Below are 60,948 nucleotides of genomic sequence, written 5' to 3'. Positions count from 1 at the left end.
AAGTTCTTAGTGGATCCATCCCATTGTTTATATATATTTACATATACTGTAGATAGATATATATATATATATATATATATATATATATATATATATATATATATATATATATAATACATTTTATATATATATATATATATATATATGTATATATTTGTATGTATATAAATATATATATATATATATATATATATATATATATATATATATACAGTATATGTAAATATATAAACAATGGGATGGATCCAGCAAGAACTTTCGGAAGTCCGGGTGGCAATAAAAAATGTTTTACACTTTATTGAGCACAATTAAAATAATTCAGAGCTCATGGCGTATATACATGTACACACTACAGTTCAAAAGTTTAGGGTCACTTAGATATTTCCTTATTTTTGAAAGAAAAGCAAATTTTTTTTCAATAGAGATTACATTAAAAAGAAATACGCTCTATACATTGTGAATGCGGTAAATGACTATTCTAACTGCAAACATCTGCTTTTGAATGCAATATCTACATAGGTGTATAGCGGCCCATTTCCAACAACCACCACTCCAGTGTTCTAATGGTACATTGTGTTTGCTAATTGTGTTAGAAGGCTAATGGAGGTTTGAAAATCCCTTGAAAACCCTTGTGCAAGTATGTTAGCACAGCTGAAAACAGTTTTGCTGATTAGTGAAGCTATAAAACTGACCTTCCTTTGAGCTAGTTGAGAATCTGGAGCATTATATTTGTTGGTTCCATTAAACTCTCAAAATGGCCAGAAAATGAGAACTTTCATGTAAAACTCGATAGTCTATTCTTGTTCTTAGATTTTTTTTTTTTGCATGATTTTTTTTTTTTTGCAAATTATGGTGGAAAATAAGTATTTAGTCAACTACTAACATACAAGATTTCTGTCTCTCACAGACCTGTAGCTTCTTCTTTAAGAGGCTCCTCTGTCCTCCACTCATTACCTGTAGTAATGGCCCCTGTTTGAACTTGTTATCAATATAAAAGACACCTGTCCACAACCTCAAACGGTCACACTCCAAAACTCCACTATGTTGAAGACCAAAGAGCTGTTGAAGGACACCTGAAACAAAATTGTAGCCCTGCACCAGGCTGGGAAGTCTGAATCTGCTATAGGCAAGCAGCTTGGTTGAAATCAACTGTGGGAGCAATGATAAGAAAATGGAAGACATACAAGACCACTGATCATTTCACTCAATCTGGAGCTCCACACAAGCTCTCATCCTGTGGGATGAAAATGATCACAAGAACGGTGAGCAAACATCCCAGAACCACAAGGGGGGACCTAGTGAATGACCTGCATAGAGCTGGGACCACCGTAACAAAGGCTACAATGAGTAACACACTACGCCGTCAAGGACTCAGATCCTGCAGTGCCAGACGTGTTCCTCTGCTTACACCAGTAGATGTCCGGGCCTGTCTGAAGTTTGCTAGAGAGCATTTAGATTATCCAGATGAGTATTGGGAGAATGTCATATGGTCTGATGAAACCAAAGTAGAACTGTTTGGTAGAAACACAACTCGTGTTTGGAGGAGACAGAATGCTGAGTTGCATCCAAAGAACACCATACCTACTGTGAAGCATGGGGGTGGCAACACCATGCTTTGTGGCTGTTTCTCTGCAAAGGGACCAGGACGACTGATCGATGTACATGAAAGAATGAGTGGGGCCATGTATCGTGAGATTTTGCGTGCAAACCTCCTTCCATCAGCAAGGGCATTGAAGATGAAACATGGCTAGGTCTTTCAGCATGATAATGATCCCAAGCACACCACCAGGACAACGAAGGAGTGGCTTCGTAAGAAGCATATGAAGGTCCTGGAGTGGCCTAGCTTGTCTCCAGATCTCAACCCCATAGAAAACCTTTGGAGGGAGTTGAAACTCTTTGTAGCCCAGTGATAGGCCCAAAACATCACTGCTCTATAGGAGATCTGCATGGAGGAATGGGTCAACATACCCCCAATATTGTGTGCCAAAAATGTGAAGACTTACAAAAAATGTTTGACCCCTGTCATTGCCAACAAAGGATATAAAACAAAATTTTGAGATGAACTTTTGTTATTGACCAAATACTTATTTTCCACCATAATTTGCAAATAAAGTCTTCCAAATCAGACGCGGTGATCTTCTAGAATTTTTTCATCATTTTGTGTCTCATAGTTGTTGTCACCTATGATGTCAATTACAAGAAAATCTCATCTTTATAAGGGGGAGAACTTGCACAATTGGGGGCTGACTATACACTTTTTTCCTCACTGTAAATAAAATATACATCAAAAAACAAAAATCTATGAAAATACATATATATAATAAAGTAAAATATATAGAATGATAAAAAAACAAGAAAAAAATGTAATAAAAAAGACACGTGGAAAATCACATTCATCATGAATGAAAAAACCTACAAGCATGAAATAAAAAAAATATTTTATATATATATATATATATATATATCTAAAAATAAATAAAGTATGCATCTATAAAACAAAAAATCTATGAAAATACATACAGTATATAAACTAAAGTAAAATATGTACATTGCTAATAAAAAGAAAAATTCTAACAGACACAAGTGGAAAATCACATTCATTATGATAGAAAATATGACAAGCATAAAATAAAAAATGTATAATCTAAAAATAAATAAAGTATACATCTAACAAAATCTAGGAAAATATATATTTAAAATAAAGTAAAATATCTAATAATAATAATAATAATAATACAAATATTTATTCACTTATATAGCGCCATTAATTCCATACAATGCTAATAAAAAAACAAGAAAATATATATATTATCTAAAAAAAATAAAGTGTACAACTGAAAAAAAAACAAAAATCTATGAAAATATATTTAAAATAAAGTAAAATATATAATAATAATATTTATTGATGTATATAGCACCATCAACTCCATACAATAATAATAAAAAAAATACAAGAAACATGCTAATAAAAAACACACAAGTGGAAAATGACATTTATTATGAAAAAAAATCTACATGCATAAAATAAAAAAGTGACAAAAATAAATAAAGCATCCAAAAAAATCACTGAAAATCCATGTATAAATTAAAGTATTAGATATACCATGCTATTAAAAAAACATACAAATACATTTATAAAATAAAAATGTGCAAACTTATGTACATGAAAAAATACACATGTGTAAATAAATTACATATGTCATACAAATAAAAATATAGTAAAAGAAAGAGAAAACAATGCAAAATACATGGATAAAATAAAGCAATACATATACAGTATATTAAATAAAAAAGTTTAAAAGCGTACATTAATATAAAAAAGGAAAAGAAATCTTCAGATATAAAAATAATAATTAAAAAAAAGAAAAACAATAAACAGCACAAAGATTATCTGTAATGATCTCTTGTCTATGACATCAGTGATGATATACTTTAATTTCGACAATAGCCGGTTGATGAGATAAGATTTGCTTCTTCTCTATAAGAACAGGAAGTTGAGTAGAGATGAAGAGTGTGATATGTCGTTGAGTTCCTTATACCGTGGGCTGTGGTGAAGGTTCTCATTTTCTATAGCAGCCGTCTATCTGTATGAAAAGCAGCTCATCCGAAAGTGAGACGTTAATCTTTGAAGACCACACACAGACAATCTATGAAAATAACTCCGATACTCCAGGGACTGAACCTCAGCCTTACCATATATTAATAGGAATGATGGTATATCACATCACTGCTACATAGAAACTCATGTGAACAATGAAGGCTTTGGCGCCAGCTTTTTGGAGCAGCCACGTCCTGCTGTATATGGTGGTCACTTTATCACTCGCGAAGAGCTTGGTGAATGGTGAGTACCTATATCAAATCTTTAGGATACATCGTTATGACCATTGCAAAGTTTACATTGAGTGTCATGGATGTGTGTGTGTTATAACATGACTTGCTGGAAAATCTTGATGATGTGTTGGGTTATCGATGGTTTTTAATGGGACAAACCCATGCAAGAGAGTCATTCCAATTCAGAAGAGAAGCAGTTCGATGACTACAGTGGGATTTGTTCTTCCAATAGGTGGAAGTTCTAGAAGTAGGTCCACCAGATGACTTTTGTGGACCATGACTGGCCATGGGTCTTCTCACTGGAGATTCAAAGCCTCACATATGGTTCTAGGAGACCATGCATCATGGTCCGAGTGTTAATCGGTAAACTTGGATGTGTGAACCCAGCTTGTGTTTTTTTTTGCCCATTATAGTTTATATGGCTGATAACTTGTACTTGTTTTTTTTTTTTTGGACGGAAGGATATTGTTCCATATTGTTTCATGCACTATAAAAACAAGACCTATGGGTGGTTTTGATGTTTGTTTTGAGCCAAAAATGAAAACGTGTGGACACTTGGTCTACAAAAAACATGAACATATGAACATCTCCCAGCTCCATAGACTATAGTGGGTACATGTTCTATCCATCAAAAATTAACCTCTGAAGGAGGCCTGATCGTGGTCACTAATGGACTTTAAAATGGTTAAACACCTTTAACATTTTTGTAAAAAACAGGCGCTGATTCATCAAAAATGTGGTTTTGCAAAGAAATCTTGATGAGCTATGGACTGTAAATTCATTACTTTGGTGCTTATTTCACCTTCCATGTGTCAGCACAAGAAAAATTACTCCAGTCAGGGACAGTTGTACATTTCTGTTGTAAATTACACCTATTTTGAGAAAACAATTATAATGAATTAGTCTGACAACGTTCTCGTCTAGGCCTCCTTCCCGGTTGTACTCCGCTCACTTATCAAAAAGTGACTAAAAATGGAAAAAAAAGTTGCAAAGTTTCTACAAATTGTCCAAAAGTGTTAAAAAAAAGATGTAAAACATTTTTATGCCTAAAAACTGTTGAAAATCGACCCTCATTGAAAATAACAATAAAAAAAAAATTAGAGGAATCAACCCGAGGATGCTACAACTGAATGACCTGGACAAGATGGTGTGAGAACATCAGCAGATCTGCGGAAATTACCTACCTGCCTCGGACATTGACTAAACATTTTTTTGTTCCATTTCCAAAGACCATTTTCTTATCTATGTGATATTTCGGGGATTCTTCCAGTCAGGGCGAGTTTCAGCATTTCAATAGGATTTAGAAAGAAATTGAGACAGACGGAGAAAGAGACAGAGACAGTCAGAGACAGACAGGGAAAGAGATAGAGAGAGATAGAGAGACATATACAGAGGGGGAGACAGACAGAGAATGGGAGAGAAACAGAGAGACAGTTACTATCCCGGCCGTTAATACATTCTATTTATACATTCTATCCCGGGAACGTTAATACATTCTATTTATACATTCTATCCCGGGAACGTTAATACATTCTATTTATACATTCTATCCCGGGAACGTTAATACATTCTATTTATACATTCTATCCCGGGAACGTTAATACATTCTATTTATACATTCTATCCCGGGAACGTTAATACATTCTATTTATACATTCTATCTCAGGAACGTTAATACATTCTATTTATACATTCTATCCCGGGAACGTTAATACATTCTATTTATACATTCTATCCCGGGAACGTTAATACATTCTATTTATACATTCTATCCCGGGAACGTTAATACATTCTATTTATACATTCTATCCCGGGAACGTTAATACATTCTATTTATACATTCTATCCCGGGAACGTTAATACATTCTATTTATACATTCTATCCCAGGAACGTTAATACATTCTATTTATACATTCTATCCCGGGAACGTTAATACATTCTATTTATACATTCTATCCCGGGAACGTTAATACATTCTATTTATACATTCTATCCCGGGAACGTTAATACATTCTATTTATACATTCTATCCCGGGAATGTTAATACATTCTATTTATACATTCTATCCCGGGAACGTTAATACATTCTATTTATACATTCTATCCCGGGAACGTTAATACATTCTATTTATACATTCTATCCCGGGAACGTTAATACATTCTATTTATACATTCTATCCCGGGAACGTTAATACATTCTATTTATACATTCTATCCCAGGAACGTTAATACATTCTATTTATACATTCTATCCCGGGAACGTTAATACATTCTATTTATACATTCTATCCCGGGAACGTTAATACATTCTATTTATACATTCTATCCCGGGAACGTTAATACATTCTATTTATACATTCTATCCCGGGAATGTTAATACATTCTATTTATACATTCTATCCCGGGAATGTTAATACATTCTATTTATACATTCTATCCCGAGAATGTTAATACATTCTATTTATACATTCTATCCCGGGAATGTTAATACATTCTATTTTGTTAACAATAGTTATTAACCCGGGCGAATCCAGGTAGTACAGCTAGTTACTATATATTAGAGTCATTACACACAGAGGGATCTATTCCTATATATTATATAGAGTAATTACACACAGAGGGATCTATTTCACCTGTTTATTATATATTATATAGATTCATTACAGACAGAGGGATCTATTTCATGCGTTTATTATATATTAATTATATATTGGCCAAACAGTGCAGACCAGCTCACTCGAACAAATCACCTGGAGCCTCAGCTGGCCTGGTTAACTCCATTATGCCCAAATCACGATTAGGAGTCCATCCATATTAATGTGAACAACGGCAGAGCACTATCCAGCAATAATTTGAGCAATCCAGGATGCTGGTAAAAATTCCTTCACTTTATTCATGAATCCATAAAAATACAATGGTCCAAGCGATTCAGAACAGCAATTAACGCAGGAAAATAATGCAGATAGGACATATTTATTATATATTATATAGAATCATTACACACAGAGGGATCTATTTCATGTGTTTATTTCTGTTAATGTTGATGATTGTGGCTTACAGCCAATGAAAACCCAAAAGTCCTTATCTCAGAAAATTAGAATAATTACCACAAAACACTTGCAAAGGCTTCCTAAGCGTTTAAAATGGTCCCTTAGTCTGGTTCAGTAGGCTACACAATCATGGGGAAGACTGCTGACTTGACAGATATCCAGAAGGCAGTCATTGACACACTCCACAAGGAGGGTAAGCCACTAAAAGGTCATTGCTATAGAAGCTGGCTGTTCACACAGGGCTGTATCCAAGCATATTAATGGAACATTGAGTGGAAGGAAAAAGTGTGGTAGAAAAAGGTGCACAAGCAACCGGGATAACCGCAGCCTTCATAGGATTGTTAAGAAAAGGCCATTCAAAAATTTGGGGGAGATTCACAAGGAGTGGACGCTGCTGGAGTCAGGGCTTCAAGAGCCATCACACACAGACGTATCCAGGACATGGGCTACAAGTGTCAAATTCCTTGTGGCACCACTCATGACCAATAGACAACACCAGAAGCGTCTTATCTGGGCCAAGGAGAAAAGAACTGGACTGTTCTCAGCTCTCCAAGGTGTTGTTTTCAGATGAAAGTAAATTTTGCCTTTCATTTGGAAATCGCGGTCCCAGGGTCTGGAGGAAGAGTGGAGGCCACAATCCAAGCTGCTGAGGTCTAGTGTGAAGCATCCACAATCAGTGATGGTTTGGGGGCCATGTCATCTGCTGGTGTAGCTCCACTGTGTGTTATCAAGACCAAAGTCAGCGCAGCCATCTACCAGGAAATGTTACAGCTCTTCATGCTTCCCTCTGCTGACAAACTTTTTGGAGATGGAAATGTAATTTTCCAGCAGGACTTGGCCCTTGTCCACACTGCCAAAAGTACCAATACCTGGTTTACTAACCACAGTATCACTGGGCTTGATTGGCAGCAAACTCGCCTGACCTAAACCCCATAGAGAATCTATGAGAGACACCAGAGCCAACAATGCAGACGAGCTGAAGGCGGCTATCAAAGCAACCTGGGCTTCCATAACACCTCATCAGTGCCACAGGTTGATCGCCTCCATGCCGCATTGATGCAGGAATTCATGCAAAAGGAGTACGACCAAGTATTGAGGCATTTAAATTAACAGGGGAAATAGATCCCTCTGTGTGTAATGACACTATATAATATAAAATAAACACGTGAAATAGATCGCTCTGTGTGTAATGACTCTATATAATATAGAGGAATAGATCCCTCTGTGTGTAATGACTCTATATAATATAGAGGAATAGATCCCTCTGTGTGTAATGACTTTATATAATATAGAGGAATAGATCCCTCTGTGTGTAATGACTCTATATAATATATAGGAATGGATCCCTCTGTGTGTAACGACTTTATATAATATATATACGAATAGATCCCTCTGTGTGTAATGACTATATAATACATAGGGATAGATCCCTCTGTGTGTAATGACTCTATATAATATATAGGAATGGATCCCTCTGTGTGTAACGACTTTATATAATATATATACGAATAGATCCCTCTGTGTGTAATGACTATATAATACATAGGAATAGATCCCTCTGTGTGTAATGACTCTATATAATATATAGGAATAGATCCCTTTGTGTGTAATGACCCTATATAATATATAAGAATAGATCCCTCTGTGTGTAATGACTCTATATAATATATAGAAATAGAGCCCTCTGTGTGTAATGACTCTATATAATATATAGGAATAGATCCCTCTATGTGTAATGACTCTATATAATATATAGGAATAGATCCCTCTGTGTGTAATGACTCTATATAATATATAGAAATAGACCCCTCTGTGTGTAATGACTCTATATAATATATAGGAATAGATCCCTCTATGTGTAATGACTCTATATAATATATAGGAATAGATCCCTCTGTGTGTAATGACTATATAATATATAGGAATAGATTACCTCTGTGTGTAATGAGTCTATATAATATATAGGAATAGATCCCTCTGTGTGTAATGACTCTATATAATATATAGGAATAGATCCCTCTGTGTGTAATGACTCTATATAATATATAGGAATAGATCCCTCTGTGTGTAATGACTCTATATAATATATAGGAATAGATCCCTCTGTGTGTAATGACTCTATATAATATATAGGAATAGATCCCTCTGTGTGTAATGACTCTATATAATATATAGGAATAGATCCCTCTGTGTGTAATGACTCTATATAATATATAGGAATAGATCCCTCTGTGTGTAATGACTCTATAATTTCTGTTTCCCTTTTTGTATTGAATTACTGAAATAAACTTTTTGATGATATTCTAATTTATTATGATGCACCTGTACATGTCTCACAGGAGAAGCTATGTTCTTACAACCTTCTGTGGGAGTGTTTTCTCCCATCCCACCCCTCCCCCGCATGACACCTTTTGCTTTTGATTAATCACGCAGGGAAAAAAGTACACGCCTCCAGAGAAGACAAGATACAACCTAAACTTTACAAGCCAATATCTCTGCAGCGGAGAGGATAAATTAAATTAAAACTATGTTTATTCAGTTCTACTATTCCATGATGTGGCCAGTTTAATATGACTGTCCTCGTTAGTTGCAAAATATTTATATGGAAGACGACAGTCCATCCAGATACACATCAACATCATATAAGGTTATAAAAAAAATATTTTATATTTCCTGAAAACAGGTGATTTTGTATATATACAGAATTCTGTTCTAACATAAAACCCATATGTGGAGGTGGCACATACTATTAACCATATAATGTAACTTTGGTAGCTTTATCCCTTATTTCATGGGACCCAATATAAGTTGATATATTTAAGACTGGCACAGAAACTGAAAATTAGGGCATCACTGGCACAGATATCACTTATAGCTGTGCCAGCTATTTATATGCACAAGTTACAATTAGCTTTCAGAATAATTCCAGCATGAGCTTTCTAGAAGTTGGAGCTGAAGCCAGGGTCTGAGAATGGGAGGCACCAGTCCTGACCGTTGTGATCCAGAGCCATGGGATAGCCGTTTCCAAACTGCCAAGCGTGGAGCCCGAATGTGGTTGATAACAGTGATGGGAGCTCCAAAAAATCAAGGGAGAGCTGTATGACATCAGACGAATCTCTGCAAAACTGGCCAAGTTATATACCACACTGTGATACAAAGAGAGAACAGATCAGGACTATTCTTCCTTCAGAGATCAGCAGTGTCGGCCACACCACAGACCAGGGGAGCGCTGAATTGAATGTTGGACTTGAAGAGTAAGAGGACACATCTCCAGAAACTTCCCAACCCGAGAAAACAAGCAGAGGGAGCGGCCATTAAACTAACACACCCCATGGTCAAGTCAAGCAGCACACTGTCGGGTTTAACACTTCTGAGGAGGAGGTTCAGGCTCTGAAGGTATAGTTTCTAAGAGACCCACAATGTGGACTGAAGATAATGGACAGATAATGGACAGAGAATCCAGTGTTTGATAGATATGTGACGCCCTGGACTAGCCAGAGGTCACAGGTAATAACACACACACACCCCCACCCCCAGCAGTTCACAGCAGTCATCCCCAGTGAGACCTGATTTCCTCCCTCGGGTTCAGACAGACACACCAGGTGGGCGGAGTCAGGCAGATAGGCACGCCCACCGAGGAGTCTAGCTGGCCTGAGGCAGAAAACAAGTTCAGACAAGTGCAGGGAGGAGGAGCAGGCCACTGAGCGATGGGGCCCTCGGCAGTTAGCGAGGCCGGTTGTAGCCGGCGCCGAGGGCATCCGAGGGGGCCTGGCTCCTGAGCAGGAGGTAGAGCACGGGACCCGTGACCCGTACTGGGAGTGGCGGCAGCAGCAGCGACGGTAGCGGAACATGGACGGCTACCTGCAAGTTAAAAAAGTTGACTGTTTTATGGACTGTCACCCCTGTTGAATGTCCTCAAGTTCCCGAAGGAGGCCATCTGCACAGCAGGTGGGGGGGGGTGGCAGAACAGTTTAAAGTTGAAGTAATGTGCCTCCCGTTAAGGGAAGATTTCTAAATATGCTTGTTTTATCTTTTTGCAGTTTGAAAAATAAAACCGGTGATGGATGGGCAGCCCGTGGACGGTCTGCATTTCACCAAGGGGGAATGTGACGCCCTGGACTAGCCAGAGGTCACAGGTAACAACACACACCCCCACCCCCAGCAGTTCACAGTAGTCATCCCCAGTATGACCTGATTTCTTCCCTCGGGTTCAGACAGACACACCAGGTGGGCGGAGTCAGGCAGATGGGCATGCCCACCGAGGAGTCTAGCTGGCCTGAGGCAGAAAACAAGTTCAGACAAGTCCAGGCAGAGGAAGAGAGAGGAGGTGTGCAGAGAGGCAGACGCAGACTGGGGCCTAGGTTGGAGCCTAGGGCCCTCGTGTAGCCAGTCAGGCAGACGGTAGTGGCCGTCTGCAGGAGCCGGGAAGACAGTCTTGGTGGAACCGTAGGTAGCCGGGACAGGGTGGTGGCCCGTCCGGTACCGAACCGGGGAGCCAGCTGGAAACCGGAGCAAAGGAGGAGCGTACAAGAAGGTGCAGGAAAGGACTCACAATACCAACCACAGGAGTCAGAACATTCTAACAGGTGCAGGGAAAAACAGCCACCATCAGCCGTCCGGGGAGAGCACAACAACACTGCAGCCGGCTGCGGGACCCGTCCATCCGGCCGTTTGGTTTACCAGAGACACTGTCATTGACTGTCTGAGTGAGTACCCCAGTGCCATCCGGCACCACGCCGCGCTGCCCCTGCAACCCTGCACTCCAGCCATCCAGCCTCCCCATTACACCACCGGGCCCCGGGATCACCAACCCCTACCCACGGAGGGGACAACATCCTAGCTGCTCCCTACCATCTCTGCCGGGATCCCCGTCCCCAGCAGCAGTGATGCCATCATCACCACGTCCCGTGGGTGGCGTCACGAACTATCTCCTTAAACAAACCATCCCTTTTCACTCATGGGTGAGGAGCGCTGCTCGAGTCCCCGGGTCCGGCCCACCGCTCGAGCCACCGAGCAGCAGCAGCAGAAGCCCCGGACCCGAGCGTGGTGAGCGCGCCCCTCCGCCCGTGACAGATACAGGTTCCCAAGTGACTACCATGCCTGAAGAGTACTTCCAACTGCATTTCCCAGAGGTGTACTGTGTGACCCAGGGAAGGGGGTACTCAGTCCTGGGCGGTTGCAAATGGGAATGTCACTCTGGTTGTCGTTGCCCGGTCCCGTGCCCTGGGGCTTCTCTTGTAAAAGGGGGTATTTACAGTAGGAGTGAAAGTTAGTGTACGTGACGCCACCTGCGGGTTGCGGTTAAGGATGTGGAACTGCTGCTGCTGAATGTGGGTACTCCCAGGGCTGGTGGTGGTTGCAGTAATTGTCTTAGGCCCCTCGCAGGTAGGGCCATGCCTGGGAGATGTGAAGGGCAATAACGGAGACCTCACCAGGTTATCATGAACAGTCTCTACTCACTCAGACCCTTGGATTACTGGTTCAGGTCCCATGGAGTATCAGTGCCAATGTAGTGACCCAGATTGCTCTGTCCCCGGAACTCTCTGTTGGTTGGGTCCCCGTAGCGTGGAGCATTTGGGGCCCGACTGTCCCTTTTGGGGTAACAGTCTCCTCTGTACGGTGGGCAGTGTGGACTCTGTGGGGAGGTAAGTGTCCGAAGCCCAATCCTAGTTTACTGATGATGCCCCTGGATTATTTGGTTTGGTGAAGTCCATGAAGGTGTCTTAACCGGGCAGGTGATTATCAAACCATGTAGAACTGGCGCCTGATCTAGGGTCCTGTGCCCCTTGCGTTCTCCAGTCCCAGCGGTACCTGTCCGTACCCACCCTGGCGACCTCTCTCCCGTGCCCCCGGGGTCACCGTTGCACGGACCCAGATCAGACACGTCCGCACACCTCTCTGTGTGCCACAGTTCTTCAGACTGACTGACCCCTTCCCCCAGGCTGGCTAAACCTGGGACTCGTTCCTACCTCTAGGTGACCATCCCCTTACATGGTTAACCCTGTATTCCCGGTGTGGAGTGGAGAACTAGGATTTTGGTTGTGCTTTGTTGGTATCGGCAATGATATTCAAGGACCCAGGGGGTAGGTCCTGCATCCCCTAGAGGATGCAGTTCCTTGTAGTGCCCTGAGTGGCTCAGGGGCGCTACAGTGCCATTCCAGAAAAGTGCCAGCCATATGACTGATGGCTGATAACCAGTTGCCTATCCCCGTCAAGGGGGTGGAGTGGATGAAGATGTGTGTCTGTGGACAGAACCTTGTACGAAAAGAGATTGTGCTGTTAAAAGGGTCCGGCAGAGGTGGATCTGCCATGACACTGGGAATTAACATTTTGAGAGAAGTGGAACAGTTCCTGACAGGTGGATGGCAAGTGCATAGTCGGCCCAGGGAGGCACAGAGTTACTCAAGTAGAAAACCATTACACCAGGTTATGCAGATCAGTCAGATGCAAAAGTTACCTGCTGACTCGAAACCTCTGGGAAAAGTAGTGGTGCCTCCCAATTCCACTTTTATTCTGAGACATACAGTGCTTGCCGGGCATGGATACTGCTGGAAGGAGTGGAGGTGCAGGTCAATTCCCCAGAAGGACAGGAAGATCTACTCAGACTCTTAATTGCCCACATGCTGGCCACTTTGCCTCAAGAATAAGTGCTAGTGAGGTGCCTGAACCTGAGTAGAACAAGCTTGCAGTTGACCCATGAAAAAAGAAGTGGCCAAAATTTACGTAATGCAAGAAGATCTTACCAGAGCAGATGCTATACAACTGAGACCAGTGGTGGGAGATTCATGGACTTTGGCTCTGTCTCTTGAGCAGAAACACCAGGGTAGAAGAGAGAGCCGGCCAGGACAAATGGAAGCCAATTTGATGAAGTTCTCTCCTCAACAAGTGGGAAGAATAGAAAGATTACTGAAGCTGTATCAGGAGGTGTTTGCCTGCCTTGATGATTATCGGCTGTACCAAGGCCATCCAACACGTAATCCCAATGGGTAAACTGACTCCATCTGGGAACAATATCGGCATTCAGCCTCAGATGTATCAAGAGGTGAAAGATCTACCATGCCATATGATTCGTAATAAAGTGATTTGAGAAAGTAAGAGTCCCTGGGCTGCTCCTACTGTGTTGGTCTAAAAGAATGATGCTACTCTGAGATTCTGTATAGATTACTGCTGGCTGAATACCTGTATAGTCCAGGACTAAAAAAATGGCCTACGACTCTAATGCTGAGAGAATTGTAACCTTCCTGGGTCTATCCGGATGCTATAATTGGTTTATTAAGGACTTTAGCAAGACTGCAGCTCCATTGCATGAACTATTGATGGGGACCGCCAGAGGTACATCTAGTGGGGCCCAAGACAGAAGGGAGACCTTCCGGGCCCTGAGGGTCATACTGACTGATGCCCCCATCCTGGAGTATTCACACTTTTCTCAACCCTTTGTTCTGTATACTGATGGAAGTTTTTATGGTGTGGCGGCAGTGTTGATCCAGGTGATAGCTACAGCGCCTTCAAGCTAGACCTGTTAAGGGTGCTTTACACGCTGCAACATCGCTAGCGATCTCGTTAGCGATGTGTCACGCCAGATCGCAAATGCGATCTGCCAAGATCGCACCTGTGACCGGCGGTTCAAAACCGACCTATGTGCGATCTCGGCAGATTGCATCTGCGATCTGGCATGTCACATCGCTAACAAGATCGCTAGCGATGTTGCAGCGTGTAAAGCACCCTTTAGCCATGGTGTGAGCCGTAATAGAGAAGTTGGCAGACTACTTGTTGAAGTCGGATGTCCATGTGCGGACCGATAACAATACCCTTGCACACCTGGAAAATGTGAAGCTGGGGGCCCTGGAGCTGGGATGGGTTATGCGAATGTCCACATTTCATTACAATGTTCTACAAGTTAAAGGCTAAAAATAGCCAAGCAAATGCCCTGTCCAAATTAGCTCAAGAGTGACCAACTCGTGAGGTGGATGAAGAGCTGGAGGGATATAAGACCCCAGTCCGAAAAGGAGCCCCATCCCTCTGGGTGTCCTAGAGATGAATGGGTACAGTTGCAACAGTCCAACCCTGAACTGGCAGAGCTACAAAGGTGGGTGACCCTCGGTCAGAGGCCTACCAGAGAAGAGAGAGAAACCATATCAGACAATGCTCTTTAGATACTTGGGCAGTGGAAGCAGCTTTGCATGAAGAATGGTTTATTGTATGGAAGGATAAAGCTGCTCAAAGAAATTGGAACCACATGGTAGGTGGTGATACCAGATGGAATTACGGCTGTCCTGTCAAAAATGTGCCTGAGAAGTGTGCACACTTTGGGGCAGAGAGAACTTTCCGTTGTTTGCAGCTACTCATCTATTGGCTTCAATTACGACAGGTCATAGAAGAGGCCTGCTGAAGATGTTGACAGTGTGAACTAACCAAGCAGCATGAACGAAGGGCTGCCGCCCAAATAATTAGGATGTCTGAGCGACTCGCAGTCTTGATGGTTGACTACCTCATGATGGGTTCATCCAATAATGACTACAAGTAGTGCTTAATGATGACTGACCACTTCATTAAATTTGCAGTTGTGACTCCGACAGGGACTAGACAGCTGAGTCATCAGATCTGATTGGTCGGTGACTATCTTTGGTGAAGCTCTGCAGAGAGTTCCCGTGCGCGGCAGCGGAAATCATCTGAAGTAAATAGGGCCGCAATGACCAGGCGGCCTGTGGGCCGTAACAAGCTGCCTCATGGGCCTTGTGTTTGAGACGCTTGGGTTAGAGAGAGGCGTGTTACATACTGCGTGGTACGTAAGCATGCCTTACTCAGGACCCTGATTAAAGGTACAGAACACAAATCACCGGCGGCCGTAGCTTGTCTTGTAGATCCCAATCTATAAGACAAGCTTCGGCCACCGGTGATTTAACTAGAACTGCATGTGCGCCCCCACACCTGGGCCAGTTATTTCAGAACAGTTTAGCTGCACATGCAGTTCTAGTTAAATCACCGGCGGCCGCGGCTTGTCCTATAGATCGGTATGCGGCCAATTGCCCCTGCCACGCGTGTCAGCAAAAATAGCCCAGCAGGTCATCTCTGCCATAGGTTAGCTATTACTGGTTTAGACCATTGTAATAAGCAGAACTTACTCATTGATTGATGTGCAGACATTGAGCTATGATAGTAATACATTTTAGGGTAATTTGCAGCCTTAACAGAGCAGAGAACGAGAGGAGGATGCTGCGGTTGGAAAATTTCCCACCTGAAACAGAAGCAAGTAGCAAATGTGGGTCAAATGTGCTTTGTTCTGTGCAAAAATAAGCAAAGATAGGCAAAGCTACCGAGATACTGTGCAGAATAGACTACAGAAAAGTCAGATGCGATTGTGTAAATTTCAAGAAGGATGTTAAAGTCACCAATAATTATGAGAACCAGCACCTGAAGATCTAGTTTAGTGGTAGAGCCCTAAGTGCCTGGCGGGGCCAAGAACGCTTATCGGATGTGTGCACAGCGTGTATATTGCAGGTTCAGGAGCCAGTACCCAAGTATAAACAATCATGACAGCAGGACTTAAGAGTTTCAACTCCCACTATTGACCGCCATTAGCCTCTGCGCAACATTATTACAAGGTGCCGATAGCACTGTCATGGCAGCCTACTGGAGACCCCCATATCTGCCATGTTTTGGCTGAGCTTCATAGGGTATCTGTAAGTTTAAAACACACTGAAATTACAGTATTACAGAATACTATACAAAGGATCAAGATTGATCCCCGGTTCAAGTTCCTTGGGATGGGGCCGGGCAATAAAATTATAAAAAAAAAAGTTAATAGTAACCACATTTTACAGCTCAAAAATAAAAAAATAATGATTATGTAACTATGAGAAATATTCAGAAAAAAAGCATATGAGATGTAGGTGTTATGAAGTATAAGGGGAAAACCAAGGGATCGGGCTTCCTAGGCTTGCACTCAAGCTAGAGGGCCCTAGCTGTCCCTTATCCCAGAGATACTTCTGATGGTGAAGAGGTCTGGACCACCAACATAGCCCTGCTCTTGGCCAACCCTGCTCTAATACCCCATCTACCCCACCTCAGGGGAGGGCCGGGAGAGAAGTGGTTAAACCCACACAAATATATAAACGGGGAAAACAAAACTCTAACTCGCAGCAATCACACGCAAAGGTATTAAACAATATGTGATCAGGAGGAAATAAAGACCAGGGAGGGAATAAACAGATGACAAGAGAATTCTCACAACACACCAAACAGCACTCAGTAGTTTACCAGCAACTGGATCATAACAGCACATGGACCATTATCGCTCAAAACTATAATCGGCCCAGGAAGTCAGTTTCCACCATCTTAAAAAGGCAAGGAGAAGTTGTGGTTTCTCATAACATGTGATCCTAGAGGTAACCAGCAGCCTAGGCAAGATTAACCAGCCCAATCACTAATGAGCACACAGCTGGTCGATACCTGGGCCTGGCTGTGCAACTCAGAAGCCCCAGCGAAACCACAGTGTGGAGTGTCAGAGTCTGTGGAGTGAACAGCGTCAGATACCGCCATGACACTCGGCGAGTTTTGAGCCAAACGCCGTGTGATAGTTGGAGAGCTAAATCTGTCATTTATGGCAACATAATATGTGCAGCGTAATCACTAAGTATAATAAGGTATTCATGACACCCTATGCAGAACTGCAAACTGTGATACCACCATAAGATACATCAAATCATAAATTCAGCTGTGTTATACATGATAGACTCAGCCCTAGTATTCCTTCTTTTTTGGGGGGTCTACTCAGCCCTATTTTTTTTTGTTCCTTTTTATTCTATCATACTTGTCAGCTTTGCTCTGTAGACTGAAGCAGAATTAGCAGAGTCATCTCAGTATGATTAGAGATTGGACACATCTGTTGCACTACTGGAGGCCTAGATGAAACAGGATAGTAGCATTATGTGCTAAAGACCAGCTGTTTGGCCAATCATTTGGTTGACAGCTTTCTCTCTCGACTTTCACAAACACAAGAACACCCTTCTTGGTTCTCCATTAGAGGAGCATGGCCAAGGATCATCATTATAAGGAAGAAAAGGAATCTGAAATTGTAACAGACGGATACTTCTGTTTCGGCCGGTGTCACACTTGCGAGTGCCTGGCATGTATCTCGCGCGAGTCTCGTGTTGCATCACCCGGCACAGCGCACACTCTCCCGACAGGAGCGTCTCAGCTGAATAGAGATGCATGCAACCAACTCCCTCCTGTGATGAGAGTGTGAGTCCGTGCTGGGTGATGCAACGTGAGACCCGCGAGGCAGTCGGAAATGTGACACTGGCCTTCCCGACATCATCTGTCAAGGAAGAGTCAAGAGATCTAAATACATTCTACATCAGTGTTTCTCAACTCCAGTCCTCAAGACCCACCAACAGATCATGTTTCTTCATCGTTCCTTATGGGAGACCCAGACCATGGGTGTATAGCTTCTGCCTCCGGAGGACACACAAAGTACTACACTAAAAAGTGTAGCTCCTCCCTCCGAGCATATACACCCCCTGGATGACCATATCCAGCCAGTTTAATGCTTTGTGTTTCAGGAGGTCACACACACATGCATTCTCATCTGATTTTTGATTTTTGATTTTTCATTTTAAAGAATTGGAAGAAAAGCGGGTCCGAGCTGGACTCCCGGCATGTCCCTTCTCACCCCACTGTGTCGGCGGTGCTGTTAAGGTTGATTTTACAAGGCTGGAGCCTTACATGCCGCGCTCCTTCACCATCCCATCGGGCTCTGGCTTGAAGTGGGAGCCATCACGGTTCTCACTGCTTTGCAGGAGACCGGTCTCCATCCGCAGCCCTTTTAGGTCCCTGCCTGGACGGAGTGCTCACCCCTCAGGGACCTGGCCCTGCGTCTCATAAGCTAAGTATTGAGACGTTATTCAGGGGTCCCTTGTACATTTATTGTGGGGAGAGTGTGTTTTTTCAACTTGTATGTGGTTTTCGGCCGGTTCTCTGGTTTTTTCCTGAGAACCGCGCCGAGGGTGCCTGCTTGTCGGCCGCATGTAAAAATTTAGGCCCCGGCTTCGGCCGTGGCCTACTTTCGGTTTCACTGCCCCTGCATGTCAGTCATGCAGGGGAACAGTGCGGCGCCGCCCACCGGCCGTTCAGCATAGGGGAGGACACTCCTTCCTGAGGAGATGTTTCCCTCCCCTGTATCTCTCCTTGGCCCTCCGGTTCCCGCTCTTGGACCTAGCCCCACCCCCCTCCTCACTCCGGCGCCATTTTCTCAGCGTTCCCATGCTGATCGGCACTGGCTGCAGCAGCTCTGCAAATTGTCTGGGGGTCCAAGCTGTGGAACCGGAGGGCACACAAAATGGTCTGGTAAGCCACAACCTCTGGTTGTGGACTTTTTTATACACTCTCTGGGGGTCATTCTGAAGGAGTGTGTTCTTTACTGCAGAGTTTCCACCTCAGCAGCATGTCTGTCACTAGGAGCAAGTCTGCTAAGCTATACGCTATATGCACTGCTTGTAAGCTCATACTGCCTGAACCGAGCACATATCCACATTGTGATGCCTGCTCTAACATGGTGGTGCCTCAGCCTAGAGTCTCCCCAGTGATCCCTCCGGCTGCTCCGGCCCCGGTGGCTGAACCCCCGGCTTGGGTAGCATCGTTTTCTAATGCTATCTCCCAGTCCTTTGCTGACTCCATGGGACAGCTATCCCGGACTCTGCTGACCATGCATCAGCCCCCTTCTCAGGGCGCCTCTGCTGCTCCGACTCGGTCTGCAGAGCTCACAGAGGATTTTTCCTCTGTTCCCAGACCCCGTCCTCCTAAACGGAGACGCAGGGACTCTTCTCCTTCCTCGTACCACGGCTCTGATTCACGAGCTGAATCGCAGGGCAAGGAGGATGCCTTTACTGTGGGCTCGGACGCTACCTCTATGTACCCCATTGATCTAACCGAAGGTGATGCGGATGTTAGTGATTTAATTGCGTCCATTAATTCCGTACTGAACCTCAATCCACCAGTGTCAGAGGAACAAGCCTCTCTGGTAGAAAAACACCAGTTTACCTCACCTAAGAGAGCAAGGAGTATGTTTTTTAACCACTCCAGTTTTCAGGCCACTGTGACCAAACCCAGGGCCTGTCCTGAAAAACGCTTTCCAAAGCGTAGTTCTGATGACCGTTTTCCCTTTCCACCAGAGGTGGTCAAGGAGTGGGCTCATTCACCTAAGGTGGATCCTCCGGTGTCTAGAATCTCAGCCCGGACAGTTGTATCTGTGGCGGATGGCACCTCACTTAAGGATTCCACTGACCACCAGGTTGACCTGCTGGCCAAATCTGTATATGAAGCGGCAGGGGCCTCGTTCCCCCCGTCCTTTGCAGCAGTGTGGGCTCTTAAGGCCGTCTCTGCTTCTCTGGCGGAGATGCATTCCCTCACCAGGGACTCTCTGCCCGAAATGGTTGCCTTAACTTCCCAGGCTTCGGCCTTTTCATCCTATGCCATGTCTGCCATTCTGGAGGCCTCTCACCGCACGGCGGTGGCTTCCGCTAATTCCCTCGCGATTCGCAGGATCTTGTGGCTTCGAGAGTGGAAAGCAGACGCTTCTTCCAAGAAGTACCTTGCTGGGCTCCCTTTTGCTGGATCCCGGCTGTTCGGTGAACAACTGGATGAAATTATTAAGGAAGCTACTGGCGGGAAGAGTACTTCCTTGCCACAAACTAAAACCAGGAAACCTGTCCAGGGCAGGAACCAGTCGAGGTTTCGTTCCTTTCGTTCCTCTAACTGGTCATCCTCTAAGCCCTCAGCCTCGTCCACTAACTCAGCCAAGGATCGAAAAACCAGCTGGCGCACGAAGCCGCATCCCCAGAAGAACGGAGGAGCCGCTGCCACTAAGGCAGTCTCCTCTTGACTATCTGGCCGCGCCAGCAACGTCCTTAGTCGGTGGCAGGCTCTCCCACTTTGGCGACGTGTGGTTTCAACACGTCTCCGATCAGTGGGTGCGGGATATCATCTCCCACGGCTACAGGATAGAATTCTCTTCCAGCCCGCCAAACAGATTTTTTCTGTCCACTCCCCCCTGCTCAAAGGCCGCCGCCTTCTCCCAGGCCGTGGCATCCTTGCAGGCCAACGGAGTAATTGTACCGGTTCCCACCCGGGAACGGTTCAGAGGTTTCTACTCAAATCTCTTCCTAGTCCCCAAAAAGGACGGTTCCTTCCGGCCCATCCTGGATCTCAAGCTTCTCAACAAGCATGTTCAGGTGCGGCACTTTCGCATGGAATCTCTGCGATCAGTCATTGCCTCAATGACCCAAGGAGATTTTCTAGCATCCATCTACATCAGAGATGCCTATTTGCATGTGCCAATTGTGGTTTCACACCAGCGTTGGCTACATTTTGCAATCGGAGAGGAACATTTCCAATTCGTGGCTCTCCCCTTCGGGTTAGCCACGGCCCCTCGAGTATTCACCAAGGTCATGGCAGCAGTGGTTGCGGTTCTGCACCTCCAGGGGTTGGCAGTGATTCCTTACCTGGACGACCTTCTAGTCAAGGCTTCATCCAGTGCAGACTGTCAGCGGAGTGTCTCGCTCACTCTCGCCACGCTTGTTCAATTCGGGTGGCTTGTCAATCTGCCCAAGTCCACTCTGACCCCGACACAGAAACTTACGTACCTAGGTGTTACGGTTGCTGCGAGCACTGGAGACTAAGTCCAGATTTCTTGCTACTGCACATGTGCGAGCGCCGGAGACTAAGTCCTATCTTGGAGCCATTGCACATGTGCCTTGTGATTCGACTCGTAGGTGGATGTTGCCGCTAGGGTAACGTTCTTTATACTGCGTCTGGCAGTTGTTCGTATCCTCGCACACTAGGGGAGCGAACAGAGGTAGGAGCTTTGTGCGGCTTACGCTGCTGTTCGTCTCTTTTGCACCACTAGAAGAGCGGACCTAGGCAGGTGCCATATCTAGTGGTTCGTGTCCTCGCACACTAGTGGAGCGAACGCAGGTAGGAACTTTGTGCGGCTTACGCTGCTGTTCGTCTCTTTTGCACCACTAGAAGAGCGGACCTAGGTAGGTGCCATTTCGCACACATTGCCTTTGTCTCTGTGATTATTAACATAGATCATTCCACACACCCTCCAAGTAAGGGAGGAATTGCTTTACTTACTTATTATATCCTTCTGTGAGTTAACAGAGGTATTGCACTCTGCCATAGTCTGCAGCAGAGTCTTTGCACGGTGGACCCTGACTGTCTGATACTCCTTTAGGTTATTATCAGACAGCCCCCCGTAACATTAGGACTGAGCCAAGGGTCTGGCAGTTATGGCAGAATATCAGCAGTTACATCGTTACATACAAGTACTTGAGTCACGGCTCAAGAGTATAGAGGATAAACCTCAGACCATGGTGACAGCTGCACATGATCCTCGACTTGCTCTGCCAAACAGATATTCTGGCGATGCCAGATCATGTCGTGGTTTCATTAGTCAGTGTCAGATACACCTAGAGGTCAACTCTTCTCGCTTCTCTACGGAGAGGTCCAGAGTAGGCTTTATCATCTCCTTACTTCAGGACAAAGCCTTAGAATGGGCGACTCCCCTATGGGAGCGCTCTGATGTGGTTACTCTGAGACATCAAGACTTTCTTGATGCTCTTAAGGCGGTATTCATGGGTCCGCAGGTTACCCATGATGCGGCCCTGAGACTGTTAGATCTATCTCAGAGTTCGTTATCCACTAGTTCTTATGCCATTGCTTTTAGAACTCTGGTGGCAGAACTAGATTGGCCAAAGAAGGTGTTGATTCCTATCTTCTGGAGAGGGTTGGCAGGCTATGTCAAGGATGCTCTTGCTACTCGTGAGGTCCCTGCTTCTCTGGAGGACTTGATCACAGTAGCAACGAGGATCGATGTACGCCATAAGGAACGTAGGCTCGAGGTCTCTTCCTCACGCCCTAAGCATCGGGCTATTCCAGTTGTTGAGGGTCCACTACCATCTTCCTCAGCATCTGAAACATCTCCCACTCCTATGGAGTTAGGTCATACGTTCTCCAGACTACGCAAGTCTGGTCCTCCTATATGTTATGTAGTCTACCAATTGAAGTTACCTGTCCATCTTAGGATTCATGACAAATTCCATGTCTCACTGCTAAAGCCGGCTTTTTTACCTCACGCTCGTGAAGTGCACTCTCCTGCCTCTGATTCCTCTCGCTCTAGCTATGAGGTACGAGCCATAGTTGGTTCTCAGATGGTTAGAGGGCGCAGGTTCTTCTTGATAGATTGGGAGGGCTATAGTCCGGAACATCGCTCTTGGGAGCCTGAGGAGGCTGTCCATGCTCCCGACTTAGTTGCCGATTACCTGCGTCGCCGGGAGGGGGGCCCTTGAGGGGGAGGTACTGTTACGGTTGCTGCGAGCACTGGAGACTATGTCCAGATTTCTTGCTACTGCACATGTGCGAGCGCCGGAGACTAAGTCCTATCTTGGAGCCATTGCACATGTGCGGGTGACATCATCGCTGACACGAGGTCACATGTCTCTGACACCTTCTATGCCGATTGGTCGCTGGTCATGTGCTTGTGACGCCTTGCTCGGTGATAGGCCAGCATGACGTCACTCCTGTCGTTCTGGCAGCGGATTGGCTCTGGTGTCCTCCATCTTGGATGAGGCACAGAGTCTATATAAGACCCTGACACACGCCGCATGGCGCTCAGTCCTCTTGGTTCATGCATAAGAGTAGACGCTCTGTGCGCGTTCCTCTAGGCATTCCTCTGTCTATGCTAGGTGAGCGCTACCGGCAGGGTAGCGTTCTTATACCTTACAGCTTCGGCTGCTGTCCGTATCCTTACCTCTTAGGGGAGCGGACATAGGCAGGTGCCTGAGGCACATGGTCTGGCTGGGCCTTTTGATTCGACTCGTAGGTGGATGTTGCCGCTAGGGTAACGTTCTTTATATTGCGTCTGGCAGTTGTTCGTATCCTCGCACACTAGTGGAGCGAACGCAGGTAGGAACTTTGTGCGGCTTACGCTGCTGTTCGTCTCTTTTGCACCACTAGAAGAGCGGACCTAGGTAGGTGCCATTTCGCACACATTGCCTTTGTCTCTGTGATTATTAACAGAGATCATTCCACACATCCTCCAAGTAAGGGAGGAATTGCTTTACTTACTTATTATATCCTTCTGTGAGTTAACAGAGGTATTGCACTCTGCCATAGTCTGCAGCAGAGTCTTTGCACGGTGGACCCTGACTGTCTGATACTCCTTTAGGTTATTATCAGACAGCCCCCCGTAACACTAGGGATGCAATTCGAGACTCTGCCGGCACTTGTGAAGCTGCCCTTAGTCAAACAGCAGTCCCTCCATCTGGCGGTGCGCTCTCTGTTGAGGCCCCGCCGTCATTCCATCAGGCACCTCATGCAGGTGCTGGGTCAGATGGTGGCGTTAATGGAAGCGGTTCCCTTTGCCCAGTTCCATCTGCGTCCCCTGCAGCTGGACATTCTCCGCTGTTGGGACAAGCGGACTTCTTCCTTGCACAGGTTGGTGGCTCTGTCACCACAGACCAGGAGCTCTCTTCAGTGGTGGCTTCGGCCCCTCTCTCTGTCTCAGGGACGCTCCTTCATGATCCCGTCCGGGGTGATTCTCACCACGGATGCCAGCCTATCCGGCTGGGGAGCAGTATTTCTCCACCACCGAGCACAGGGCACTTGGACTCCGTCCGAATCAGCCCTCTCGATCAATGTGCTGGAAATCAGAGCTGTGCTCCTAGCTCTCGCAGCCTTTCACCACCTGTTGGCGGGCAAGCACATTCGAGTCCAGTCAGACAACGCGACAGCAGTTGCCTACATCAATCACCAGGCTGGGACTCGCAGCCGCCTGGCAATGTTGGAGGTTCAACGAATCCTTCAGTGGACGGAGGACTCCAAGTCCACCATATCCGCAGTTCACATCCCAGGCGTAGAAAACTGGGAGGCAGATTATCTCAGCCGTCAAACCGTGGACAGCGGCGAGTGGGCCCTGCATCCATGTTCCGGTCAATCTGCCGCAAGTGGGGCACTCCGGAAGTGGACCTAATGGCATCCCGGCACAACAACAAGGTCCCGGTTTACGTGGCTCGCTCCCACGATCCTCAGGCCTTAGCAGCGGACGCGCTGGTTCAGGATTGGTCCCAGTTCCGTCTGGCTTACGTGTTTCCCCCTCTAGCTCTCTTGCCCAGAGTCCTGCGCAAGATCAGGATGGAGGGCCGTCGGGTCATAATCATTGCTCCAGACTGGCCCAGGCGAGCTTGGTACCCAGACCTGCTCCGTCTGTCCGTAGAGGTGCCGTGGCATCTCCCGGACCGCCCAGACCTTCTCTCTCAAGGTCCGTTTTTCCGCCAGAATTCTGCGGCTCTCAGATTGACGGCGTGGCTCTTGAGTCCTGGATCCTGACGGCTTCCGGCATTCCTTCTGAAGTCATCTCCACTATGACTCAGGCTCGGAAGTCTTCCTCGGCCAAGATTTACCACAGGACTTGGAGGATTTTCCTGTCCTGGTGTCGCTCTTCCGGCCATGCTCCTTGGCCTTTTTCCTTGCCGACCATCCTGTCTTTTCTACAGTCCGGTCTGCAGCTAGGACTATCCCTCAATTCCCTCAAGGGACAGGTCTCGGCTCTGTCAGTGTTGTTCCAGCGGCGTATCGCCCGACTGGCCCAGGTGCGCACCTTCATGCAGGGCGCATCTCACATCATTCCTCCATACCGGCGGCCTTTGGATCCCTGGGACCTTAATCTGGTCCTCACGGCCTTACAGAAACCCCCCTTTGAACCTCTTAGGGAGGTTCCTTTGTTTCGCCTCTCACAGAAAGTGGTCTTTCTGGTGGCCATAACTTCTCTCAGGAGAGTTTCTGATTTGGCTGCGCTCTCTTCGGAGTCACCCTTTTTGGTTTTTCACCAAGACAAGGTGGTCCTCCGTCCGACTCCGGACTTTCTCCCTAAGGTGGTGTCTCCTTTCCACCTTAACCAGGACACTTCATTACCTTCCCTTTGTCCGGCCCCTGTGCATCGCTTTGAGAAAGCGTTGCATACTTTAGATTTGGTGCGGGCGCTCCGGATCTATGTGTCACGCACCGCTGCTCTCAGGCGGTGCACCTCTCTTTTTGTGCTGACCACAGGTCAGCGCAAGGGTCTTTCGGCTTCGAAACCGACCCTAGCTCGTTGGATTAGGTCGGCCATCTCCGATGCCTACCAATGTACTCAGGTGCCTCCCCCGCCGGGGATTAAAGCGCACTCGACCAGAGCTGTCGGTGCCTCTTGGGCTTTCAGGCACCAAGCTACGGCTCAGCAAGTCTGTCAGGCTGCCACTTGGTCTAGTCTGCACACCTTTTCGAAGCACTATCAAGTGCATGCTCATGCTTCGGCAGATGCGAGCTTGGGCAGACGCATCCTTCAGGCGGCTGTCGCCCATTTGTGAAGTTAGGTTTTGCCTACTTCGCAGTTCTGTTTATTACGCACCCATGGACTGCTTTGAGACGTCCCATGGTCTGGGTCTCCCATAAGGAACGATGAAGAAAAAGAGAATTTTGTTTACTTAGCGTAAATTCTTTTTCTTATAGTTCCGACATGGGAGACCCAGCACCCTCCCTGTTGCCTGTTGGCAGTTCTTGTTCTGTGTGTTTTCACCGGCTGTTGTTGTAGACAGAGGTTCCGGTTGTTCCGGGTTTTACTCTATCTCTACTTGTGGGTGGATGTCCTCCTTCAGCTTTTGCACTAAACTGGCTGGATATGGTCATCCAGGGGGTGTATATGCTCGGAGGGAGGAGCTACACTTTTTAGTGTAGTACTTTGTGTGTCCTCCGGAGGCAGAAGCTATACACCCATGGTCTGGGTCTCCCATGTCGGAACTATAAGAAAAAGAATTTACGGTAAGTAAACAAAATTCTCTTTTTTCAGGTTTTACGCAACCAGGTTTTCAGGATTCCTTAATGTTGCACAGGTGATGGAATTATTCCCTGTCTAATATTGAGGAAAATCTGAAAACATGATCTGTTGGTGGGTCTTGAGGACTGGAGTTGAGAAACACTGTTCTAGATGATTGGCCAGTCCTATCGAAATCGGTGGAAGTGGATGACAGTTTTATAAATATAAAATACATACTTATCTACACTGGTTCGATGTCAGGAATCAAACAGAAGATATGAAACTAGTGTGAAAAAAAATCCCTAGTGGGGGTGTAAAATGTCCATCAGGTAAGGTTAAAAAAAATATTTAACTTCTCATTCTCAAAAAAACAAAACAAAATACCCCTCGCGTGCACATAGGTCTGAGGTGAGGTGGGTGTGGGCTACCATAACCAAAAAAAACAGGATCTGACGGCAAAATGCAGAACATGTCCAGTTGTTTTTGTGGGTGAGGTGGTAGAGGATAAAAGAACCAAGATTTTGTGGCAAAACAAGAGTATGTGGACATGATGTCTTGTTTAGGTTGAAGGCCACTGGCTTTTTCCTAAAGCGGCTTCGCCTAGGAAAAGCTTGCGTTGATTTTCTTAAAGACGTTGTGCGTCAGATACCCTTATAATAAAATGTAAGGCAAATTTACAAACACTAAAATTTGGAGATTACATTAGTGTCACCATGCCCCTTATGACCTATGTAAAAAGGAGTGTGTGACTAAGGAGGCCACCATAAAGCACAATTCCACCTGCTTCTGAGGTAGAAATGGGCCCTTTTATTTCTTCGGTCCTTGTGTGGCCATACAGGCTCCTCATGTATCAGCCGCATAGGCTCCACCAACGATATGTCCGCCTCTGGTTGGCTCTTACAAGTCTACATTGGTAACAATCTTTTTGTTCTTTTCCATAGGAGACAGTTCATCATGTATACCTGGAATACTGAAGGTAGGAAACCAAATCTCCGGCATATTTGCAGGAGAGTCTGTCATCCTACAGTGTCCGGTGCGGCTCTGTGACCCGGAATTACCCAATGTTACTTGGTGCAAAGTAAATGGACAACAGTGTGATCCTGTGAGAACCGGAGACGGGATCAACTTGAAAATGGAGGAACAGAGAAAAGACAGCGCTCTATATATTATGACGTTTGAGTCTGTGCACATCAATGACACTGGATATTATCAATGTAAAGCCATTATTAAGGATCAGCATGTAGTGGGCAGCACAGTACAACTTGTTATATCCGGTAAGCGCCATAGACTTTCGTTTCCTGTGATCTAAAAAATGTATTAGCTTATAGGCCAGTGAAAAGGGAGGTATTCTTTTTCTTGGGAAGACCACAAGCTGCGGAAGGGGAAAATGTAGTCCATGATCCTGGGAAAAAGGAATGCAATTAGATGATTGAGATATTTCTCGCTACCTACTCAACTGACACCTTCTGGAGGAGAACTAATATGAATATCCCTCTTCTCAGGTAGAGTCTCCTTACCTATATTTACACAGGTTGAAAAAGACCCCGGTCCATCTAGTTCAACCTTCCTCTATCAATTATATATATTGTCACTAAATGATTTAGAACCTATAAATTCTCTACACCAACTGGTGGTCTCCACAAGTAAAAATACCTACTTAGACCCCACATCAAAGGTCTCAAAGCAAACTGACATCCTGCTGTGCACCATCAAGGCGAAAAGACCCCTGCACCATACTTCCCAACCGTTCTGGATTCAGCGGGACTTTTTCCGACTTGAGGGCTCTCTCCCGCAGTCCCGCTGATCACAGTTGTTTAATCGGCTCCTCCCCTCAGTGCAGTGAATAAATTAACTCAGTTCAGTGAATACATTTAATTTTCATCTACTTTGGTTTACCAGGATGGCCATGACTCAAACTTGTGAAATCAGAGGCAGCAGCTCTACCATTGAGCCACTGCCTCTATTGAAAGACATAGGAAGATTTGGTAATCTTGACCTCTGTATTGCAGCAGAGAAACCAGAAGCAGATTATTCAGCTACATAGAGAAAGAGAGTGAGAAAGAGAGAGATATAGATAGATAGATAGTTAGCTATAAATAGATACATAATAGATAGATAGATAGATAAGAAAAAAATACATACAGTACAGACCAAATGTTTGGACACACCTCATCAAGAAAATGCCAAGAGTGTGCAAAGCAGTAATCAAAGCAAAAGGTGGCTACTTTGAAGAACCTAGAATTTAAGACATATTTTCAGTTCTTTCACACTTTTTTGTTAAGTATTTTATTCCACATGTGTTAATTCATAGTTTTGATGCCTTCAATGTGAACCTACAATTTTCAGTCATGAAAATAAAGAAAACTCATTGAATGAGAAAGTGTGTCCAAACTTTTGGTCTGTACTGTATATATATATATATATATATATATATATATATATATATTTATATATATATATATTATATATTATATATATATATATATTATATATAGCTAGAGAGATAGATAGATAGATAGATAGATAGTAGAGAGAGATAGATATACATTGTATATGTATTTTAATATTTCATTTATTTTGTAGGGATTAATAAAATATAATATAAAATAAAATTTCTACAAAAATAAAGTGTTTAAAAAAAAACAGAACGGTACTGTTTTGTTTCAAATAACATGATAATTTTTACATATGGCAATATTTAAAAAAATAATAAAAAAAAAAAATAATTATTTTCATATACAACTAATATGTTGAATTGTCTATGCAATTTTTAACCCCTTTCTGACTAGGTGATTTTCTTTCCTTTCATTCTTTTCTTCCTTCCTTCCAAGAGTGATAACTTTTTTATTTTTGCAAGTGGCAGGTGGAGGTTTTTGGGTTTTTTTTTTCTTGTGGGACTGGTTGTATTCATTTTACTATACAAATTGCTGAAAAATAGGAAAAACAATTCCAAACTAGTGAAATGTCAAACCAACTGTAATTCTGCCGTTGTTTTTTTGGATTTATTTCTTTTTCTGGTGTTTATTTTGCAAAAAACAAATCACTGGTGACATGATAGTCCAGGTTAATGTAATTACAGCAATTGCAAACTTGTAAAAAAAAATTTCTCTTTACCGTATGGGTTCATTAACTTGATAAATCACACTTTTGAAGATGCAGTACGAAAATGTTATTTTGCTTTTTACCCTATTTCTTTATTTTTAGTAGCTGAAAAAGTGGGTAATTTCAATTTTTTTTTTATTATTTTTTAATTTGTATATCTCTTAATTAATTATTTTAGTACCATATGGAACTTGAACCTGATCATTTCTTCTCTACAGTGCATTTATATATTTTTATATATATATATATATATATATATATATATATATATATATATAATATGTGTGACGCCCTGGCCTATCAGGTCGTCACAGGGTATTGTGCAATCTGCCCTTCTGCCTTCTGCACAGTATCCACCCTCCTTGGTTAGGGATCCTGATCCTTTGGTGTTAACAGCTGAGCCAATCAAAATCCTAGGAACACTTCCCACTTGAACCTACCAGACACACCATTGGGAGGCCTGAAGGGAATAGGGCCGCCCACTTGGGGGGTTGGTGAGGAGAAAGTAAGGAAAGTGACAGTTCAGAAGAGTTGAGTCTAGAGAGAGGAGGTGAAGTGGCTCTCGTGAGGAGAGGCCACGGAGAAGAGCTCCTGGATACTAGGCGGCAGACGTTGGTCTGGGCCTGGTGGGAGCTGGAACCTGGTCGCATGGGACAGTGTCAAGGGGCACGGACTGCCGAGGAGGGCAGCTGGCAGCCTTGAGCTATCACCGGGCAGGGCCCAGGGCACGACAGGGTACGTGGAGACCAGGCCGGAAAGTAGCTTCACGCGTTCTGGTAATTTACACGATGGGGGTGAAGACTTCAAGTGTCATCCCCAACCCGCTCCAAAATCGGGGTACTAGGGATAGGACTTTCCCACTACAGTCCAAAGAAATCCTACGCATGAACCCTGAGATAAAGCTCACTCCGTTAGCCATACGGGTGAGCGGGACCCGGAGAGTTTCATACCAATGGGTCCAATTGAGACTAAAGCCTGCTTTACACATTGCAATTAGTTGTACAATCGCATTTGCGATGTGACACGCCCAGGTTGCATTCGGGATCTTATGAGATCACACGTAGGTCGTTCATTTGCTGTCACACGTGCGTTAGTAGTCTATGTTAAATTGATCAATTTTATGTGCGATCCTTTAGATCATGTGTTCTGTGACGTATGCATTGGGCACCTTTTTTTTTTTTTTTTTTTAATTTATTGACTTGCCAAGCGTGTGTAATGTGTAGGGATGCGTTTTTACTATGTCATCTGCCAATCAGCTCTGCTACATGGCCGCTAACAGCAGCCACAGACAGCCAGGTAGCAGAGCTGAATGGCAGATGACAGCAGACACAGACAGAGCCGCACTGTCAGAATGAACTCGGGTGAACTTCACCCGACTTCACGGTCATGCTGCGGCTCTGTCTGTGTCGCGTCCTGATTAGCGGTCACCTGTGAAGGACTCACCGGTGACCGCTAAACTCCTGAGTGACTGAATTGAGCAGCCCTCTCTCATACTCACCGATCCCCGATCCCCGGCGCTGCACGGCGTTCACACTGCTCCGGCGGCTTTTACTATTTTGAAAAAGCCGGCCGCCCATTAAACAATCTCGTATTCCCTGCTTTCCCCGCCCACCGGTGCCTATGATTGGTTACAGTGAGACACGCCCCCACGCTGAGTGACAGGTGCCACACTGCACCCAATCACAGCAGCCGGTGGGCGTGTCTCTACTGTGTAGTGAAATAAATAATTAAATAATTAAAAAAAACGGCATGCGGTCCCCCCCAATTTTAAAACCAGCCAGATAAAGCCATACGGCTGAAGGCTGGTATTCTCAGGATGGGGAGCTCCACGTTATGGGGAGCCCCCCAGCCTAACAATATCAGCCAACAGCCGCCCAGAATTGCCGCATACATTATATGCGACAGTTCTGGGACTGTACCCGGCTCTTCCCGATTTGCCCTGGTGCGTTGGCAAATCGGGGTAATAAGGAGTTATTGGCAGCCCATAGCTGCCAATAAGTCCTAGATTAATCATGTCAGGCGTCTATGAGACACCCTCCATGATTAATCTGTAAATTACAGTAAATAAACACACACACCCGAAAAATTCTTTATTAGAAATAAAAAACACAAACATATACCCTGGTTAACCACTTTAATCAGCCCAAAAAAGCCCTCCATGTCCGGCGGAATCCAGGATGCTCCAGCGTCGCTTCCAGCGCTGCTGCATGGAGGTGACCGGAGCTGCAGAAGACACTGCCGCTCCTGTCAGCTTCACACAGCAACTGAAGACAGCCGCGCGATCGGCTGAGCTGTCACTGAGGTTACCCGCTGTCACTGGATGCAGCGGTGGCCGCGGGTAACCTCAGTGACAGCTCAGCTGATCGCACGGCTGTCTTCAGTTGCTGTGTGAAGCTGACCGGAGCAGCGGCGGTGTATTCTGCAGCTCCGGTCACCTCCATGCAGCAGCGCTGGAAGCGACGCTGGAGCATCCTGGATTACGCCGGACGTGGAGGGCTTTTTTTGGGCTGATTAAAGTGGTTAACCAGGGTATATGTTTGTGTTTTTTATTTCTAATAAAGGATTTTTTCGGGTGTGTGTGTTTATTTACTGTAATTTACAGATTAATCATGGAGGGTGTCTCATAGACGCCTGACATGATTAATCTAGGACTTATTGGCAGCTATGGGCTGCCAATAACTCCTTATTACGCCGATTTGCCAACGCACCAGGGTAAATCGGGAAGAGCCGGGTACAGTCCCAGAACTGTCGCATCTAATGTATGCGGCAATTCTGGGCGGCTGCTGGCTGATATTGTTAGGCTGGGGGGCTCCCCATAACGTGGAGCTCCCCATCCTGAGAATAACAGCCTTCAGCTGTATGGCTTTATCTGGCTGGTATTAAAATGGGGGGGGATCGCACGCCGTTTTTTTTAATTATTTAATTATTTATTTCACTACACAGTATAGACACGCCCACCGGCTGCTGTGATTGGGTGCAGTGTAACACCTGTCACTCAGCGTGGGGGCGTGTCTCACTGTAACCAATCATAGGCGCCGGTGGGCGGGGATAGCAGGGAATACGAGATTGTTTAATGGGCGGCCGGCTTTTTCAAAACAGTAAAAGCCGCCGGAGCAGTGTGAATGCCGTGCAGCGCCGGGGATCGGGGATCGGTGAGTATATGAGAGAGGGTGATAGACTGACATGGACAGAGAGTGAGGGACAGAGATAGTGACCGACTGACAGAGATTAGTGACTGACAGACATTGTGAGGCGCTTCAGAACGCAGCTTTTCAGCTGCACTCTCAAGCGGACCTTTTTTAAGCTTTTTTAAGCAGAGCGCACACCTGCGCACATAGCATCAGACATCAAAATCGTATGAGGGATGTCACACGTTACAATTGACTAGGTTCGTGCAACAAAACGCTCAATTCTAGACAAAGATACGATGTGTTTGCGATCAACGGTTTTGCGTTCGATCCTGATCGCACGTAGATGTCACACGCAGATACCTCACAAACGATGCCGGATGTGCGTCACTTACAACTTGACCCCAACGACGGATTGTGAGATATATTGAAGCGTGTGTAGCGGGCTTAAGGTGCCAGGAATAGGGCCACAGACCAACAACAACACCAGGGGCACGGATCCAGGCATGCTCCCTGCAGACTACAGTGGTGCTCAGAACTTTGGTTTACAAGCTGTCGGTGTGATTATTCTGGGACTGAGTGAGTACCTTGTAAGCCCCTGCACCTATCTCCCCAACAGCACCCGAACACCATCCTACACCAACGGACCCCGGGACACGAACCCCCTACCCATGGAGGGGTTAAACATCAGGCTGCCACACCATCGTCACCGGGCTCCCAAACGGCAGCGGTGGTCCCTCACATTACCACGCACCGTGGGTGGCGTCACGAACTTTCCAAACTCCCCCTGTACATATCTCCCCCTTCTCTTTTAATCGAGTGGCCGCGCGACCCCCGGGTCCGGAGACCCCTCATGCCACCGCGGATCCGGATCCGAGCGGCGGCAGCAGCCCGGCTGCTCGCCCGGGGCCGGTACGGTACATATATATATATATATATATATATATATATATATATATACATACAGTATACTAAGGAAAGAGTTAATATTTTCAGGCCTGCCAAAAAGTTCTTAGGTCTTAGGGTGTGAGGTGAGATTTCACTTTTGGAACACAGACTTGTTCAGGGGATGTGGCTTATCTGGGTGGATGCTGGGAGTGTCTTTACTTATTATGCAGTTAAGTCTTCTACTATTTGCTATCATGTAAGGAACGCCTAAATTTATGCATGGTACGCCTATATTTCTGAGGACTATAAAAGATCTGATTCTCATTAAAATCATTTGGAGAGCTTTGGAAATCACGTGATTGTGATTTTATTTAATTCACGCTGGTGCCATAGACTGAATCCCAGAAACCTTTAATTGGAGTAAGAACTACTTCAACAATATAGAAAGAGTAAGATTTCATCAATGTGTCATGTCAGATGATGGACTATGGGGATTGCGGGAAACTGGGTCCCCTAAGCTGACCTTCAGACTAGGGGCTCCTGTGCTATCCCTATTCTCAGTGATACCCCTAATGGTAGGGATGGTTGAGTCTCGTTCCAAGCCCTGTTGCTGACCAGCCCTGATCTTTTAGGCCCTCCCCCAGGGCGAGCCAGGACAGAAGTTTGATTTATCCTGCAGAAATAGACAAATAAGGGAAACCAAAATTCTGTCTCACAGCCCACACACACAAAGGTATAAGACAACAAGAGATTTGGAGGAAATCAAGAGCAGGGTGGAAATAACAAGATGACAGGTAACTCCACAACAATTCTAAACATAAAGCAACTTTTTCTCCAGCAAATATGGAACACTACAACTCACAGACCAAAACAGCATAAACTATAGTCGGCATAGGTGAGAGATCTCCTCCAACCTAAGTATGAGAGGAGCAGATGTGTTAGGCTTCCTTACATGAGATCCCAGAAGCCTAACAAGCCTGTTTATGATTGAGCACACTGCTAGTTGACACCTGAGTCTACCTGTGTAGATCAGAAACACCAATTAAACCACTGGGCAGAGTGTCATAATCTGCAATGTGAATAGCATTTGATGCCGCCATGACAGTTTTGTGTGAAACTCCATGTTACACAATAATGGACTTCAGCAGGCCCGAGGGAAGACATTAATATAGCCTAGCAAAACAGTAAAATCAAAAATAAATCAATAAATAAAATAGGATATCTTTAGGATATGTGGTTGGATTGAGTCACACTGCACTCATTCTCATAATATGGTCAAGCAAATAAATGAGGATGTAAAATAGATTTTCCCTTATTGTTGGACCACATTAATTACATCTTCTTTCATTTTCAGGAAAAAGTGAAACTCAAAATGTCACCGCAATAAACACCACAGAGACAGGTAAATTCATTTTTTTCTATGAGAAATTTCTGCAAAAATGTTTTCGATATTTTTCGATATATTATGGAAATTCCCTCAAGTACAAAATGAAAGGGAAACGTTCACCTAAATGTATCACGGAATGTTCCCCATTCTATGTTTATAAGAGGACGGATAATAACTTGTGATTGGACGGTAACAAGATTTAATCCTGAGATCCATGGGGTCTTCATGTGTGGCGCCCTGGACTATCCAGGAAGCCACAGACAAAACACACACTCACCCCCACCCCCCAGACAGTTACATTAGTCAGACACAAAATCCTTGTTGCCTCCCTCCAGGGTCTCATGTCCACACCAGGTGGGGTGGAGCCAGGTGGTTGGCCCCACCCACCGAGGAGTTCACAGGCCTGGAGGCGGGAAAAGTGACAGTTTAGTCTTGGAGGTGAAAGTGAAAGGAGTGAACACTTGAGGTGTCTGGGTCGGAGCCCGGGCACCGACAGCAAGGTTGGCAGACGGTGGTGGCCGTTTGCAGGAGTGGTGGATCAACGCGGAACCGTAGGACCGGGGTCGGGCGGTGGCCCACCGGTACCGACCGGGGAGCGAAGTGAAGCTAGCACATACAGGCAGGGCCTTCGGACCCCGACCAGGCTTGGAGCCGCCGACAAAGGTCATATCCGATAGTGACCGGAACCCCAGGGGTTTCCTAACAACCAAAGACCCATTAGAAGGCAACCGTCCGCACCGTGAGGGTATATAGTCACCGCCACCGGCTAGAGACCCAAGGGCCAGCACCTGCAGGCAAAACGGGCTCCTCCGGCATCCATACACCGGGGAGCGGACTACCGTTGGGAACCCATCGTAATCAAGACAGTACACAAGGGTGCAGGGAAAGACAGCCACCATCACCTGTCCAGGGAGAGATACTGCAGCCGGCTGCGGGACCCGTCCATCCAGCCGTTTGGTTTACCGGAGACTTTGTAACTTTCTGTCTGAGTACAACAGTGCTATCCGGCACCGCGCCGCGCTGTCCCTGCAACCCTGCTCCTCACCAGCCCTGCCTCCCCGTCACACCACCGGGCCCCGGGACCACCGACCCCTACCCACGGAGAGGGAAAACAACATCCCAGCTGCTCCCTACCATCGCTCCCGGGATCCCGTCACCAGCAGCGGTGGTGCCCACCTTCACCACAACCCGTAGGTGGCGTCACAGACTAAATCCCCAAACCAACCACCCCCCTTTTCACTCACGGGCGAGGAGCGCCGCTCGGGTCCCCGGATCCGGCCCACCGCTCGAGCCACCGAGCAGCAGCAGCAGCGCCGGACCCGAGCGTTAGCGAGCGCAGCGCCTGGCCGCCTGTGACACATGCAAAATTACTAGAAAGTAAAAAGGACAAAAGTTTAGTTTTGGTCCAAAGCGTTTACACCTTAAATTCTGATGTTAAGTGGAAATCCAATAGTATGAAATCAATGGAGAGCGTGATGATGTTGCCGCCCCATTAATATTTTATAACATTTGTAATGTTTTATATTTTTTTGTTTGTTTTATTTAGGCATTACCACAAAGGGCTCAGATACTGTTCAGACTTTTACATCATTGTTATACATTGTGTCATCCCTGGGAGGAGTCTGTGTTCTTATTATCATCGTCTCCCTGCTGATTTACTGCCAAAAACATTTGAAGGGTAATTTTTTAGTAGTTTGTATTTTAAGTGTCTCTGTGTGATTGTTATTTACCCCAAATATCATTGTCATTATCTCCAAGTGTCAGTGTCATTATCCTGTACCCCCAGTGTCATTATCCTGTACCCCCAGTGTCAGTGTCATTATCCTGTACCCCCAGTGTCATTATCCTGTACCCCCAGTGTCATTATCCTGTACCCCCAGTGTCATTATCCTATACCCCCAGTGTCAGTGTCATTATCCTGTACCCCCAGTGTCATTATCCTGTACCCCCAGTGTCAGTGTCATTATCCTGTACCCCCAGTGTCAGTGTCATTATCCTGTACCCCCAGTGTCATTATCCTGTACCCCCAGTGTCATTATCCTATACCCCCAGTGTCAGTGTCATTATCCTGTACCCCCAGTGTCATTATCCTGTACCCCCAGTGTCAGTGTCATTATCCTGTACCCCCAGTGTCAGTGTCATTATCCTGTACCCCCAGTGTCATTATCCTGTACCCCCAGTGTCATTATCCTGTACCCCCAGTGTCAGTGTCATTATCCTGTACCCCCAGTGTCATTATCCTGTACCCCCAGTGTCAGTGTCATTATCCTGTACCCCCAGTGTCATTATCCTGTACCCCCAGTGTCAGTGTCATTATCCTGTACCCCCAGTGTCATTATCCTGTACCCCCAGTGTCAGTGTCATTATCCTGTACCCCCAGTGTCATTATCCTGTACCCCCAGTGTCAGTGTCATTATCCTGTACCCCCAGTGTCATTATCCTGTACCCCCAGTGTCAGTGTCATTATCCTGTACCCCCAGTGTCAGTGTCATTATCCTCTACCCCCAGTGTCAGTGTTCTTCTCCTGTACCTCAAGTGTCAATGTATCTTTATCCTGTACCCCAAGAGTTATTTTCATTACCCTGCAGTGTGATTTTTCAACACCTTTTTTTATTACATAAATACATTTTACTGCAATGTAAAAAAAACCCCCAAAAGATATGGTAAAAAAGGTTGTGATGTATATAGAGTATGTGTACAGTAGAGAGATTATGGTAGATAGATGTTTAAGGATAGAATAAGATAGAGGGATAGATAGATAGATAGATACAGTTACCATCAAGGTCTCCTTAGTTATATCGTATTGTCCACTGTCTACTTCCTGTGATCTGTTTTAATAACAAGATATATAAAAAAATCGGTAATAATCATATTTTCTCATTTTCTCAAAGCAAAGCACAGCTCATCATCTCATGACCCTGCGCCTACTGAGGAGGTGAGTCTTGTTTCCCTGATCATTACACTATATATATATATATATATATATATATATATATATATATATATATATATATTACAGACCAAAAGTTTGGACACACCTTCTCATCTTCTCATCTCTGGAACAACTGTTAAGAGGAGACTTTGTGCAGCAGCCTTCATGGTAAAATAGCTGCTAGGAAACCACGGCTAAGGACCGGCAACAAGCAGAAGAGACTTGTTTGGGCTAAAGAACACAAGGAATGGACATTAGACCAGTGGAAATCTGTGCTTTTGGTCTGATGAGTCCAAATTTGAGATCTTTGGATCCAACCACCGTGTCTTTGTAGAAAAGGTGAATGGATGGACTCTACATGGCTGGTTCCCACCGTGAAGCATGGAGGAGGAGGTGTGATGGTGTGGGGGTGCTTTGCTGGTGACACTGTTAGGGATTTATTCAAAATTGAAGGCATACAGAACCAGCATGGCTACCACAGCATCTTGGTGCAGCGTGCTATTCCATCCGGCTTGCGTTTAGTTGGACCATCATTTATTTTTCAAGAGGACAATGACCCCAAACACCTCCAGGCTGTGTAAGGCTATGTGTCCACGTTGCTTTTTACCTGCTTTTTACCTGCTTTTTTGCTGCTTTTTCAACTGCAGCGTTTAATGCCAAAATGGATGTGTTCTGCTTTTCAAGCAAAGTCTATGGGAATTTGGGTTTCTTGTGCCCACTATGCAGTTCAAACTGCAGCCTTTTTTAGGCAGAAATTTGGACAAAAACTCAGCTTTGCAGTTCAAAACGCAAATGGCAAAAACAATTGACATGCAATTGTTTTTGCCATTTCGGTTTTGCACTGCAAAGCTTAGTCTTTGTCCAAAGTTCTGCCTGAAAAAGGCTGCAGTTTGAACTGCATAGTGGGCACAAGAAACCCAAATTCCCATAGACTTTGCTTGAAAAGCAGAACACATCCATTTTGGCATTAAACGCTGCAGTTGAAAAAGCAGCAAAAAAGCAGGTAAAAAGCAGGTAAAAAGCAACGTGGACACATAGCCTAAGGGCTATTTGACTAAGAAGGAGAGTGATGGGGTGCTACGCCAGATGACCTGGCCTCCACAGTCACCAGACCTGAACCCAGTCGAGATGATTTGGGGTGAGCTGGACCACAGAGTGAAGGCAAAAGAGCCAACAAGTGCTAAGCATCTCTGGGAACTCCTTCAAGACTGTTGGAAAACCATTTCCGGTGACTACCTCTTAAAGCTCATCAAGAGAATGCCAAGAGTGTGCAAAGCAGTAATCAAAGCAAAAGGTGGCTACTTTGAAGAACCTAGAATATAAGACATATTTTCAGTTGTTTCACACTTTTTTAAGTATTTCATTCCCCATGTTTTAATTCATAGTTTTGATGCCTTCAATGTGAATCTACAATTTTCAGAGTCCTGAAAATAAAGAAAACTCTGTGAATGAGAAGGTGTGTCCAAACTTTTGGTCTTTACTGCATATATTTTTTTTTACCTTCATTTTATTCTCACTCATTATGACACTTGACCATGAGATCATTTGATCGTTCAGTAATAATCTGCAATACTTCTGTATTTCTGTGTGTTCTGCCTCTAAGTATCGCGCTACTTAGCCCATTAGGATGCCAAACAGATGTATTAGGCAAAATAAACGCACTTTGTAATGTCAATTGCAGAGCACGAACCAGCAAAAAGAACAGTACTACCTCATGCTCCACCTTATGCACAACCTCATGCACCATTTCATGGACCACCTCATGAACCACCTGATGTACTACTTCATGGACCACCTCATGCACTACCTCATGCTCTACCTAATGCTCCACTGTATGGACCACCTCATGCACCACCTCATAGACCACCTCATAGACTACTTAATGCACCACCTCATGGACCATTTCATGCTCCACATCATGCACTACCTCATTCATCACCTCATCGTCCACCTCATGGACCACCTCATGCACCCCCTCATGATCCATCTCATGGAACACCTCATGCTCCACCTCATTCTCCACCTCATGCTCCACCTCATGCACCACCTCATGCTCAACCTCATGCACCACCTCATGGACCACCTGATGCTCCACTTCATGGATCACTGTATGCACCACATCATGGACCACTTCAAGCTCCATCTCATAGACCATCACATGCGCCACCTCATCCACCACTTCATGGCCCACGTCATGCACCACCTCATGCCCTGCCTCATGGACGACCTCATGTACCACTTCCTCATGGACCACCTCATGGACCACCTTGTGCTCCACCTACCGCATACACCATATCATGCTCCATCTCATGCACCACCTCATGCACCACCTCATGCTCCAGCACATGGAGACCCTCATGCATCATTTTATGGACCACCTCATGCACCACCTTATGCTTCACTTCATGCACCACCTCATTCACCATCTCAGGCACTGTCTCATGCACTGTCTCATGCACTGCCTCATTCACTACCTCATGCACCATCTCATGCACCACCTCATTCATCACCTCACATACCACCTCCATCATCAACTCATGCACCACCTCATGCATCACCTCATGCAGCACCTCATGTACCACTTCATGTATTACGCCATGCACCACCTCATGAACCATTTCCAAAGATTATACACAAGACACATCACACTGATTATAATCTGTAGTGAATAGATCATATTTTATTGTTCATTGAGTATTAATATGTCTTTATTTTTTTTAGCTTCAGTTTGTAGCCATGTCAGGAAGTCTGAAGAACGGTCCAAAGCAGTCACAAGGAGGAACACTGAAGGACGTAGACCAGACTGCTATAACTGTTGAAGTCACATATGATAATGCCCACTTGGGTTACAAGTCCACTCCAATGAACAATTCCAGTCCAAAAGAAGAAGACTCCATTGTCTATGCTGATCTAAACTACAATAGCAAAAAGACAATTTTTCAGTTTGAAGATGACCATGAGGTTGAATATGCCACAGTACATCTGAACGAGTCCAGAGAAAAATGATCTTTAAGATATGACATGATGAAACTTGTCTCTTGTATCATATCCAATACATAGTGCCAGATGTTCTTTGGAGAACTTGTGTTGTGGTAATCCAACATGGATGATCATCGATAGCTTTATCTTACTGATACAAATAGAAATGAGAATTCTTAAGCTATCAACTCTGAGATATGAATTCTCCAAATTCATCATATTGATCAAGGCTACCTTGGACCCACACTTTTAAACTTTTGGACTAGCTCAACGTCTGGAGTAATATACACATCAGAAAAGGTTATAACAAATTTCTAATATTACAATTATAGATTTATCCAAAAAAACAAGAGCTATCCAATGATTGTATATTGAGAAATGACGGTATGTTGTCTCTCGAACTGTCTAGAAGTCTTCTGGGGCAAAATGTCCAAGTTGTGTCCCAATTTGGCTTAGACTAGTTGACTTTGAAAATATAGATAATGTATAGGAAGATAAAGGTGCTACCTAAAGAGAGTTTATTGAGGAGATTTGTATGTAAGGAACCTTACCAAATTCCAAAAAATGGGCAATGTCTTTGAGGCTACTTGGTGGTTCCTATAACTCAGAATCTTTGAAATCTAACAAGACTTTTGAGATCAGTGGTGACTTATTGTACATTGCAACTATGAATTGTTCTTCTAAGGATACATTCTAGAAAACTCCAAATATTATGGATTAGGTTCATGCACATTAGTTTGGAAATTGGTCTATACACCTTTATTTGGAATAGGTTAAGCTTCCAGCTAATAGACTCTAATAACATTATCTCAGTTTGAGATTCCAGCTCATAGACCGCATTAAAGTTATTTAAAGTTATACTGTCAGCTCATTGATTCTAAATATATTTCCTTAGGGTGAGTTCTAAACGCCGCTTTACACACTGCGATATCGGTACCGATATCGCTAGTGTGGGTACCCGCCCCCATCTGTTGTGTGACACGGGCAAATCGCTGCCCGTGGCGCACACCATCGCCCAGAGCCGTCACACATACTTACCTGCCTGCGATGTCGCTGTGACCGGCGAACCGCCTCCTTTCTAAGGGGGCGGTTCGTTCAGCGTCACAGCGACGTCACAGCAGCGTCACTGAACCGCCGCCCAATAGCAGAGGAGGGGCGGAGATGAGCGGGATGTAACATCCCGCTCACCTCCTTCCTTCTGCATAGCGGCCGGGAGGCAGGTAAGGAGAGCTTCCTCGTTCCTGCGGCGTAACACGGAGCGATGTGTGCTGCCGCAGGAACGAGGAACAACTTCGTTACTGCAGCAGTAACGATATTTGAGAATGGACCCCCATGTCACCGACGAGCGATTTTGCATGTTTTTGCGACGATGCAAAATCGCTCATAGGTGTCACACGCAACGGCATCGCTAATGTGGCCGGATGTGCGTCACAAATTCCGTGACCCCAACGACAACACATTAGCGATGTCGTAGTGTGTAAAGCGGCCTTTAGATCATGGATTCACACTGATTTTTTCTTGTGTAAAGGTATGAAGTTTGTAAACTTCTCTAGATGTTTCGAAACGTGGATTTATTTACCGAATTATAGACAATGAATGTAAATGTAGCAGGAATAAATGTCCTACGTTGAAGGCAATAGTTGATCTTTCCTACAGTGCCCTAAAATTGATTTCATATCTGGTAAAATTAACAAATAAAACTTGGATGAAATATCTGCAACGTCAATGTCTACTTGATATCTAGTGGACAAGAAAGTAACGCCATGTAGAAGATCTGGTCGATGTTTATGGAAGTTCCTGAGAACATTATGGGTAGACCTCTTTACATGGAAGTAGAAAAGCAAAGTTTTTACTTGGAATTATCATAATGTTCATGCTACGAGGAGTAAAAGTTAGACAATTTGACATTAATGATGGCTAAAAATTTGTTTTAGACACCCCTGAAGGCTTTCACTTTCTGTAGACCAGAGGAGGAAATGATAAAGGTGTAGTAGTTCGATTCTATATTACCATCTATTGTGTTGCTTTCTGGTAATTCGCAGAGACTCCACTAGGATAATGGGGTGGAGGTTTGCCCCAATGGTCTTTTTATCCATTCACCACAGTTGGGTTTGTGCTGAACGTTCTACAGATGGAGTAGTTAATTTTCCCAACATTACTCATTCTATAAGTTAGCCATGTACTTCTGGACAAATCTTGTGATGTTCTGTGATTTTTTTTTGCTACCATGTCGTATGCTGCTCGATATAGTATCTCTAATAAATACAAGACCGCCTATCGACTGTGCCCTCAACGACTTTATATCCTGAGAATAGAAATATGTTAAAGTGTATAAATAGATCTGTTATTTGCCCTAAATGATTAAATTCTATGAGATTGTGAATGATTGTAATTTAAAATAAACAATTAGTTAATTTTTGGAAATTATATTCCGGGCTATTAAAATATATTATTATTATTATTATTATTATTGTTTATTTATAGAGCACCATTAATTCCATGGTGCTGTACATGAGGGGGTTACATACAGAATACATATACAAGTTACAATAGACAGACTGGTACAGAGGGAAGAGGGCCCTGCCCTTGCGGGCTTACATCCTAAAGGATTTTGGAGAGGAGACAGTAGGTATTCATGCTTCTTGTGGTATTTTAGCAACGTATTAGAAATATGTAGTTGGAGTTTTAGATGTAACTTTATGAACCAGATATAAAAATATCAAGATTTGTCCAATAGCCCAACTACTTAACAAAGAGGTCCAACCAACAGAACGTAAGACAATAAATACCAATATTCTGTTCTTAAAATAGACATCGATTGTCTCAACTATCAGAGGTTATGAGGGGTCTTTCCAGTCGGATATGGCTAAAAAAATTTCTGTGAGAATATTCCCATGTGCCAGACCCAAATCCCAAAATCCAGTAGTATATCGGCCCTTGTGAAAAAAAAAGTCACTCGATGTTTCATCTCTACCTCACCTTAGATTTAAAGAGGACCATCCACCAGGATTTTCCTATATAAACTAAAGTCAGTGTTATACAGGCACTATCATGATGATTCTATACATAACCTTTAGTTGTGAGATCGGATGTATAGTTTCTGAAATATAGTCAAGTAAAGTTTGTCAAATGCACTGTTACTTGATTGATAGGTGAAGCAAAATATCTAATAGGTGGGTCGAGTTTTGATTCCCACCCCTGCCTGCTGCCTGTCCTTCCTCCCCCTGTCTCTGTTATTACAGGGGGAAGAAGGACAGAGCAGGAAGGACAGACAGGCAGAAAGGAGCAGGAATCACTATGAAACTCGACCCACCTATTAGATATTCTGCAGCACCTATCCATCAAGTTACAGTGCATTTCCCAAACTTTACTTGCCTGTATTTCAGAAACTATACATCTGATCTCCCAACTGAAGGGATGTATAGAATCAGCATGATAGCGCCAGTATAGCACTGGCTTTAGTTTATATAGGACAATCCTGGTTGTTGGATCTCTTAAAAGTAGATCTGTCCTCGGAAAATGACCTATTGTTTCAATCATTTTTCTATATCATATGGGTTTTTGTTTTTGATATATTTTTTAAGTTTTCATATCACTATCCTGTATGTGATGATAATGAGATGATTGTGGAAAAGTTATTTTTACAGAACAGGAAGTGTCGTCCTAGTTATTATAAAGCTCAGTGCACAAATGAAAAACTGCAAAATTCCAGGATTTTTTCTTAGTAGTGATAATGAAAAAAAAATTCTGAAAATGTAATATTTGGTCAATTAAAAAATAAATAATATAATATAAAGGAGCTGTTTAAATGACAGAAACCATGGCTGCAGAAACCACTTTTTTCCACATCGCAACCTTTTAACCTAAATGGAGCTCATGCAATATCTACGGATAGGCATGGGACTATTTGTGAAAAAAACAGCCACTTTTTGTCTGAATCCTTCACGACATTCACTGTACATGTACAGTGCAAATCAGAAGCGGGTGTATGGAGCAGGGCCAAAGTCAGCACCCAGCACACATGGGCAAATGCCGGGGCCCTGGACAGCTGGAGGGCCCACTTGCTGTGTTCAGTTCTGCAGGCCCCAGGCTGAGTTCTGTTGACTGCAGTGCTTGGGCTGGCAGCCGCAGTCAGGGCTGCCATCAGGGCATTACAACTGTGACTTCTGTATGGGGCCCCGTTACAGAAGCCAGGAGGGGGGCAAGGCCGCTAACAGCCCAGGCCCATCTTCCTCTGCTCACCGAGGCCGCCATAAGGAAAATAAGGGGGGCCCGGGTCGCTGATCTCTCTCTTCCTACTCTGCACTGATCTATGTGATCGGGGCAGTATGGAGCCACCCCATACGGCAGGTAATGGATGTGTATTACATCCAGGACCTGCCGCTAACAATCGTGAGTGGAACAGAGCTCTGCTTGTGATTGTTAACCTGATAAACCCCATGGTCAAACTCTAACAGCGGGATTTAACATGCATCGGCATGGGCGTATATTATTTTAAGCACCCATCGGCGCATCGGTGACATAATCTCTGCTTGCTGGTGGGTTGCTATAACAGAAGGGGGTCTGCTGAAGACCTTCTTGCTTGTCATAGCAGCACTTCTCTGAAACTTGCCTGTGGCCGGGCTTCACAGGAGACTATGATTATTACTATATACAGCAATGCTATGGCATTGCTGTATATAGCAAAGTGATCAGACTATCGCAAGCTATAGTCCCGATGACTATTTAAAACAGTGAAAAGCAAAAAAAAAAAGTTTAAAAAAATATGGAAAACCCCCATAAAAGGTCAAATAAGCCCCCTTTTAAAATAAAGAAAATAAAAAATAAAAAAAAACTACACATATGTGGTATTGTCGAATTCAGAAAAGTCTGATCTATCAAAATATAAAAATTATTAACACAATTAGTAAACACTGTAAAGAAAAAAAGTTCAATAAAGTAAAAGTACGTTTTTTTGGTCTCTGCAATACCAAAAAACAAGTAATCAAAACATTAGATCTATCCATATCAATAATAATGATGTATCGCCCCGCAAAAAATAAGCCACCGCACCGCTCCATGAATGGATAAAGGAAAATGTTACGGGTCTTAGAAAATGGTGACATAACCCTGTCAAATTTTTTTTGCAAACTGATTTTTTTCCCCAACTCAAAAAACAAAAAAAACAGAACATGTTTGGTGTTGTCACAATCGAATTGATAAAAAGAATCATATTACGAGGTCATTTTTTGCACAAAATGTACACTGTACAAACAATTCCCCAAAAAACATGTCAGACGTGAGTGTTTTTTCACAATTTCTTCTCAGTTGAAATGTTCTCTCCTTGTCACCGTACGCCATGTGGTAAAATGAATGATGTAATTCAAAAGTACAACTTGTCCTGCAAAAAAGTCATCATATCATACGTCTATGTGGACAGAAAAACAAAAAAGTTGTAGCTTTAGGAAGAAAGGTAAGAAAAAAAAGCAAAAACGAAAATTGGCCACGTCATGAAGGGGCAAATAGCGGACAATCCCTTTAAGAAAAAAGATAGGGTGTACAGTAATATACATAAAAATATTTCATGTAAAAGTCCCACAAGTCACTCGCTTTGTCAGTGTAGATTTCCCCAAGTTAAAATGTGGTGTTATTTTACGAGAAGGTATTTCAGCTTTTATTAAAGTCTGGTGTGATTTCAGTGATAATTTTAGAAGGGAATCTCACCCAGACAATACCGATAATAGCGAAACTCGAATACCACACGCTCACATAACTATTACAATCACATCAAGCACATGATTACATCTGGCCGCCTTCCAGAACATTCTGTGAATCATACCTAGAGTTGCCCTTCGTATAATGAGTACTCTGGACAGTTCCTGCACTGATACATTGAAAGAAACCATAAGAACGGGGGAGGACTTGGCTCCTCATCGCTTATCAAGCCACATTTACCAGAACTGTCTTAGGCTACTTTCACACATCCGATTTTTGCTCTGCGGCACAATACGGCACTCTGCAGAAAAACCGCTACCGTTTTTTTTGCCGCTGGTTGCGTTTTTTTTTGCATAGACTTACATTAGTGCCGTATTGCGCATGGGCTTGCGTTCGGTCCGGTTTTTGCCGCATGCGGCAGATTTAGCCGATGCCGCGGCCGGATGGAACGTAGCCTGCAGCGTTTTTTGCTCCGGCAAAAAAAACCGCATCCGGCCGCTGCGGCGCATTTTCAATGCATGCCCATGGACGCCGAATGCGGCGCGATGCGAAAAAAACCGCATCCGGCCGCCGCATGCGGTTTCTTCCACTGCACATGCTCAGTAGCGTGCGCAACCGGAAAAAAACGGACCGGCCGCATGTAAAAACTTATGCAAAGGATGCGGTGTTTTCGCCGCATCCGTTGCATAGGTTTCACAGCCGGATTGAGCCGCACTGCTCAAACCGGATGTGTGAAAGCAGCCTTACAGTTAAATTGCTTTTATTACCCACAGCAACCAATCAGCACTAAGCTTTAAGAGAGCAACCAATCAGAGATCAGCTTCACTTTACCAGAGCAACAAATGAGAACTCTGCTTTCACTTTACCTCAGGAGTGCTGGAAATGAGTGTGGCTGTCGTCTCCTTCCTGTCAGAGTGTTTCTCTGTGGAGGACACATGTTCTGGGCGTTTTGGGACAATGGAGGCCGATGTACACACAGGATCAGTCACAGAAACTCAAAACTGGGTAATGTCCGGACTTTCTCCATCCAATAATATAGTTTATAGTTTGGAGTGGACATGGCATGAACACAGGATCCAGGACCAATGCAGAAAAAAAATAGACACGTGTTCAGACATCTGTTTGTTACAGACATTCAGGAGAGGATATGTAAATATTGGAATTCACAGATTTGTCTAAATTTATCGAGAAATTTCGATTTCCTTGCAAAAAATTCAATGTGAATCAAATGTGCATTATTAGGCAATGTGCATGTGGCGCCCCTGACCTGGTCAGGCACCACAGAGTATTGCACCCATGCGGGGACAATGCCTCCAGGTAATCTCCAAAGGCCAGGATGAGGTGCACATACAAACACATAGTGACCAGATCTCCCACATCACTAAAGGGGACCCTTGGGTAGCCAGTAGGGGTTAACTTTCAATTCCCCAGCAAGGGGTGTGCTCCGAGGCTGGTTGCTAGGAAGCAGGGCAGAGAGGAAGTGAGGGAAGTCGGGAGCTGGAGGTTGAGGTGTGTGGAAGGGAGCAGAGGGGCTCTCGTGTAAGACAGGTCCTGAGGAGTGCAGTAGCTGAAAGCGGGGGAGAAAGGGCACCGTGGGTCGGCCTGAAAGACATCCAGAGAGAGGGGTGGCTGAGTACGGAGATCCTGGTATCCGAGCACGCAAGGGGAAACAGATCCCCAGTACGGGCAGCAAATCATCCAGAGCTGCTTAACCTACAGGTGGGGGGGGTACTTCATGCCCTCACCACGACTACACAGAGCTCGAGCCAAGCAGCAATCACCAGGCCCATAAGGGGACAGGGCCAGAAGCCATCCCACCAAGGCCACGCTGCCGGCAGACGGGCCAGAGAGAGGGGAGCAGGGTAGTAACCGCTTCCCTGGAGGAGTCCTACCACGCTTCAGGCAAGGGATCCTCCCAAACAGAAAGAGTGCAAGGAGGGCGAGTGGACAGCTACCCTCAGAACGGCCTCCTGGAATTCCTGGTTCCACCTGGTTATCACAGTGTCGCCTGGGCATCTCACCGTGACCTCTAAACAGTGAGTAAACACGTTAAAAGACTACTTGGACTGTGTTTGAGTCATTCTGCGACCTGTGGTCCCACACACATACACAGGGGCCTGGGGCTTGCCTCACTCTCAGGAGGCTATTATACTGACTGCACCCACCATCAGCCCCAGGCATCCCTTAACCTGCAGTGGTGGTCCTCACTGACCGCAATTCTGAGAGTGGCGTCACGGCAAATCCCAAAACGAAGGTTCCCTACCTGTGACCCGACCGTTCCATCCCGTGGAGTCCCTAAGGGTAGTACCCTGCTGCACCGCACCTGAAGGGCTCCACAGATCTGGCGTCACGAACAGGATTTGGACTAGACCTGTTCAGACAGGTGACCGTGTGCCTCAGAGGTCCGACCGCAAAAATTGAACCGCCGCCATATTGTCATCTTCAAAAGCGTGCGCTGCAGCCCGCGCGAGGGAGAAGAGCACCGCCCACGAAGAGGTGTGGCCGCCCCAGAATCCCCACAATTCAGAGAGCGTACTGACCCAGGAAGTGGAAAGGGAGCGCGCAGATTTTTTGAAGAAAAATGGACGCTGCAGGAGGTAATGCCCCTGGTCAGGGCGACGCAGCCCAAGCGATGCCAGCCCCCGTCGCGCTGGACGCAGCAGCGCCTGGTGCCGGTGCCGCGGTCGCAGCTGCGCCGGCCGAAATCTCCCCCATAATGCCAGTTTCCTTACTGTATGTCCCAGGAGCGCAATGGCTGCCCCAATACGCCGGTAAAATAGACACGTTGACCGGGTTTAAGAAGAAGATCAACACCCTGCTAGACATGCACGCGATGACTGGTAAGCAGAGGGCCGCTGTGGTGCTGGGACAATTGACTGGAGCAGCAGAATTGGAAGCTGAGTCCTGGACCAATGATGACCGGGGCTCTGTTGAGACCATCTTTGCCAAACTAGCAGCTGCTTTTGAACACCGCACAGAGGGAGAGCTGAGGACGGACTTCTATAACTGCCGTCAGAAGCCCCAAGATAGTATAAGAGACTATGCCCTCAGGCTGCAGGCTGCACTACGGGCTCTCAAGCTGGTTGACCCTGTCAGTGATCAGGAAGGAAACCGGATGATGAAGGAACAATTCTTGCGGGGCCTGCGCTCTCCTGAGGATGGGAAGCAGATGAAGCTGTGGTCCCTGGAACACCCTGACGTGGACTTTGCCATTCTGAAAGACAGGGCAGTGAAAGCACTCCAACCTCCTGTGGACACAGACCCCGTCGCACCAGCATGGCCTGCCAGTTCTACGGCTGCAGGAGTGGAATCCTCCTCGCAGGCCCTGATAACTGCAAAAGGACTCAACACGCCAGCAGAGACCATAAATACACTATCCTCCCAGGTGCAACAGCTCACTAAGGACGTCGCACAAATCCTGAAAGCAATGCAGTTGCCCTCAGACACCAAAGTCCCTCATCGGATCCTGCTAGCTGACAGCCCAGAGGACGTCCCGTGGATGCGGAGGAGAAGAGGTCCTACAACCCGAGGCAGGAGCAGTGATCGCTATGACTCATCTGGACAACCCATCTGTCGTCGTTGCCAGGAGGCAGGTCACTATGCAAGGGCTTGCCCTTTAAACGAGCCAAACCTGGGGCCGAGGGCCAGTCCTCAGGATTAAGAAGATCAGGCCCAGGTCGCTGCCGTGATCAGTACGTGGGTGGACGTCCTGTCCTGTCCATCGTCCTGGATGGGATCCCTACCCCGGCATTATTGGACACCGGCTCTCAGGTAACTACGATCCCGTATGTCCTTTATCGTAGGTTTTGGTCGGACGACGAACTCCGACCCCCGGACCCCTCCCTCACCATCTATGCTGCCAACGGACAACCTATAGGCCAGATTGGAGTCAAAGAGGTAACCATAAAGGTGGGAAGGCAGGAAATGAAGGGACAAGGACTGATTGTTGTGGACACTGATATTAGAGAAAGGAACCCGCAAATGATTTTAGGCACTAATGTCATAGAAAATTGCCTAGGGGAAGTGTTGTTGTTGCTTCACCAGATTGTTGAAGGTGCTGAGGGCAGGTCGCAAAGAGCCTTGCAAAAGGAGATCCGAATCATTCTGAGGAAGCAACAGGTAAAACAGACTGGCGGTGAGATTGGTAGTGTACGGGTGATGGATGCTAACCCCATTGTGATACCCCCACGGAGTGAAATGATGATGTGGTGTAGAGCAGCGGTAGGTCTCAGAGGACAAGATTACCAGGCTGTACTAGAGACCACTCATTCAGACCACTGGCCCACGATTCTGACAGCCAGGGGGGTAGTTGATGTACACAAGGGACGAGTGCCTGTACGAGTGTTGAACTGTGGGGAGGAGGAAGCCAGACTACCAAGGTACGCTACCATAGCCAAACTGTTTACATGCTCAGATGACGCCATAACACCTGTAGGTCCCCTGACACAAGCTGACTCAACAGAGGATGAGACCTCCCAAAAGCAGTTAGAGGACTGGTGCCAGAAACTACACGTGGGGACTGACTCTACACCCGTCTACCAGAAACATGGGGTTTACAGGGTCGTGCAGGAATACGAGCAGGTCTTTAGTAAGAACCCACTAGACTTTGGTAGGATCAAAGGGGTGCAACATCACATACCCACAGGCAGTCATCCTCCCATTAAGGAAAGACATAGGCCTATTCCACCAGCCCATTACCAGCGCACAAAGGACATGCTGAAGGACATGAAGGAGGCAGGAGTCATAAGGGACAGTTGCAGCCCCTGGGCGGCTCCCCTGGTCCTGGTGAGAAAGAAGGATGGCACGATGAGGATGTGTGTGGATTACAGACGGATAAATCAGATAACACACAAGGATGCCTACCCTTTGCCAAGGATAGAGGAATCCCTCGCTGCCTTAAAAACCTCCAACTACTTTTCTACCCTAGATCTTACTAGTGGCTACTGGCAAGTATCTGTAGCAGAGGAAGATCGGGAGAAGACGGCCTTCACCACCCCAATGGGCCTCTGTGAGTTCAACAGCATGCCATTTGGACTCTGCAATGCCCCCGGGACCTTCCAGAGGCTTATGGAATGCTGCCTAGGGCACCTCAACTTTGAGACCGTCCTGCTCTACCTGGATGATGTCATCGTGTACTCCAAGACCTACGAGGACCACCTGAAACACCTGGCTGAAGTCTTTGAAGCGCTATCCCGATATGGAATGAAGCTGAAACCATCCAAGTGCCATTTACTGAAGCCAAAGGTCCAGTACCTAGGTCACGTGGTCAGTGCAGAAGGAGTAGCACCGGACCCAGAGAAGGTCACAGTCATCCAGGAATGGCCCACACCTACTACCGTTCGGGAGGTACGTCAGTTCCTTGGCTTGGTAGGCTACTACAGAAGGTTCATCAAGGGCTACACGAAAATGGCAGCGCCTTTGCAAGAGCTCCTGGTAGGCCACCCAAAGAAGAAAGGAAAGATCTCCGGTCCGCCATTTCACTGGGGAGAAGCAGAAGAACACTCCTTCAGACAAATGAAAGGGGCCTTGACGGGTGAAGAGATCCTAGCCTACCCTGACTACGGTCTGCCATTCGTACTGTACACAGATGCCAGTAATGTGGGACTGGGAGCAGTGCTTTCACAGGTGCAGGGAGGCAAAGAGCGTGTGATTGCTTACGCCAGCAGGAAGCTCAGGCCTACTGAAAGAAACCCAGAAAATTATAGCTCATTTAAGCTAGAGTTCCTGGCCATGGTATGGGCTATCACAGAGCGGTTCAAACACTACCTGGCAGCCACCAAATTCACTGTCTTCACGGACAACAACCCCCTGACCCACTTGGATACTGCTAAATTGGGTGCCATGGAGCAGCGTTGGGTAGCCCGACTGGCGAATTATGACTTTACTGTCAAGTATCGAGCTGGCCGCAAGAACGGCAACGCAGATGCTCTGTCCAGGATGCCTCACCTAGCAGACGAGGGTGAAGATGTAGATGATCTTGAAGAGATTGAGCTGCCAGCGTTCCATCGCCATGGAGCAAAACAGTGTCGGCAGTTGCGTGCCAACCGCCAAGAGGTGACCCTGAACCCACTACCTCACTACAATTGGAAGGAGACCCAGGAAAATGATCCAGCGGTAGGCTTGGTAAAGAAACTGATCAACCAGCCTGGCGCCAGCCTTGACAAAGGAGCCCCACCTGAGGCACAGTACCTATGGAAGGAGAGGGGTCGATTATTCATCTATCAAGACAAACTTTACAGGAGCATCATTGACCCGAGGACGCATGAGAAGGTGTGGCAAGTGATTGTACCACAGAAGGATACGAGGATGGTGCTAGAAGCCTATCACAATGGTGCAGGCCACTTTGGTTGGAAGAAACTGGAGGCCCTACTTAAAGTAAGATTCTACTGGGTGGGCATGAGATCTGCCCTAGAGAAGTGGTGTCGAAACTGCGGGCCCTGCAATCTTGGAAGAAAAGACCAGCCCAGCCAGAGAGCACCACTCCAGCCAATCCAAACTAAACGGCCCCTGGAGATCGTGGCCCTGGACCATGTAAAGTTGGCACCCAGCAGACAAGGCTACAACTACGCTCTCACTATGGTTGACCACTACTCCAGATTCCTGGTGGTAGTACCAGTCAAGGACTTGACCGGTCAGACTGCAGCCAAAGCGTTCCAGACACATTTCTGTCGACCACATGGCTATCCAGACCAAGTGCTCACTGACCAAGGACCAGCCTTTGAAGCTGAAGTGTTTAAGGAGTTTTGTAACCTTTACGGCTGCAAGAAGATCCGTACCACACCTTACCATCCTCAGACCAATGGCATGTGTGAGAAAATGAACCACATCATTCTCGACCTTCTGAAGACTCTCCCATTAGAAGAACGAAGTCGGTGGCCGGAAAAACTGCCCGATCTAGTGGACATGTATAACAACATCCCTGTGAGTTCCACGAACTGCACACCGGCATACCTGATGAGGGCCAGACCAGGGAGATTGCCAGTAGATCTGGAAATGGGAGTTGAGACCCCTGAAGACCATCTACAAGGTGCTGATTGGGATTCCAACCGCCAAGCCCAATACAAGAAAGTACAAGAGTGTGTGGAGCGAAGCCTGACTCAGCAGCGTGAGAAACAAGAAAAGGCCTACAATCGAAAAGCACCTGCTGTTCCTTTGATGCCAGGAGATATAGTTCTCAAGAGAAAGAGAAGACATCATAAACTTGACAATCACTGGGAAGAAGAACCCTATACTGTGTTACCATCGACGCTTAGCAATGAAAAGACATGCCGTATCAGCAAGGATGGAGGAAAAACAACAGCTGTCGTTTCTAGAGATCGCTTAAAGAAATGTCCTGAACAACTAAGAACCCCTGAAGAAAGTCCCAACCCTTTGCCAGTTCAAGAACCAAAAGAAAAGATGATCCATACTGTACTTGGAGATTTTCCAGCAAGTTGGCCTCAATACAATGGAGCAGTAGTTATTCCGGTTATTACATTCCCTCAATCTGGAGAAGTAAGAGACCCAGAAGAACCTGTTCAGAACCTGGAAGAGCCAAATGTAGCTGAAGCAGAAGACCACGCACTGGTATCAATACCTAGTACACCTATTATTCACATTGAGACACATACATCGGGTGGGAGGATACAACCTCAGACAGGTGACAGTATAGTACTGCGTAGGTCAACCCGCAGCAACTTTGGTCAGCTCCCATTACGCTATAGAGAAAGTACAGTTTAGTTCAAAGTGACGGTATGAAATGTAATGTTTAACCTGTTTACAGTTAAGTAACGTTTAAGTGAAATGTGCCCACAAGGACTATTGTGAGACCTCTTTAAAATGTTTTCTTTGCACTAGTTCACGTGCACTTTAAAAAAAAAATGGACCACCGGTTATGAACTGGCTTTAACCACAAACTTTTGCATTGTAAAAAGTTGCCTCCTTGGTATCAACCACAGAGTCTGCCTGTTAGGGGGCATGGCTCTGCACCAACAAGGGGGCACGCCTGTTTATGGGGCCTGCCCTCCAACACTCGGAAGCGGGTACGCCTGTTTATGGGGCCTACCTTACACCACTCTCCTCAGGAGAGGAAGATTGGAGGAAAGGTCTGGGGAATGTGATGGCCCAGCCCTGGTCACCAAAAGGACCGGCGACCTACCTCCTGTAGGTTTTTGGGTGGGGTTCGGACATGTGGGTGGTTGGTGCTGGAATGGTACCTGGTATGTTTAAATGTAAATAATTGCCTCTGTGTGGGAAAAGTTTGTATTTACCTTTTTTCTTTTCTCTTGTCTTTGCAGCCCGAGGACGTGCTGATGATAACTAAGGGGGAATATGGCGCCCCTGACCTGGTCAGGCACCACAGAGTATTGCACCCATGCGGGGACAATGCCTCCAGGTAATCTCCAAAGGCCAGGATGAGGTGCACATACAAACACATAGTGACCAGATCTCCCACATCACTAAAGGGGACCCTTGGGTAGCCAGTAGGGGTTAACTTTCAATTCCCCAGCAAGGGGTGTGCTCCGAGGCTGGTTGCTAGGAAGCAGGGCAGAGAGGAAGTGAGGGAAGTCGGGAGCTGGAGGTTGAGGTGTGTGGAAGGGAGCAGAGGGGCTCTCGTGTAAGACAGGTCCTGAGGAGTGCAGTAGCTGAAAGCGGGGGAGAAAGGGCACCGTGGGTCGGCCTGAAAGACATCCAGAGAGAGGGGTGGCTGAGTACGGAGATCCTGGTATCCGAGCACGCAAGGGGAAACAGATCCCCAGTACGGGCAGCAAATCATCCAGAGCTGCTTAACCTACAGGTGGGGGGGGTACTTCATGCCCTCACCACGACTACACAGAGCTCGAGCCAAGCAGCAATCACCAGGCCCATAAGGGGACAGGGCCAGAAGCCATCCCACCAAGGCCACGCTGCCGGCAGACGGGCCAGAGAGAGGGGAGCAGGGTAGTAACCGCTTCCCTGGAGGAGTCCTACCACGCTTCAGGCAAGGGATCCTCCCAAACAGAAAGAGTGCAAGGAGGGCGAGTGGACAGCTACCCTCAGAACGGCCTCCTGGAATTCCTGGTTCCACCTGGTTATCACAGTGTCGCCCGGGCATCTCACCGTGACCTCTAAACAGTGAGTAAACACGTTAAAAGACTACTTGGACTGTGTTTGAGTCATTCTGCGACCTGTGGTCCCACACACATACACAGGGGCCTGGGGCTTGCCTCACTCTCAGGAGGCTATTATACTGACTGCACCCACCATCAGCCCCAGGCATCCCTTAACCTGCAGTGGTGGTCCTCACTGACCGCAATTCTGAGAGTGGCGTCACGGCAAATCCCAAAACGAAGGTTCCCTACCTGTGACCCGACCGTTCCATCCCGTGGAGTCCCTAAGGGTAGTACCCTGCTGCACCGCACCTGAAGGGCTCCACATGCACATGTTGAGTATTTGGTTGCAGAAATTTCTGCATCTCTTGGGAGGAAAAGCGCAGTGCAAAAACGCGTTATTAATGCTTTCAATGGTGAAAAATGCAGGCAACGACACTAAAAGAATTGACAAGCTGCAGATTATTTTTTGCACCAAATCTGCAAGGAAAAAAACCTCTTCGTGCACTACACTTCTGGTTTCTCATTGACTTTGCTGCATAAGGATTTTCTTGCAATTTTGTCACAAAACTGCACTAAAAAACGCATCTAAAAACGCATTGTGTACACACAACCTAATGCTCAGGGGTCCCACCAGACCCCAAACCATATCAAGCATGGGAATAAAATAATAATACTTACCGGGTCGCCTTTTGTCTTTGGCACTTTGTGACATCATGAAGTGTTTCACTCCGCGACATCATGATGTCAGAAGACTTAAAGGGAACCTGTCACTAGATTTGGTGACTATAAGCTGTGGCCACCACCAGTGAGCCCTTCTATATAGCATTCCAGAATACTGGAATATAAGAGCCCAGGCCACTGTGAAGAATGTAAAAAAACACTTTTAGAATACTCATCTAATGAGTGGTCTGGTCCAATGGGGGTTGCTGCTCTCTGGTCCACACCTCCTCTCTCCAGGCCAATGCCTACTCTCTGCAGTGATCGCCGTCCTCCTTTTTCTGAGGCCCGTGTGCATGTTGTGTCCTACGTCATGAATATTAGCCGGAATTGATGGCAGATCAAAGTATTGTAGTGTGCATGCGCAGGCAGTCTTTAACCTTTCCTCGCACCTGCACATTACAGTATTTTGATCTTCCCTCAGCAGGACAGATCAAAGTGTGCCTGAACAGAATCGCAATGTCAGCTTGTGTGGATGACGTAGGACACCTCATCCATACTGGGCTGGGTGAAAGGAGGATGGAGATCGCAGCCGAGAGGAGGTACCAGACTGGAGAGAGGAAGCGCCGGACTGAAGAACAGCGACACCCATCGGACCGGACCACCCCTTAGGTGAGTATGATCAAATTGTTTTTTTAAGTTATTGTACCGCCCTGATCCAGGCTCGTGTGTCGGTGGCTCGAGCGTCTCCGGACCGGGGGTCACGTCGCTCTGTAAAGGGGGGTTGGTGTGTCGAGTGGGATTTTTGGATTAGATTTAGAGTTCGTGACGCCACCCACGGGTTGTGATGAATGTAGGCACCACCGCTGCCGGTTAATGGGCACCCCGGGGGGAGATGTTGGGGGCAGCTTGTGATGTTAACCCCTCCGTGGGCAGGGGATGGTGACCCCGGGACCCGGATGATGTGGTGCAGTGTTGGTGCGCGGCCCGCGGGCCTAGTAGTACTCACTCAGACAAACACACGGGAGTCTCTGGTAAACCAAACGGTGGATAGTCGGTGCCCGCAGCCGTTCGCTTCGGTCCCCAAACGGTTGGTGGTGTCCGTCTTCTCCTGCACCTTTTTGTAGACTTTGGACAACCGCGCTTCAGCGACGGGAGTCCCACTCCCCGGCGTGTACGTCGGGAGAGCCCGTTGCCCGCAGGCGCTTGCCCGGTGGATCTTTGGCCCTTGGCAGTAGCCGTTATCCGGAATTGGTGGGCTGTTGCCTTCTTTCGGGACTTTGGGTGGGAAAGGACCTAGAGTCCAGACCTCAATCAGTTAATTAACGGGGTCCGGTAGATTCGGGACTGCGTTTCAGGGTCTGAGTACCCCCAACTTGTGCTCCGGTTTCCAGCTGTCCCGACTACCTACGGTTCCACCAGGACTATCTTCCCAACTCCTGCAGATGGCCACCACCGTCTGCCTCCTGGTCAGAGTGCCTGGGCGCCTACCCAGGGCACAGACAGCTTTTCACACTCCTCACAACTCCTTCTCCCAACTACTCCTCTCCTCCTCCTAAACTGATCTACACTTGAACTTCTTGCCTCTGGGCATGTGAACTCCTGGGAGGCGTGGCCAACCACCAGGCTCCTCCCCTATGGTGTGGACATCAAACCCAGAGGGAGGTAACCAGGGTTTTAATGGGTTGGCTGCTGTCACCTTATTTGGGGATGGGTGTAGTGCATGGGGCTATCTGTGACTACCTGGCTAGTCCAGGGCGTCACACTATGCACAGCGGTCTGGGCTCTTATATACAGTATTCTGAATGCTGTATATAAGGGCTCACTAGCGCTGGCCGCATCTTATAGTTGCCAAATTTGGTGACAGGTTCTCTTTAAGGGCCCAATTCTCATTAAACTAATGTCGACCGACCCTACTGATGTCAATGGGTTTAACCAAGAATCTAATATGTATGTGGGCCCCAGACTGTTCCTCAACAGATAATATCAGGGGAGATAAGGATAAGGCATGTCTGATTTCGGGGGTACTAATCTTTTGGTTCTCGAAGACAGAAGCTACCATCAGAGATGTCTGGCAGTGACACTTTCATAGCGGACACAGGAGCCCGCAGCAGAGCAAGCACTACTGTGTATGGGAGACAACTGAGGTGGCTTCCGGTGGAACGATCAGGTGAACTATTGTTACCCTGATAGCTATCTAAAGTGTATGTGGTACTTTAGTCAGTGTCAAAGTTGTCAAAGACACTGAAGGTACCTGTGAAGAGAACTGTAGACCTGCTGTGACTGAAAACAGGACTGAAAACTGTGAGGACCGGGAAGAGAAGAAGAGAAGCTATTCGGAAAAGGTGAAGGGTTTTAACCCCTTCCCAGGCCTTTGAAATTCAGCAAAACGATGGTGCGGATGATGAAATGAACCACAAAATATTCTAATTCAATTGGTGAAATTCAAGTGATTCACTCACGTGTATGACATGCTCCATAAAAATCAATGCCAAAATGAAATCCTATTACTTAGGGAACTGTGCTGAAAGTTATGTATGTTTTAAGCAGAGAGACATTTGTATACTGTAAGGATATGTGCACTTGTGTCAGTTTTTTGTATTTTTTATGCAATTTTTCTTGCTTGTTATAATGAATAAAAGCAAGGAAACAGCATCCCAGCAACGTCTATGAGAATCCTGACACGCTTCTTTTTCCTTGGAGATTTTGTTGCTGAAAAAAGAAGCACCGTGTCAATTGTTTGTATGTTTTTTTTCTGCATTTCTGTAATCCTATGTAGAGCTTGATCCCTACAAGGGATTATAGTCTATCACGTCGCCTCACACACCATGCATACAGCATGGTGTTTGAGGCTTTACGTAGCTCAGTAACCCGGGGTCAACGTGGTGATGACCCAGCGTTATTATGGCAGGAATCGGGTCCCTTTGATCACCTTACAGAGACCCAATCACTAGGCAGAGGTAAGCGAATCCTCTCCCTGCCTCCTGAATGCTGCAATAGCACTGATCGCAGCATTCAGAGGTTAAACTGATGGGATCGGCGCAGGGACCAACAACCGGGTACCAGCTGCAACATCAACCAGAGACCCGGCGGCGATTGTGGGGGTACAGCGTCTGAACCCCCGCGATCACCATGGCTTAAAAAAAAAGCACCAAAAGAAGGAGGAAAAAATGCATATAAAAAAAATGTGCAAACGCAATAAATGCAAATTTTTTCAGCTGCTTTTTTCCTGCCAAAACATTCAGAATGAAGCACACAAATAAGCACCACCGCTACAGTATATTCCAGACTGGACTATGCAGAGTCCAAGATTGATCACTGGTGATTACAGCACAAAGACCTATCCAATAGCGATTATTAAGTTATCTGTCATTCAGTCACGTACGAGATGACTCTGCTAATATTATCCCAGTCTACACAGTGAAGCTGAAAATTGTGTCAGTGTAGTCAGTGTGAAAACTAGAATATTTCAGGGGCTTTTTTAAGTATATTTTTTATCTATATGAAAATAAACGTATAAATGAGGATGTTTATGCAGATAGAAGCAATTTCAAAAGCAGAAGTGAAAGAAGAGGCTATTTTTCATGCAGTCCTCTGCTTCGATAGTGCAGCTTTACCAACCAACACTATAAACAGCAGAGTTCTCAGTAAGAGCTGAAGACAATTCCATGTGGGTGTCTTGTCATGTTGAAGTATCGGAAAGCTGTCAGCTTTATCTTTCAAAACTTTCACTCGCCGCCTACTGCTCAATTTAAAATTTCTTTGATGTCTAAGGGCAAGGAAAGTGCAAAAATTTAGTTTGTCTTTATGTTTAAAGCAATCTTTGACGCATTATTTTAATAGATATGGATCTAGGACTTAAGGCCGTTTTACACTCTGCAATATTGTGACCGATATCGCTAGCGTGCGTACCCGCCCCTATCGGTTGTACGACACGGGCAAAGCGCTGCCCGTGGCGCACAGCATCACGCGGACCCGTCACACTACTTACCTGCCCAGCGACGTCGCTCTGACCGGCGAACCGCCTCCTTTCTAAGGGGGCGGTTCGTTCAGCGTCACAGCGACGTCAAAGCAGCGTCACTGAACCGCCGCCCAATAGAAGCGGAGGGGCGGAGATGAGCGGGACGTAACATCCCGCCCACCTCCTTCCTTCCTCATTGTGGGCGGGATGCAGGTAAGGAGAGGTTCCTCGTTCCTGCGGCGTCACACATAGCGATGTGTGCTGCCGCAGCAACGAGGAACTACATCGCTAGCTGCAGCAGCAGCGATATACGAGAATAGGGGGACATGTCACCGATGAGCGATTTTGCACATTTTTGCAACGATTCAAAATTGCTCATAGGTGTCACACGCTACGGCATTGCTAAAGTGACCGGATG

General features: G+C 45.9%; 1 protein-coding gene across 2 annotated transcripts; it reads left to right on the top strand.

Annotated features, from left to right (window-relative positions):
* The first annotated feature begins 3,581 nt into the window (after positions 1-3,581).
* Positions 3,582-42,779, top strand: LOC142281564 (B- and T-lymphocyte attenuator-like). Of its 2 annotated transcripts, XR_012743647.1 has the most exons (7): positions 3,582-3,841; positions 27,673-28,005; positions 35,204-35,251; positions 36,783-36,914; positions 38,128-38,171; positions 40,890-42,367; positions 42,425-42,779. XR_012743647.1 is itself a non-coding variant. In XM_075332864.1 (6 exons), the coding sequence occupies exons 1-6, from the start codon at positions 3,754-3,756 to the stop codon at positions 41,172-41,174; spliced, it is 930 nt and encodes a 309-aa protein (XP_075188979.1). In that variant the 5' UTR covers positions 3,582-3,753; the 3' UTR covers positions 41,175-42,779. The 2 variants fall into 2 exon arrangements, 1 of the variants encoding a protein (XP_075188979.1); XM_075332864.1 differs by having other exon boundaries at positions 40,890-42,779.
* Positions 42,780-60,948: the final 18,169 nt, after the last annotated feature.

The sequence above is a fragment of the Anomaloglossus baeobatrachus genome, chromosome 2 (assembly GCF_048569485.1).
Source record: "Anomaloglossus baeobatrachus isolate aAnoBae1 chromosome 2, aAnoBae1.hap1, whole genome shotgun sequence".
Taxonomy (NCBI): domain Eukaryota; kingdom Metazoa; phylum Chordata; class Amphibia; order Anura; family Aromobatidae; genus Anomaloglossus; species Anomaloglossus baeobatrachus.
This window is presented reverse-complemented; position numbering and strand designations above follow the sequence as displayed.

Coding starts and splice junctions, on each gene's coding strand:
- LOC142281564 (XM_075332864.1), top strand. CDS start 3,754: ATGAAGGCTTTGGCGCCAGCTTTTTGGAGCAGCCACGTCCTGCTGTAT. Junction 35,252..36,782: donor AATAAACACCACAGAGACAG/GTAAATTCATTT, acceptor TGTTTTATTTAG/GCATTACCACAAAGGGCTCA. Junction 38,172..40,889: donor ACCCTGCGCCTACTGAGGAG/GTGAGTCTTGTT, acceptor TATTTTTTTTAG/CTTCAGTTTGTAGCCATGTC.